Source organism: Euphorbia lathyris, chromosome 1 (genome assembly GCF_963576675.1).
Source record: "Euphorbia lathyris chromosome 1, ddEupLath1.1, whole genome shotgun sequence".
Lineage (NCBI taxonomy): Eukaryota > Viridiplantae > Streptophyta > Magnoliopsida > Malpighiales > Euphorbiaceae > Euphorbia > Euphorbia lathyris.
The window spans coordinates 63,903,709-63,975,797 of NC_088910.1; the positions used below are offsets into that span (position 1 = coordinate 63,903,709).

The 72,089-nt window shown below is 36.2% G+C and overlaps 1 protein-coding gene and 2 long non-coding RNA genes across 8 annotated transcripts; 1 reads left to right on the forward strand and 2 right to left on the reverse strand.

Annotated features, from left to right (window-relative positions):
- Positions 1-28,759: 28,759 nt before the first annotated feature.
- Positions 28,760-34,898, reverse strand: LOC136235630 (2-oxoglutarate and iron-dependent oxygenase domain-containing protein CP2-like). Its single transcript, XM_066025447.1, has 9 exons — positions 34,454-34,898; positions 33,221-33,268; positions 31,011-31,187; positions 30,764-30,914; positions 30,595-30,681; positions 30,003-30,127; positions 29,510-29,628; positions 29,204-29,315; positions 28,760-29,105 (listed from the first exon to the last, which is right to left on the reverse strand). The coding sequence occupies exons 1-9, from the start codon at positions 34,703-34,705 to the stop codon at positions 29,070-29,072; spliced, it is 1,107 nt and encodes a 368-aa protein (XP_065881519.1). The 5' UTR covers positions 34,706-34,898; the 3' UTR covers positions 28,760-29,069.
- Positions 34,899-52,023: 17,125 nt separating this feature from the next.
- On the forward strand, positions 52,024-54,771 carry LOC136235636 (uncharacterized). 5 transcript variants are annotated; one of them, XR_010691840.1, is made up of 6 exons: positions 52,024-52,373; positions 52,919-53,036; positions 53,668-53,768; positions 53,861-53,975; positions 54,090-54,269; positions 54,350-54,771. It is a non-coding gene; the product is annotated as an uncharacterized lncRNA (long non-coding RNA). The 5 variants fall into 5 exon arrangements; XR_010691842.1 differs by having other exon boundaries at positions 52,024-52,341; XR_010691838.1 differs by lacking the exon at positions 52,919-53,036 and having other exon boundaries at positions 52,025-52,373.
- Positions 54,772-56,261: 1,490 nt separating this feature from the next.
- On the reverse strand, positions 56,262-59,409 carry LOC136235645 (uncharacterized). Of its 2 annotated transcripts, none has more exons than XR_010691845.1 (3): positions 59,230-59,409; positions 56,916-57,811; positions 56,262-56,502 (listed from the first exon to the last, which is right to left on the reverse strand). It is a non-coding gene; the product is annotated as an uncharacterized lncRNA (long non-coding RNA). The 2 variants fall into 2 exon arrangements; XR_010691844.1 differs by having other exon boundaries at positions 56,268-56,502; positions 57,646-57,811; positions 59,230-59,400.
- Between the last annotated feature and the right edge of the window lie 12,680 nt (positions 59,410-72,089).

The following is a 72,089-nucleotide window of genomic DNA, read 5'->3' on the forward strand; positions in this document are numbered from 1 at the left end:
CCAAGGAAAACGACCCGGGCTCGCTTAGAGAAAGGACCGCAACGATCCAAGCCCATAGTCATCGACACCGAGCTAACTTTCGATTTGCCTATGCACCAACAGAGGTACAATTCCTTAAAACTCAAAACTTTCATTGAGGGTCGTTATTTGCACAAGGCCACATTGGTTGCCTTGAATATTAAGTCTGATGTGCATGATTTGATGGATAACATTGGGTGGAAACCGTTTTTACAGTTGAATTACCCTGTTTATAATTGTCTGATGCATGAGTTTTTCAGTACGTTTACTGTGGATAAAAATAAAATGAAGCGAACACAGGCTTCGTGCATTCAATTTCAGTTAAATGATAAAAAGTTGAACTTGTCTGTTGCTGAATTTAATGTAGCTTTAGGATTGTTTGACAAAGAATTTTGCTATACTGATGCCTATTATGATATGCTGTGTGATTATCCTGCTGAGTTTAATGCTGTGAGCGTTTATTCTGAGTTTACTGGTCTAGCAGACACCGTTTTTAGCCCCTCAAAATCTAAGGCGAACTTAATTTTAAGTGAACCGCTCCGCTTCATGCATAGATTTTTGGCTATTAACTACTCAGCCAGGAATGAGGACCCGACTGTTGTGTCTAAACAAGAATTATTTTTCCTATGGTGCATGGTGACTGAGAGACAGGTCAATTTAGGCTATTGGCTGGCCTTGAAATTTTCTGAAATGATGAAAAAGGTAGCTAAATTTCACTTAGGGCATATCATCACATGCTTAGCAGTTAACTTATGTGAACTTGATGTGAATGAATGCCCTTTGCATGTTGCTTGTCGTATGCTCCCTTTTGATTTAAATTTCTTAAAAGCCATGAAGCTAATCCGGACCGAGGAAGGAGGTTCTGTTTCTTTTATCCCTGCAGGCGACTTACCCCCTCACACAGGTCAGATTCCCAGAAAGTTTGCATCTTCAGTCGCACCTCCTCCAGAACAGGGACAAACTTCAGCTCTCAACCGGAACCCAAATGACCCAGCCGAGCAACTAGCCTCCTTGGTTGCCGTTGTTGGCACAATGGCGAAGACAATTCAGAAAATATACCAGAACCAGGCAGCTTATTTCAAGGAGGTTGGATTCACACCTCCGCATCCCTTCGCTCCTTGATTCAGTTGGATTCATTCCTCCATAGGGCAGTTATTCTTATCATTTCTCCTTTTAATTTCAACTGCTGCTCTTAGTTCTTCATCGAGACGATGCATCGTAATAGTGGGGGAGGGACAATTGAGTCTTACAGGAAGGGTTTGCTAGGTGTTAGGAGTTTTTTTTTTTTTTTTTTTTTTTGAGTTCTGTGAATTTTGTATGCTAAACTTGTGCAAATTTTTGTTTTTGACTAAGTGTGAGGTGCCCACCAATTTTGTTTATAACTATAGTTTTTGACCAAGTGTGAGGTGGGCACTCAAATGCATGTTCCTAAGTGTCATTATTGTCCTTATTCTACACTTGGAATTGTTGACAACCGAAGCTAGTCTAGTACGTAGACCCGTTTGTTTTATGAGAATTCACAACCTTTGATTTGAAAAGATCCGGGATGAGTAGATAACCCATCATGCTTTGTTAAATTGTTTAATTGATTATGAAGTCTTTCAACTCGAACTCGAAAAACGTTTTAAAACTTTTACCACCATTTTTACCCCAATTTTTGGAAAGCTTTTGAGCCGAATTGCAAGAACAAAAACATTACACTTTGTTCTATTTTTCTGAGTGTTGTCTAATTCTAGTTTTGAATTCTAGAACTTGCCATGTTATGCATCTCGAGACCACATTGATGAATCCAAGCACTAACCATGATAAGGGCAGTAGGTTTTCTTTCTTTCAGCCACTTCAAATAAACTTTGAACCCTTAGTCTTGCCCAAGACTAACGACGAAAAAGACAGAACCAGCCCTTAGTTAGCCACCTTTGAGCCCTACCCCCCATTTCTTGACACAACCCCTATTTTAAAGTCCCTTAGCCAAGGACATTTTAACCATCAGAGTCTGTATATTCTTTGTTGATTTAGTTAATGTTCACAAAAGACCACGATACAAGGATTAAATTAATAGTCCTTTGATTACAGTTGGATTGTGCTTCAAAGATCCACGAATGGAAATTATCCTGTGAAATAACAGTCCCCTTGTCCTAGTTTGAAGAATTATCTTTCTATTTCCAAAAGAAAGAAAACAAAATTAAAAAAAAAATAAAAAAATATAATAATAATAATAATAATAATAATAATAAAAGAAGAAAAGAAAAGAAAAGAAGTTTTTTCTGCTCAATGTTTCATGAGCATTGTTCATAAGTCTGTTGATTTTTATTTTGGCCATTTCCGTTCTCATCAACCACGCTTCTCTCTCATTTTCCCTTCCAAACCTCACCCCTAGCCTGCATTACACCCTGTTTTAAGTCCCTTTGATTTAGTGTCTTGAATTCATACTAAGTGGTGGAGATTTGATATATTGGCAAGCTTATGGTAATTTCATTCTAGGGTTGCGATTTGAGCGATTCCCTAAAAAGATTCATTGCCTAAACACTTGAGCGATATGAGAGAAATCCGGCGAGGGTGGTACTTTTTTCAAACTGTTTTTCTTGGTTGACTGCTTTATTCTTTGTCATACACGAAGCAAGCATGCTTGGGATGACGAAAGTCCCTTTCTACTTAATTTGATGGTTTGTCATTTTCATAACGCTAGGGGGGCTTGGAAAGATTAGTAAGCGCGTCTCATTTGAAAATGGGGATATTGGTTAAACATAGACATGCTTAGGGACAAACATTTGGCAAGTGTGAGGTAATTTGATAAATGTCCAAAATGGCAAGTTTAATAGGCCCTTTTTATGGATAGTTCCCCTTTATTTTGTGTCATTTTGGGCCTTTTTACTTGTTTTATTGCATAAGTGCTTTCAGGGACCAAATTGGAGAAAAGAAAGCTTGGAAGGCTGTTTTGGACCCTTTTTCACTCAAAGTTCAGTTTTGCGATCGCCACTGGTTTAGTCTTGGCCAAGACTAATGGGGTCGACCTATTCAAATCGCCAAGTCAGCAGAATCAGAAACTAACTTATCTCCACAGTCTCAACAACATGTTTTGAACGAAGGAAATCCCTGAAATCAATGAGGGAACTCAGAAGATTGAAGATTTTTGTAATTAACACTATAAAGGAACTCCACCATTGTTTTCTGGAGTCACTTTGGATTTTGACAATTTTATCTTCACTGTTAGGGTTTTGTAGGCTTCAGCATTATTTTCATATTACTTTACATTCACCATTTTCGCCTTTGTAAGCTATCATAGTCGATTCATGACTATGCGTAGCTAATTTCCTCATTCGATTAAGGGATTAATCAAAGGCTAGCATTATTTCCAATTGTGAGATTGTCGTTCTTAATTTCAGTAATCTAATTTTGTTTGATCTGTTCACATATTTATTAATCTATAAAATCAGACCTTCAATGAAAGTTAAGGCCAAGGTTCGACCGGGCTTCGGCTTTTTCATTTATTGAAACAACGTTAGGCCATAGGATTTGTAATCATCCGAAATCCTAACTATGTTCAAGCGTATAAACGTGTGACTTGGTTTAAATCGAAATCGCTAAGAATTCGGTTAACTTAGATTGGGTCCTTCTAATCCCTAATGCTTTCGACAGATTAAATTCTAAGCGCTAAGCTAGAATTGTCTGGCCGAATAGGGGCTTGTCTTTAGGTGCTCTAGGATTTGCTTTACAATTAAGGAGGGATTAGGTCGGGAATGAATAAGGAACGACTATAACCAATCCAGATCATATTAATTACGATGTTATCTCACTTTCAATGATCAACAAGGAAATAATTGTTATGCCTGCGAATATCCCTTGATCGATATTTTCTCATATAGTAAACACCGAGTTTAATTTCATTTCAATTTCACGAAGGTTATTTCAAGTTAACAACCAAACAATCATTCCCCCCCCCCCCTCAATTTACATTAATTAGATTTAGTTATATACGTATTGAATCAGCATTAATCCTTTGGGTACGATCTTTACTTACCATTTCTACAAACCAGTAGTTCGGTCTGTGACAATTATTTATCTGGTGGATTCGATACCCATCAAATTTTGGCGCCGTTGTCGGGGATTAATCTAACTTGATTTTATTTCGTATATGACCAGGTCTGAACTTTCTAAACAACTCCTCTTCGAATCCGAGATAGAGTTATTAGCGAGAAAACTTCGTAAAGAAGTGAGGTTACAAAAATCACAAGCCTTCGGAATCCCTAGTTTTAGCGAAGAAGAGGAATTCTCTGACGAAGGAAGTGAGGTACCTGAAACTGAAACCGAAACAATGGCGAAAAGAACCCTCAGACAACTCCACGCGCCCCAAGCTAATCAGCAGCCTCTATGCGTGACATATTCGAATCTGGACGCAGCATTCGAACTTAAATCGGGACTAATCCACTATTTACCTAAGTTCCACGGGATGGAAAGTGAAAATCCACACAATCATTTAAAGGAGTTCCATGATGTTTGTTCAGGTATGAGTCCACAAGGAATTACTGAGGAACAAGTTAAATTAAGAGCTTTTCCCTTTTCTTTGCAGGATGCAGCAAAAGATTGGTTCCTCAATCTACCTTCAGGATCCATCACAACATGGGTCGGAATGACCCAAGCATTCCTGGAAAAATATTTCCCTGCTTCACGAGTAGCAATGATCCGAAGAGAAATCAGTGGCATCAAACAAAAAGATATAGAAACACTCCATGGTTATTGGGAGAGATTTAAGAGGCTTTGTGCAAGCTGCCCCCAACACAGTATCACTGAACATTCTCTTGTTCAATATTTTTATGAGGGAATGCTGAGCATGGAAAGAAGAATGGTGGACGCTGCCAGTGGGGGAAATTTGATAGATAAAACACCAGCAGCAGCTAAAAAACTGATCCGAAGCATGGCAGCTACATCGCAATAGTTCGGGAAACAACAGGAGAGCGCAAGGAAAACATATGAGGTAAGTACCTCAGCCATTGAGGAAAAACTTAATTCTCTGACCTCTCATGTTCAAAATTTGGTTTTAGGAACAACGGTACAGGTAAAGGCATGCGGGATCTGCACGATGGCCGGACATGCTACAGAAGACTGCCCTACGTTGCAAGAGGACACCCCGGAACAGATCAATGCTGCTCTCGGGTATCAAGAACAGCCTCAGCGGAGGTATGACCCATACTCTAACACGTACAATCTCGGATTGCGTGATCACCTGAACCTTAGTTATAAACAACATAACAATGTTCTTCAACCAAATGCTCTGCAACAGTACCATCGGCCTCCACAATACAGGCCCCCTCAGGGAGATCCTAACTTAGGTATGGCATCTAGTTCCAATGGTCAGTACGTTATCGCTAACTTAGCTAAATTTCAGGAAGAACAAGGCAAGGTTAACGCCAATCTTTAAGCAAATCTACAAAATTTGGAGAAACAGATGAGTCAAATAGCAACCTCATTGAGTGCACTACAGTCTCAGGGGAAGCTGCCTTCACAAACCGAAACAAACCCCAGACAGAACGCAAGTGCAGTCACACTATGCAGTGGGAAAGACTTGGTCTTGCCCAAGACTAAACCACCCTGCGCCCAGCATCAAGCCGTTACGAATGAAAGCGTGGGAAAGACTTTTTAGAATGTTTTGACTTAATGATTGTGACTATAATCCTTTTATCATGCATAGGATTAGTCTTTAATATAATAAAAAAAAAGATTCCAAGTAAGATATTAACATAAAAGAATTTGTACTTGATTGCTTTCGGCTGCTAAAAAAAGGATTTACAAAAGTTATACTATTGAAAGGTAGTTTCATCTGAATGAAGAAGTTACATACTACCGAAGGGTAGTTTCATCTGAATGAAGAAATTACATACTACCGAAAGGTAGGTTTACTAATAGAGTTTTCTTAATAACATCGCATTCCAAGTTCCGGGAATCAATATGCCAGTCAGTTCCCGAAGTTTATATGTGTGCGTGCCAACATATTCATTAATTTGAAAAGGGCCTTCCCAATTTCTGCCAAGTTTTCCTTTGGCTTCTCTAGATTGAGAGGCTTCGGTATTTCTCATTACCAAATCCCCTTGAAAGAACTGGCGAGGCCGAACTCTTTAGCATGCATGGCCTTAATCTTTTGCTTGTAATCATCCATTTTAATTGAAGCATGTTCCCTTTGTTCCTACAAAAAATCCAATTTTCTGAGCATACCCTCCTCATTTCCATCCTCAGAATAATAAGTTGCTTTAGGGCTAGGCACTCTAATTTCCATAAAAACGAAGGCCTCAGCTCCATATGTTAGAGAAAAGGGTCTTTCTCATGTAGCTGCTCTTGGGGTGGTTCTGTATGCCCATAAGACATGTTGAAGTTGATCCACCTAAGATCCCTTAGCTTTACCCAATATCTTCTTCAGACCATGGACACTCATTCGGTTTGTGACTTCAGTCATCCCATTAGTTTATGGATGAGCAACTGAAGTAAATCGAACCTTGACCTATAGGATCTCACAATATGACCGAAATGCGTTACAATCAAATTGTTTTCCATTGTTGGTGATAATTGTATGTGGAATTCCAAATCGGCAAATATTTATTTTGTCTACGAAAGAAATGATTTATGCTGATGTGATAGTGGCAACTGCTTCGGCCTCTACCCATTTGTAGAAATGATCCACGACTACAATTAATTTTTTTTATGGCCCTTAGCTGTTGGAAAGGCACCTACAATGTCAATCCCTCATGTTGCGAATGGCTAGGTGATGCGCCTCCCGTAAGAAGGCTCACTAAGGGATAAGTGTACCTCGTCGTTATCAAGTAATAAAATCTGGAAAGTCCAGGTATCGAATCCACAGGATTTATTTTTGCAAGTATCGAGCTACTTGGTCTCAGGTGTTATCTAGGCTATGGGGGGTTTGAATTGGTTTTGATTAAGTTAACCTACTCCTAATTAAGTAACTTCTACTCCTATCTAAGTTTTTCTACTCCTAAGTGATCTTTTACCAATGTAATTGCCCGAAGGGACATGAGGTGATATGATCATAATGAGAATAGATTGTTTAGACAACGGAATTAAAACCTAATCTAAGTCACTTGTGTCCGAGGCGATTAACCCTACCTATCCTCCTGAGGTACCTAGTTCGTGATTCCCTTGTAAGGCCGAAACTAGCTCTAAGGCTCAGCAATTTGGGCTTAATCTTCTATAGGGTCGTCAATCCTATAGGCACTGACTAGGTCAGATTCAGCTCGCAATATCTGCCAACTTAATTTTAGGATTATCGAATGAGTTAAACCAATCAGACAAAGCGTAAGACAAAGATTTAAGCAATTGATTTTAGCTTATCAGCTGCAGTCATATATAAACTTATTGTCACGAAGATACAATGAGCCTAGGATTCATAACATGGATCAGAGGCTAGACAGAATATAAAAGAAGAAAAATCCCTTTCAGGGAACCTACCTACCAATGCAGGCGTCTTCCTAGGACTTAAGGATGGAACTTGAGCAATGCTCGATGAACGGAGCTTCGGAGGTGTCTTCAATAGAGGTTGAAGGAGATGGAGGAGGTGGAGATGATTTCTCAAGGTGGAAGCTTAGGTTTTTACAAAGATAAAAGATATCTATTTTACAATTGGAAATTCCTATTTATAGACGCGATTCAGACCCTCTTTATGACCTAATTCGTATCCTTTTGCAAGTGAGAAGTCGTGGGGTCGATCATGAGGTCGTGGGATCGAGAATCAGTCTTTTGACTGATTCCCGCAGGGCAGCTCGTCGAGCTGGGCGAGCCAGCTCGGTGAGCTGGCCTCCAGGGGCCAGTTCGACCGAGCTGGCCCCTTAAAGGCCTGCTCGACGGGCAGGCAGTGCCAGCTCGCCGATCCGGCCCCAAAAAGGCCATTTCGACTAGCGGGAATGCCCATAACGCCTTGCGCGTTAAATTTGGAATAAGTTTTGGTCGGCCCTTGAACTTATTTTGTTTCACGCTTTTTTTGTTTTCAGACAACAACGACGGTTAAATATACGTCATGTCATCTGATGATTACATACCTTTTCGATTAAAATCGTAATTTTTTTGGATGACAGACATGTGTCATCGTAACGCCACATGTAATTTGAGGTTGTTTACACTTAACCTTTCATATGACAGAAATTTAAAATAGTGTCGCGAAAAACATTCAGATGACACGAAAATAAATGTCTATCATATATCTTGTGTTATGTGAAACAAAAAATGGTATAGTGATAGTTCAAATATTATTTTATTGTAACTGTATATCATGTAAAGTCTTTAAACCTTATTTAATTAGTCAAATACAATGAATTGAGATTGAAACATTTTATGGTATCAGAGCTAAAATAGGTTTACCAACCCTCAACTTCCATTTCTTTCTCCTTTTCTTTCTACAATTTTTCGGCACATCATGGCCAACAATGGCATTATTGCGGCTCCTAATAATACCATTTTTCCTGCCAAAAACTCCAATTCGTTATCCCATACATATGTTTCTCATCAAATTTCTCTCAAACTCACCTCAACGAACTATTTGTTGTAGAAAACACAAATAATGCCTCTACTCAGAAGTCAAAAGTTGGCACATCATGTTTATGCAAGCGTCATTCCTCCTGCTAAGGAATTGCCCACTGTAGTTGTTAATCCGGTCTATTAAAACTAGGAACAAATGGACCAACTGGTCCTCAGTTGGATCATATCATTATTGTCTGAGGGAGTCTTACTTCAGGCTGTCAGAGCCGAAACGACTAGTGCAGCGTGGAAAAGACTACCTAAAACCTATTCCACTGGTTCTCAGTCTTAGATTCGGGACTTGAAGCATCGTTTACATAATCTCAGGTGGGGGAATGATAATATTTCGTCCTTTGCAATCTGCAAAATTAAATAGTAGTCAGTTAATTATTCTACAAGATAAAATTTCAAAAGATGATTTGGTAGAAGCAACACTTGATGGAATTGGCCCGACTTATTGGCCATAAGTTTGTACTCTTGAGGCATGATTGGAATATGTTCCATTTGAGAATTTAACTGGCTTGCTCTTAGCGAAGAACGGTAGCTTAACCGTGAGTCATCTGTCTCGTCTTTCACTCCATCCATGCATTATTTTGCACGCAATAATGCGAGAGGAAGGGGGCATGGTCGCTATTCTTGTCACGAGTAGTCCTCTAATAAAAATTGATTTTATTTACTTCAACTATTTAAAACAAAATTATTTACTTAATCTCAAATGCACGTTAGGGGAATCAAACTATAGCATAAAATAATTAGCTAAAAAGTAGTATTAATATAGTGATAGATAAAAAGAAGTTTATGTCGGTGTTCCTAGCTACTTAAATGATTCCCTTGAGAAGATTCAAATATGATTAACAAAAAAGAAAGAAAAGAGAGGCTTAAATTAAATGTCAGTAAAATGAGAAACAAGAAACAAGGGCGGTGGGAGATTAAGACATTGCCAGATTTGCCGTGATCTTCGCTTACTAATCTCCAACTTGTTAAATTAAAAATTCAATCTCCACCGTCCACAAAGATACGCATATCATTTGCCTAATTACATCTCACTAAATTCTTTTTAATTATTTTAAAACTATATATACCCAACTTGTACTCTCACCAATTCATCTAATTAACATTAATTATACTACTTGTAAGATTCAAATATTCCTATTTTTTTCTACACTAAATACCAATCATTATAAGGAGAGGAGAAAATTCTCTCAAACACTTTGATATAATCATATACGCCTATTAGAAATAACTTTATAACATATCAGAAGATTAAAAAACAACTATATATGCGTCAAATAAGGAAAAAAAAAATAGGATAGGTTTCAACCGGAACGAGTTTTATGGTAGACCGAGATCTGTAACACCCTGGTCCAATATCATGTAGATATTGTCCGCTATGATTCAAATCCAACACATTGGCCCTCACGGCTTTAAAACGCGTCTGCATGTATTGGATTCACATCTTACTAATAAGTTCCAATCACTTCCTCTCCATTTCCGATGTGGGATTCAATTCATTCCTGCCTCCATCGTCATCCCTTAGGGCCGCTCCTTGCTCAAGCCTTCTACCCCGGTGTCACCCACTCCGGACCGGGTCGTTACAGTTGTAACACTCTAGTCCAATATCATGTAGATATTGTCCGCTCTGGCCCAATTCCAACACAATGGGCCTCACAGCTTTAAAACGCCTGCATGAATTGGATTCTCATCTTACTAATAAGCCTCAATCACTCCCTCTCCATTTCCGATGCGGGATTCAGTTCATTCTTGCCCCATCGCCATCCCTTAGGGCCGCTCCTTGCTCAGGCCTTCTACCCCGGCGCCACCCACTCCGGACCGGGTCGTTACAGGCCCACCAGCTTCCACCTGGTTCGTCCCCGAATCACACATCGTACGTGGAGAGTCGGCTCTGATACCAATTGTAACACTCTGGTCCAATACCATGTAGATATTGTCCGCTCTGACCCAATTCCAACGATCAGTACTAGTCTTTCTACTTAAATATTGTCACATCAGTAGTAGAACTGATGTGACACATCGGGTTGCTTTTCTTGTCCCACTTTATAATTTTTCAAACCGGAGCCGCTTATGCAACAATGGTAAAACATTTATAAAACGATTGTAAATTGTGTCTATTCACGAACCAATACAACAATTCACTTTGCAACCAAATCCAAATTTTTAATAGTTGGAAACATTTTCTGACAATCCTAAATATTTTGGGAGGCGAGTAGAAAGGTTATAAGAGCATCCCTAATAGTAGGGATTTGATTGTAACTTTCCTATGTGGAGTTACTCCCTACCATTAGGGAGGTTGTAACAAAAAAAGGTTTCTAACCAATTTTGGTTACAACCTAATAAATCTCCCGTGAATCCAAAATGGACAGCATTTGAGCTCTATGCATGCGCCACAGCCGTCAGATCTGGCGCGTGGATGACACGCGCCTGATCTGGCGAGTTAGGTGCAAGTGTGGTGTCCCAAATCTGCTTTAAAAAAGTGGATAATAACCGATTTGATCCATGATAAATTACAACTTTGGTCCCTTTTAATAATTAATTTATTTTTCTTTACCCCATAAAATTTTAAATAACAACCTCACTCTAGTGGGAAATTACCAATTGTTGTTACTTATATCTCTAAATCCACAATGGTTGTAACCAACCATTGAGGATGCTCTAATAGTTCTTAATGTTAATATGTTAAATAGGCAATTCATTTTAAGATTTCAATATAGTTCATTAAGTTTATTTATAATATTTATTCTAATTAATTTTTTTTAATAATTATTATTAAGACATTTATTCTTGTATTTTTAATTATATATATATATATATATATATATATATATGCAGTGGCGAATCCAGGATTTGAGGGAGGAGGGGGCAAAATTCTACGTAAAAAATTTTTGGACAAAAAATGTAAAATTGTTCAATTTTTGTGACGAAAAATGCAAAATCGTTCAATTGTCATTCATTATTTTCATGATTTTTTTGATAAAAAACGTAAATTATAATGTTTCTGACTCGTAATCATCCATTTCCGGGATTCTCGGGTTGTTACACATCAAATATCCCTAACGTTTTGGGGCAGGTGCAATTTTACCCCTAACATCTAAAATGGTGCAATTTTCCCCCTAATGTTTGTAGCCAAGAGCAATTTTATCCCTAACGTTGATAAATTGGATCAATTTCAGACACTGTTATAAAAAATACAGTCATTTTTTTCTTTATTTTGCACCAATTGCATATCAATTTTGTAATTTTGCACCAATTTTACCCTTAACGTTGATAAATTGGATCAATTTCAGACACTATTATTCATGACCGAGAAGACAGTTTGATGAATTATTTCTCAAATTGACGCAATTTATCAACGTTATGGGTAAAATTGCTCTTGGCTTCCAACATTAGGGATAAAATTATACCATTTTAGACGTTAGGGATAAAATTACTCCTAACCCAAAACATTAGGGGTATTTTTGCACTTTAACCCTTATTTTTGGACTAAAATTTTTTTTTTTTTTAATGGGATGAAGGGGGGGAGGGGGCAAATGGCCCCTTTGACCCCTACATCCGCCCCTGTATATAGGAATTTAAATGAAAATATTATATGAAAGGACTAATATATATATATATATATATATATATATATATATATCAGTTAGATCTGCATGAAATATATTTTTTTTATTCTAAATAGGCAATTGATTTCACAAGATGAAAGGCTCGTTTGTTTCAGTTGTTCATGTTTACTGTTTGTTGTTGCTGATAAGCATTATATACTAGTTGTTTTTCTACAAAAAGCAACTGTTTCGGAATTTTACCAAACATTTTCTATCTCCTGGTTAATATTGAAAGGCAAAAAGCAGTTCCGAAAAATGGAAACAAACGGGTACGTAGAATTACATATATCTAAACAGTTGCACGAATAAATATGCAAACATATATGGATTAGAGATCTGATATGAGATTGTTGATGGATAATCATTCTAAGTGTGAATGGTTGATCTCATTAGTAGTAGTAAGTGTAATCTTCACAACTTAAATAATCAGCATTGAATTATAAACTCTAACACCTTGATATTGTTTCATGTTGCACTTGAAAACTATCAATTTATCAAACTCTTCTTTTACTTCTTTTAAATCTTCTATTAATTTTAGTTGATGATGAAGATCATGAAGAAGTAATAGACACACATCCACACACATGTATATACTATTTTATAAAAAAATATTATATATATATGGTTAAATTATGGTTGCATTTACCTTTTTAATATTTATACATGATGTTGAGTTTGCACTTTGTGTCATACATATTGTTTGTATTTTTAGTTTTTAGTCTTTAGATTTTAGTTTTTGTTTCGTTGTGTTGTCAAAACTGGGATTCGGACCCTGTGATAATATCCAAGAAAGGGCAAAACTATGAATTTCACTAGACTTACAATGGATGGATGGAAACAGTAGAGTCTTATAAAAGTCAAATTGATAAAGTAAAAAAGTCAACCTTTTTGTTTATCGAAGCTGAGTTAGGTTTTGGAGTATTCAAGGGCTCGTAATAACCTTCATGAGCTTTCCAACTTTATACGCCACACAAAAATCAGAAGTTTAATGAGAAAGTTATGACATGTGAAAGTTTCAGTCAAACCCGACAAGCCGAGATTTGATATCGAAAGTTGACTTTTGATAAGTTATAATCATTCTTACAGGTCCCAATATAAGTTAAAGTATCCAATTCTAACATCGTACAAAAAAGATATGAGTTGTAGAAGTTAAGATGCACATAGAGTAGCTCTAGAACCTGCCTTAACTAGTCTATAGGACCCACCACTTGTGTGGAAGTTAGAATCATCCTTATATTTCTTTTAAGGAGTTTTTCTCTTAGTCATAAAGGTTCCAACATAACTAACCGCACTCGATTTTGACATCAGACGAGAAATTTATGACCCAACAAAATTAGAAAGCCTTCGAGGCACCTTTAGAGTCTTTATCAACCAAGGCCGATCACTTACTAGGAATGGAAAATTTTGCATTCATCATATTTAGTCAAAAGTGAGCGTTTTTAGGGCGTTTTAACATCCAAAGTGACAAAAAAAAAAACACCCTTAATATAAGTAGAGTGTAAAATGGCTATTAAATTTGATTGAAATCAATGTTTTCTTACCATTTTCAACCAAAAAAAAAAAATCATAGGTAAATTTCATTAGTGGTATATAACCTTTATCTCATTTCATATATTGGTGTACAGCCTTTATTTTGTCTCACTAATATATACAACTTTATAGGTGACCTCCCACTTTAGTGTACAACAGGTAAAAATGATCGGTCAACACCTGGTCAATGCACCACCTCATCATTTTTCAACTCCTAACAAATTAATGGTCTCGTCTTCTTCTTCCTTGCCCATTTTTCAATTTCTCTCTCTAACTCCTCTCTCTCTTGCATCCTTGAAACGGATAATATTAGGATGCCTGAGTGATCTCTCTTGCCACATTTTTCATCTATCTGCAAAAGCATGGAAAGTTACGAGAAAAATAGGAAATCAAAAATATCAAAAGCATGCCAGAAACAAAGGAAAACATAAATTAATTTGGGTCAAATACATGAATATCATATTTAAATACAAAATTACAACTAAGTCATATTACCAAACTTAATTCTTAATTTGTCATTATTCTTTATATATTATGACAACATAGAGTCATATTAAATTCCAAAAGAGAAATTATCTCAAGAAATAAACATAAAACAAATAAAGAAACACATTATAATTTGGGAAGAACCAAGTTAAAAAAACAAACATAGAGTCATATTAAATTCCGAAAGAGAAATTATCTCGAGAAATAAACATAAAACAAGGAGCATATAATATGCTTCAGAAACGACATGAAATCGCTCAATGTATTTCATCGCAACGGGCTCTTTGGTTTCAAAAGCCTTGCAATACCGAAATTGTCGGCATCCAAATCTTTCATCAACACATATTTATCCATCTTCAACACAGAACATAAAATCTCTGCAGAATCTTGGGTAAGAATTCTATGGAATACACATGTCTATATAATGGGTTTGAAAATTAGAGGAAACTAGGAATTGAAAATGGAAAAAAACCCAAGTAGGATCCAAATCTGTAAAGAGAAGAAAGAAAAGATGGCAGCTGGGAAATAACGAAATAAAACTAAATAATTTTAAGAGAGAGAAAAAAGAATTAATTTGAAGAGAGAGAAAGTAAGAAATTTGAATCCAAATAGAAGAGAAAAGGATGAAGAGAGAGAGAGAGGAGTTAGAGAGAGAAATTGGTAAGCAACAAGAAGAAGAGACAACTAATTTTTTAGGAGTTGAAAAATGATGAGGTGGCATGTTGATCAGGCATTGACCGATCATTTTTACCTGTTGTATATCAAAATGGGAGGTCACCTATAAGGTCGTACATAGTTGTACACCAAAGTATGAAATTGGATAAAACTTGTACAACATTGATGAAATTTACCTAAAAAATCACCTATAAAGCTACACATACGGCTTGAGGTTAGAGGATGAAATTCCATAGAATTTACTTACTCTTATTCTATCATTTTATTGTCCCAAAATGTGTCTAAGTTCCAGCAACAAAGTTATAGGCATACTTAGGTTAAAACATAGTGTTTTAGGCTTAAAATCCACCATTTTAGTGAGTACGTGTGTAGGAAACATTCATTGCAACCATTTTGACACTTTGCGGAGCATCATTGTTGAAAAATAAAGCTGTGTAGATGTTCGAACTCAAGAATCCGTCCCAATTTTCTCTGCTTAATCCTTTTGGGCGTTTTTCAACTCCTATGCGATTTTTAGCCGCTTAGGCACCGTCGAAGAGACGATGAACAAAAGCGCTTTTATTATTAATTTATTATGTATTTATTATAATTCACTTTTAAACGTTGTCGCATGGTAATTCATGAATTGTATTTATTATTTTCAGATATTTTGGTTTAATTGTGTTCTCTACCCGTAGCTTTTGGGAGTAAATTACATACATAGTATACAACATTTCCATCATTTCACATTTTGATATACAACTTTCAATTTGTCACACTAAAATGTACATCCTTATAGATAACCACACAATAGCCGGTAAAAATTACCGGTCAGACCTGTTAAACGTGCCAGATCATCCATTTTCAGCTTATTCCTTACAAAAAGTGGACCCCACCTATAACTAAGTTACTTTTATACCCTTTGAATATATCTCTCTCCTCTCTCCTCTCTCATCATTCTCTATCTTTAAATTTATAGAAATTAAATTCATACATCTCCCTTCTCTCTTTTCCTTTTCTCTTAAATAAGAATCTTTAAATTTCTCTCTCTAATTCCATACGTCTCCTCCCTTCTCTCTCCTCCTTTTCTGTGAAATACTAATTTAAAGCAAGCAAAAGAATATAAAGTCACCAAAAATAATTAATTGTTGGAAAATCAATCTGATATGCACTATGAGTCAAACTAATTTAATTTATAGATTTTGAAATTTTTCTTCTCATCATGGGCATTTATTGTTTATATCGTTTATCATCTCTGGCATTGCTTGGAGTTATCTTGATAAACTTTTTACTGGTTATTATCTTCAAAATTTTAAGGTGTCAAAGGTGTCCAAGGATTATAGAAGGCTTCATTCACGCTGGCACAGATCCGTTCAGAGGTCGTTATTTACTCACTTAATGTTTATGCAAGCTCTCGCTTTGCAGGAACTTCAATCGAAACAATCAATAACAAAAAAAAAACTAATTCCAGAACAGTTAATCGAAGGAACTTCAATATTCAAATCAAAATCTAAACCAAAAAAGAGAAGAAAATTAAACAGGGTAACTTTCTTGGTACGAGATCTATTGGTTCAGAAAAAATCAACTAAAATGGTAAATATCCCAGATAAAGACCAAAGTCCTAAACAAAGTTTTTCTCCTCACCGAAAAATCAGAGTGCTAATTCCTATCTTAGGACCTTTTTTGCTGATATGATATTTAATCCCTTTCATAGGACCTCTTTTGCTGACATGATCTTTAACCCCTAACAAACTTGAATACCAAATCTGACTTCACTAATGTGCAAGAAGAAAATAAGTAGAATCACAGGAAGAAAATTGCTCACAAATCATGAAGAATAAGATAGAAGAAGAGAGAGAAAGGAGAAAATGGTAAAAATCATGAAGAAGATAATGGAAGAGGGGAGAGAATATGAGAGAAATGGAAGAGAATAAGATCATATGCTAAATAATTGGGTGGTAGTATATTGGGTAATTATTTAGGGTATTTTAGTAATTGTATATATGGTGAGTCCACTTTTGATTTTTTGACCGGTCAAACTGCTGACGTGGTACATTGATTTTGCGTTGACCGGTCATTTTTACCTGCTATACACCATATTGTGAGGTCATTTATAAAGTCATACATATTATTGAGACAAAATCAAGGTTATATACCAAAGTGTGAAATGAGATAAAGATTGTACATCATTTGTGAAATTTACCGTAGCTTTTGGTGAATTATATTACTTGTAAATATTATATTTTATTTGTTTGAGTTGTTTTAATGATATTGTTATTGAAATGTTGATGTTTTTAAAGCTATATATTATAAATATACGTATTTTTTATATTAAATAATTTTATATTATTATTTTTAGTTAGTACAATATATATTTTAATTGAATATATATAACAATTTTTTTTGAATCAAAATGTATATAACAATTTATTGATTAACAAATAAAAAATACAAAAACACAAATCCAATTAATCCTCGAGGGCTATGCCCGCTCGACTAGCGCCTAGCTTTTTTTACAACATTGCCTTATACATATAATGATATGTTTCCAAAGGTAAAAGTCGGTTCCAAACATGAAGATTTCTTATTTTGCTCATTTTCACCTGTTGTTCACTATATTTCACCAATTTTCAAACATATATATACTTTATTTCAATCCATTTAAAACACTTCTAAATAATTTCCATGTCATTTTCTTATCCTAAGATTCTAAGATTCTCACTTATCTAGTATATATTAGCAAAAAAGGGCAGTAAAAAAGAATTTTGAGAAAGTGACCAATTAGGGAAAAAGGGTAGTAAAAACAATTTTCATCGAAAAAGCAAAAACTTGGGGTGTTGAGGAAGTGACTAATTGCAGTTGCCCCATAGGGCACACCAATCGGGTCATTTCACTTAGTTTCAAACCTTTTCACTCGTGTCTTTTAACTTTAAACTCGCTTAAAGTTACTAATATATTTGTCTCGATGTTTTTAGAGATGTTTAAAACCCGAAATGTAGATGAAAAAGCTAGGAGGGGTCTTCTGTCCCCTCCTCGATGGCAATTCGGTGCCCCTAGAGACACTATGGTCTCAACTAGTCCCTAACCAAGGGAAGGATCCCTTTAATTCTTCATCATGCCTACAGTTGGTTCCCCGAAAGGCACCCCACTCGCAGCTAGTCATGTCCGATGAGGCCAAAAAATATGTTTTTTTCAGCATTTTTAGCATTCTGACCCAACTTTCAAGGGCCAAAGGTGTACTCCTAACATACGAAGAAGGAATGAAGGCCTGAGATTCCTAGGGATACATTGTAACTTTCTTTAGTTTATTTTCTTTTATTTTTGGAATTTTTTATTTCACTTATCCTTATCGTTTTCCATATCACTTGAACTTAAAACGAACCTAAAATGGATCTGTAAAACCTAAATGGACTCAATTTTCAATATGTCATAATTATAATACCAACACACACATATATAAATTGTCATAATTCCAAACGGGCTATTAGTGTGATAAGTTTGTTTAGGAATGCTAAGCAGGAGACTAATAGGTTCACCGAGCATATTGGGGTGCTTAATGTCTTTTTTTATGGGACATTGACCTCCATATGTGTACAATAACTTCCTGAACCCACTTAGTCTCTCGAAAGGAATCTCTGGTTATCTTTCTTGTCTTTATAAAAAATGGTGCCTCAAATAGCTTTCGACGTCCACGATTGTTGAGATACATATTGTGTAGTATCATTTAAACTGGTGTAGAAGAAGTCATTGAGGACCTTGCCATAAAAAATGTTGACGTAGTTAAATGACAAAGAAAACCCATCACCATATGTGATTCGAACCCATTAGCTTTATATAACACATCATATGGTGACTGATTATTAATAATAGGGAAGGTAATAAATTGATCAAATGAACAATAAGTAATACACAACTAGACTAGAATTGTAAAGATATACCTGATTAAAATCTCAATGCACGAGAAAAATTGAGCAAGTGTTGATGCTTTCTGTTCTACCACACTATTTCACTGTGGTGTATTATGACATTAAGTCTAATATGTGATGTCTAGAGATGTATAAAAATCTTCCAAATGGAGTTCATATGCGGTATCTGGCCTAATAGTTTTAATCTGTGTATTAAAATGACTATGTACATAAGTACAAAATTTCCTAATAGCCACCCATGCCTTATCTTTAGAAATCAAGAAAATATCTAAGTATATTTGCTAAAATTATCAACAATGCTAAGGAAATACTTATAACCATTTAAAGAGGGAGTAACCATCGGTCCCCATACATCTAAATGCAGCAATTGAAAAGATTTACTTGAAGAAGTTTGACTTATAGGAAAAAAAAGTATTTTTTTCTTAGCAAGAGGACAAACTGAACGAACAAACTTATCATATTATTCATTATTATCTAATAAGCTTGAATACATTGTTTTCAATGTAGAATCTGAAAGATGGCTTAGCGTATAATGACAAAGAGAAATTGCGCTCTTATTATCAGGTTGTAAAAGATCAATAGATTGAAACAAACAATGTACTTGACTAAAAATAGGAACAGAAAGATGATATAGACCACCATGAAGTTTAGTTGTACCAATCTTCCTGTTGTTGATATTGTCCTGGGAAATACATGCATTAGCTTTGAACAATACATCACAATCATTATCTTTAAGCAATTTTCTGACTAAAATCAAGTTAAAGGTAAAAATAGGAATGTATAAAACATCCTTCAACACTAAATTGTCTATTAACTGAATTATACCTTTAACATTCACGGTCACTGTTTATTCATTTGGCAAATGGACTAATATATCCGTTATAAAAACCATAGATTCAAAGAAAAAATTAGAGTTTACCATATGATTTGTCACTCCGAAATTAACAATGCAATAGAGTAAATTATGAGTTTGTGTTAAAGCATGAATACCTTGCTGGAGTGATTCAAAGTTTCTCTTCAAAGCATTTGTGGAAGATTAGTGGTGATAAAGTTAAGGGAAGACTCAATATTGTGTTTGTCAATATGTTGAATAGACTGATTCATGGACATTAACTTCGCATATTGATCAGGAGTAACCTTATCGGTGCATGTTGTGCTAAATTTTCTCCTCTAGAGATTATATTCGCAATAAATCTTTTCTTATTCTTAGAAATTTGGTGGATAATTGTGCTTCTTGAAACATTGGTTAATAGTATGCACTTCTTTGTCACAATAAGAACAATAAACGGTCTTTTGCTTCTTTACTGGATTATTGTATTTTCTCTATGCTTTGGTAAAATTGATATTAGCTTCTCGTGGTTCTACTTGAACAATTTTTCCTTTAATCTGTCTCTCATGTTGTATCACTAGATTAAAAACACGATTTATAAAAAGTAGAGGTTTAATCTTTAATTTCTACGATTTAATCAAACCAAAATTAACATTGAGTCCTCTCAAGAATTTAATTATAAAATCACGATCCTCATATGCTCTAACTTTCTTAACTGCCAAACAATGCTCTACACTTTCTAGTCTACGAATACAAGAAGGAATCACTCGAAAATTAACAAACTCCTCCCAAATCACTTGCAATTTCGTCTATAATTGGCAGATCTCCTTAAGTTATTGCTAAAACTTCATCTTGAAGTTCTACAGCATGCAAAACATTGCCCGTGTGAAAAGTGATTCTTGAGATTTTTCCACACTTGAGATGTAGCCAAACTAGATAATCGATTGTGCAATTAACAAGGGGGAAAGAGAGAGAGAATGCTTTAACCAAGATTGAACCATTTGATTGCATCTATACCATACAAGTTGATTCGCAATTAGAATAACATAAAAAGTAAAATAACCATCAAAGAAGCAAAAGAAAAAAATTTTCTAACAACGATCATTTAATCAATCTACTCTAAAAGAAGTAATTTTGAATGGTTAAAGGCTGAGTAACCAAGACTAGGCTTGGAATTTCTCCAGGATAAATAAAAAATGGACTTGACAGGATTTGAGAAATATAAAAAAAAATTAGTTTAGGAAGACGATGTTTCTAGTTTTAGTTTTGGAGGTTGTTGTTGGATTGGTTGGGGTTTTGAAATAAAGGATTAGAGTATCTCCAATGCAAGGTGCTTAAGAGGGTGTTTGATGAGTTTGAGGGTGTTTGTAAGAGTGTCTTGCATTGGAGTAACAAAACTTGCATCATTATTATGGCAATGTTGCCAATTTTTGGCATTCCTTTGGCACCCCTACTTTTTCTTTTCTTTTTTAATATAAAAAATGATGGAGTTGCCTAATATTGGTGAAATTTTGTAAAAATATTTATAATTAAAATAAATTATATATATATATAATAATGATTTGTGGGACCATAATGGCAACTTTTAGAGTGGCTTAACATTGGAGCATTTTAAAAAAAAAAATTGCTAAAGATGACGTGGATGAGAGAGAAAATAAAATAATATATTTTGAAATGATTCGTTAAGATTTTCTAACTTTGAAGGGTGTTTGCATTGGAGATGCTCTTAAAGGCTATATTAAATAGTTGAAATTTGTAACTTTCACCACCCATGACTTCCTATAGTCATTACTCATGAATCCAATACTTTAATTTATAGAAATGAAGTAGAAAAATACAGGTTAATGGAGGTTAAAGGCAGAAAAATATGATTTGAAACACTCAACCATTTTTGTGATAAACTCTTTTTAAACGGACCGTTTCTCACTCAATTCGATTCCGTTTTGGCTCCACAAATACTCCATATCTTTGTCTCAATGTAGATTAAGGATTCAACATAATTGCAGCAAAATTTATTTTTGGTGCTTAAAAACCAAAATTTCGTTTTGGTGCTTTAAAAATATAGGGTTTTGAGGGGTGATGTGGTGGTGAAAAACATGAGTTGATTTTTAGTTGTAAACATCCATTTTCAGTGGACCATAACTCTCTCAATAAGATTTCCTTTTAGCTCCAGATATACTCTCTGGTTTCATTTTGATTAGGCGATACAGGATTCCACATAGTTAATTACATCAAGATTCCTTCATTTTATACTTGGAAAAAAGTAAATTTTTGAAGATCCCTAATGTAGTTGATATTGTTATTTTCTTTTTATTTTATTTTTATTTCTAAAGAAATTTTATAAATTAAATTGGTACATGAAAGAAGAAAAAAATTTGTAAATTGAATTTGTACAGGAAGACGTTTAAGTTTTGGAATTTTATATTTTTATCCCCAAACTTAGACTCCTATTCTCTTAAGAAGTCTAGAATTTAAGCGTCCCTTTAACTCTCAACTTTCTGAGTCTAACAAATCGTGAAAGAAAAGTAGAAAAAGCTTCCCAAGCTTAAGGAAATGAAGCAAGTAGGGTATGTGGTCTTCTTCCTTATTGTTTTTTAAAGCAAGAATTCGAACATGCAATGTGTTTACCCATTTTCATCTATGGCTACCCCAAAAATGGGTAACTTGCAAATTTCTTTCTCCCTCTTTCAACTATCATTAAAATCATCTAAGATAAGCTATAAAGGGATAATGAAGCTTGATTTCATGAATATTGTGCTTAGACTTGTCAAATTTCGGTAATGGAAGGAAAAAAGCTTTCGAAAATGCACGCAAGCTTTAACGTTGGGAAAAAGAAGTGGAGTTTGAAAATTGTAAAATTGGATGTGTGTTCGAATTTTAGGAATGTAAGAAAAGAAATTGAAACCCCGAATGCTTTAATCATTTCTGATTCATCTTGTTTAATGTTAGTTAAAAAGAACCCTCGTTTTCCTCATTTCAATAAGTAATGGAATAAGTTGATCAAGAGGCTAGAGCCAAAATAATTAATGGTTTTGGAGGAGACTAGGATTTATAATTGACTTAGCACCTGAAAGGAGCTTTAAACGTTTGGTCTCTGCATTGCAATTCGCTCACTTTGAGGTATGTCGTGGCTCTCACAAGGCTGCCTATTTTGGTGAGGAAGTTCCTTGTCGGGTTAATTACACGGTGAAAGAGGCTCAAACTTATTTCAATATTCACTTTTTGTGGATACTTTTGAGCAATTTCTTTTTCGAGCTTATGGGAGTTAGGCACAATGTTGCTTGCTTCTACTCTTCACTGATTAGCAATGAATGTGAAGGACAAACCATTCGCTAAGCCCCAAGGCGGTTTATAGTTGTTCTAACTCTTGATTTTCGCTTACTTTCCACACCTAGATACAAAGAAGTTCGATGGTACCACGAGCCATTTTGGTATCGATCTTTGCTACAATTTATTCGACTTGGAATTAAGCAAGATGGTGAGGTATTTAAGGATGGTAGTGTCGATGCCCTTCAACAAATTGTTTTTATTTAACCAGCGTGGTGACTCTTTTTTACCGGACATGCATTGGTGGAGGCAGTTTTGTGTGACTCGGCATGGATTTCTCTAAACAAGAACTCTAGTCTTTGTGTTTGTCAGTTAGGATTTTATCAATCTATCCCGACTTCCAAGGAAGAAGAAATTGAAGACACATAGAAAGATCAAGAACCTCTTCTTCTTCATGCTTGGAATTTGAAGATGGTTGATAAATTGATTGTTATTGTGAACATTGTTTTTGTATAAAGGTATTTGTATTGTAGTTTGTTTTCTAAATGAAATTAAATATATTACATTGTAAATTAATTTTCTATTCTTGTTTGATATTGCAATTTATTAGTTTCCAAAATTATGTGAAACTTGTTTAATAAAAAAATTTAAAAGTTTTTAATTATTTGAATGAGTTTGATATAGGTTTCAGACTGTGCGAAATTAGTTGAATTGCATTTTAACATTTTCAAATTGATACCAAATATTTTGTAACATTTCCTTTAAATTTTCTTTATTTTGTGACTTAGTTTGAAATGGGTTTTGATTTGTCTAATTTCATATAATTACATTCAATTTCACTAGATTTTCAAAAGATGTAAAATTGAATTAACTTGCATTCTGAAATTTTGAAACTTATGCTAGAATTTTATATAAGTAAATTGTTTGTAATGTTTTTTTATGTTGTTGTTAGTCATTGTGATGTGAGTTTCAGTTTATTTCTTTCTATTTCAATCATTTTCATTTACATTTATTTATTTTTATGATGTTTTGAAATTCTGATATAATGGTGTAATTTTATATTTGTAAGGATATTAATGCTCATATTTTACTTTTTCTTCAAATTTTTTTTAATTTAACTTTCACATTAGGTTCAATATTAATTTTATTGCATTTTATACAATTTCAGTTAATTTCATCAATTTTTCCTTAATTTTAAAACATGCAAAATTTGATGAAATTGATGTGAAATTGCAATATTTTCTTTTCAAATTCAATTTAACAATTTTATTAAACAATTCAAGTTTGATATTTTTAAATTAGTTATAGTAGATTTCATGCACTTTCATTGATTTCACGAGCTTTGAAATATTTTTGAGATTGTTTTGTTAAAGTTTTGAACTTAGTATAAATTGAAGTAATCCTACTTTTAATGATTCCAAAATATTTATGATGTTGTAGTTGATGAATTCGTCTTTTCATTTCAAGTAACCTCTTTGATGTATGAGCATTGTGATTTCTTCAATTTTTATCGTCTTTTTGTTTTTCGATCTTTTTTACAAGATATTTTTGGAATATTTTTAAATCTATATATTTGTAGTCCAATGAAGCTAGAGAGTGTAGATTGTTGTTTGATTACAGATAACAAAATGTGCATCGAAAGATCATATTTGAAAAAATAAATAGTATGTTTATAATTTGATATGGAAAGAATTTGTGCGTTGTTTTGGTTAGTACATGTTTATATATTTGATATTTTAAGAAATGCTATAAAAATGACATTTTAGAAATATTAATTTTGATTTTTTTAACCAAAGAAACCAACTTTATTCAAGAGCAACATTAGAATCCTTACATAAAGCTGGTCGTAACCAAGTTGGAATAAAAAAAAGAGATAAAACAATCAGCATTGAATAGAGCTTGTCTAGCCACAGTATGTGCAACTCCATTGGCTAATCTTGAAACATAAGCCACTCTAAATCCCGGTTTATAAGATAACAAATGTCTACAATTTTGAATAATATTACCAAAATCAGCAACATCCTCTTCATGAGATTGCAGACTCGTCAACACCACTTTAGCATCAATCTCAAAAATCACCTGAGTAAAATTTAAGGAAATAACCAAAGCAACTGCATATTGTAACGCTAAAGTTTCTACTGTTTAAAATTCAAAAAGACTACTTGTAATCGAGTTTCTCATTGCATAAAATGATCCATCACTACCACGTAAAATCGCTCCAGCACCACACACATTCCTTTCCTGGAAAATTGACGCATCAATATTACATTTGTAAATGCCGAAATCAGGTTTCTCCCATTGCGCCCGACAAGTTTGATTCGTATACATAGTTGTTCCTCGCACCGAACTAGTTGAGGCGTCTGCTGTCCTTGCTGCCATGCTTGAACATATCTCAAAACAAATTGAACCGCGAAACCCATATTATTGCAGTTCCCATTCCAAACCATCTGATTATGTTGATACTAGATACTCCATAAGACCGTCCCTGTTCGTCCAGCTTCCGTTGTTCTAGCCAATGAACACACATTTAAGAACCAGTTCAAGACCAATTCAGTTGCATCAGGTGGTGGGTTAATACCAGCAGTGTCCCAAAATGGTTTCAGACCGAAAGTACATGTCAGTCATGCTCGACATCTACATAACAGAACGGACAATTAATTGGAATATTCAATCCCCCTTACTAACCTATTTCTTATTAGCAAAGTACATGTACAAAAACGACATAGAAATAATTTTATTTTGTTAGGTAACCATAGCTCCTATAGATACCACCACCCATCATGTGAAAAACTCAAATGTCGCCCAGCCTCCAACAAACTGTAGCATGATTTGCTGTATATAGACCTATTTTTTTTTTTTTGATAAAGTATATAGACCTATTTTAGAATGCCTCCATTGCACTAAATCCGCTACCACCCTCACAGGCACAACCAAATTACAAATACTCACTGCTTCATCATGTTGAAAGGTCACAAATATTTTCTCTCGGTCCCATTGATGTGTTCTTGCTAAAAACAGCTCTTTTACAGTTGCATCCTCTTCCAAACCCATACTAAACGGCCAAGTTGTGCATTCTCACTGCATTGAACCCATTTATCCTTCTAGATACAGATTGTTTTTCCATCCCTTACTTTCCATCTCGTACCACTTGAAATTAATTCCCTTGCACACCACACACTTTTCCCAACGTAGCTCAAATTTTTGCCTAGTTTCGAAGTAAAGTAATCATCCTTTGGAAAATATCTAGGTTTAAAGATCTTACTTACCAAAGTCTGTGATCTATGAATTAACTTCCATCCTTGCTTTCCTAGTAGTGAGAGGTTGTATTCCTGAAGAGTTCGGAAACCCACCCCACCCATCTCCTTCCTAACACACATACACTCCCAAATCAATGAATATTCTTCGCCCCATTATTCTTCGTACCCTACCAAAAGGAGTTCATCGTTCTTTGTAGCTCATCCGACAAAGATTTTGGCAATAAAAATGTACTTATACAAAAGTCAGAAGTGCTTGAGCCACAGATTTAAGCATAATTTCCTTCCCACCTACTGATAGGAATTTATAATTCCAGGCACTAAATTGTTTCCTTAGCCTATCCTTAAGAAATCCAAAAATAAAATACTTAGACCGACCAATTAAAAAAGGTAAGCTAAGATATCTACTAGTATCTAACCTTGAATGAGCCTGGAGAATCTCTTTAATTGCATTTTCCATATCAACAGGAACATTTGCACTGAAAGTGATCCCATACTTCTGAAAATTTATTGTTTGCCCTGATGCGTGCTCATAAGCAAATAGTATGCTAGCAAATTCTGTAATTTATTGTATCGTAGCTTTACAAAAGAAAAAACTATCATCAGAAAAAAAATGTGAAACCCATGGAGCACCCCGAGCAACACGACAACCCGTCACCCGATCTTCCCTCTCTACTTTCTGAACCATTTGGGATAACACTTCAGCACACATAATAAACAAATACGGTGATAAAGAATCTCCTTGACGAATACCTCTACCAAGTTGAATAGGCCCATAAATTCTCATTAATCGAAATAGAATATGATACATCAATAATGCATAACATAACCCACCTCACCCATTTAGGATAACATCCAATTTTCAGCATAGCATAACTGCTTCTAGGAAACCTCAGTCAACTCTGTTATATGCTTTGCTGATAACTATTTTCAAAGCAAAAAAAAAAAACCATCATTTCCTTTATTCCTCCTTTTCATAAAATGTAGGGCCTCAAATGCTATTTGAAAATTATTAATCAAAGACCTACCAGGCATAAAAACAAATTGGCTATCAGAAATTAAAGCAGAAAGTATTACCTTAAGTCTGTTAGCCAAAACTTTGGCAATGATCTTATATAGAACATTGCATAACGAGATTGGCAATGATCTTAAACTCATCAAATGTAAACGTTGCAGTCAACAAAGCATTATTTCTCTCGGATGGATAGAAGATGCATAATAACATTAACCGTATCATAGTTCAAGGCATGTGACTGCTGAAATAATTTTTGAAAATACCCAGAGACAATAATTCCCATCTCACCTAAATCAGATGCCATAGACCCATCATTCCTTTGCAGTTTGATAATCTGATTTCGTTTCTTCCGAACATTTACACATGCATGAAAGAACTTCGTATTCTCATCACCACCCGAAAGCCAAAATCTCTTTGCACGCTGCTTCCAATACACTTCCTCAGACTCCAAAAGGCGATTGAGGCGACGACAAATTTTCAAAAAAATCAGCAATAAAACCCGAATCAGTTCTGTCCTGCAACCGGGCTAAATTTCTTATACAAATCGCAATTTGCTTAGTGAACCGAGAACGGAACCCTTTCCCCCACTACTCCATTTGAAATCATACATGTCGAAAGCTTCTCCATAACCAATAAACCCTGTTGATTTCTCCAGTTCTCCGAGACCATCTGGAAGAACCCATCCTCCTTAGTCAAATTTGAAACTCTGCCTACCTTGCCTTAAAGCAGCAAAGGCTGATGATCTGAATACCCGACCTCCAGTGACTATAGAGAATACGACGAGAATCAATCAAACCAACAAGCAAACCCAAACGCAGGATCCAACTTCTCCCTAATCCACAAATTAATTTTGATTTATTATTATTTTATAAATAATCCCCCTGTTTGGTATTTTAAAAATATTAGTATTTTACTGATGTTTGGATGAAATCGTTACATTCCATGTATAGATAATTCAATCAAAAGACGTTTTAAATCCATCAAATTACGAAAAGCTAAGGTGTATGGTCTAAGTATTTAAAATAATAATATTAAAAAAGAATGTCAGCATCCCAAATTAAGAAAGAAAAAGGTGATTGTTTGACATTATTGTGTGGGATGAGTGGTGCGCAACGATTTAGGATAAGATGTGGTTGTACTCAAGAGTCACCAAAAGAGTTTGGACTGGAGGAAACTATTATTTGAACCTAATTAATTAATCTCCTTCTGCTTGGACAAATATGAACTGCTTCTGTCATTTTCACCAATTGTTTAAATCATGTATATATGATATTGTGTAAAACACAAGTACCTCTAGTTTCCAGGTTGAACATTAGGTGGAGTGGATTCAATTTAACTAGACATTTTTAGACCTAGCTCAGCTCACAAATAGTCTAACCTTCAGTTGATTCAAAGACATAACTTTGTGTGTTCTCTGTTCACCAACAACTTTTAAAACTATTAACTTCTACAGTAACACTGCAAACATTCCATATTATCAAAAAAAAAAAAAAAAAAACACTGCAAACGTTCCAAAATCTTACATCATTATTTTTCCACTAACATTAAGCACTTGTATATTCCTTTCCCTGCTGAAACCCCAATACTGATACTGTGTTGGGATAAACATCACAAGCAAAGCAAAGGTTGCATCATAAGACTTTAAGGTATTCATCCTTAAAATTTTCAATATAGTTTCCTTTTCAAAATCTAAAGAGAAATGCTCAACTTGCTTTATGTTCCATGCAACGAATCTTACATTGTGGAACTGCAAAGCATAACTGAACAAACTGTTCAAGTTGGCTAACACAGAATGATATTGCGGTTGATATATTCAACTGCCAAGAAAGACCTAATACACAACACTATATCATACAAACTCAACATATTACCAACAAAAGCATGGCAAAGATATGCACTCAGTAGTGACAAGTTATTCTGCTAAGTTACAGTTGCACCGACGAATTCTGGTGAAAAAACTCAAGATGCAGATATGCTACTTCTCTTCAACAATTCCTGGAAAAAGCAGACAATAAGGTTGATCCATAGCATCAGAAACATTTTTCATTTTTTTTTTTTTTTTTTTTTTTACTTTTCATTTTAAAATGTTTTACCATTTTTGTAGCAATAACAGACAAATGCTGCCTCTCTTTTCTCTCACGCGCACACTCTCCACACCAGCTAGAAAAATCCTTTTGATATTTCTTCAACTCTCTAAATACTGAGCTGAAAGAGGGAAAATTGCAGTCAATAGTATTTTTTGTAATTATGAACAATAAAAAGGAACAATTCCAACTCATGATACTTTGATCACGCCAGTACTTTCACCTTCCTATATGTTGTCACTCATGAAGTGAATCTTTTCACCAAAAAACGTGGTGGTAAAATCTCAAGTACAAAGGCTAGGGAGAGAGATCTACCTTCTGCACCACATAATTAAGTTGACCCGGTGCCCAGAAATTGTAGCTCTGGCACCATGCCGATGGCGACCGTGGTGAAGAATAGCATGCCCTTGAACATGAGAGTAATCCAAAATTTCCTATAAATGCATGACACAAAGACTATAAGATAAATCTTCAGTCACTTGCAGTTAGCAAACCTCAGGTATTTTGACATAATGAAGATTAGTGACAAGAAACATTTTATGCAATTTATTAGCACTTAGGATCAATCTTATCAAAACCAAGGTATCTTCACCTTCATTGATAGCTAATAGTAGCTATATTTTTACTGTTATGTTTGAAGAAAGTTGTACTTCAAAAATCTTGAATATTCGTTCCAGTTCAGAACATGTCATAGATTTATTTCTCCTTCGTAACACAATTATATAAAAAGGCTACTAAGAAAAAGTTGGAGATTTATTCAACATATGACTAATGGTAGTCTAGCATAAAAAATAAAATTGAAAAATACCTCCGCTCGAGTTTCAGTATTCACATGTTTATCGCACCGTACGCCACGAAGGAACAATGCTCCACCACTGAATTCCTTACTTAAGCAAACATTCAAGGTGACTTCTGAGTCATCCACATGGAAACCTATATAGAAATTCTATTTAGATTTCACAAAACCTTAAAAGACAATTCAGCAATGGAAGCTCAGGTGCACAATCAGAAAACGAAAAAGGAATAAAATTGCCCTCAGAAGTAGAAATAAAAAGGAAAAGCGAAGACATAGCTTAAAGCCACAACTCCATAAAAATGAATGTCAGAAATAAATAACACCACCATCCATCCAAAGAATGACTACAACTTAGACAAACCTAAGCTGAAAAATTAGTCTGTGCAATGCTATTGAAACAGAGGAATTCAGAGAAAGTTTTCTTTTGCAATAAAAAGAAAGCAGAGAGTTAAGAGACAAGGATCGGTCTTTTTATCTTTTCACTGCTTAGATCCAGTCTATCACTACTGGGTGATAAAAGATTGATGGAGTCCGAAATCAGCAAGTTAGGTTACTATTTGCAGTAAATATGACAATACAAATAAAGTATCAAGCAAGCACCTACCAAGGTCAATATCCCTATCCGCTCCATATTCAACAACAAATCCATGGTGAGAATCCAGAGTTAATCCGCCAACCTCAGCAAAGAAAACTACAAGGAAAATCAATCATAACCAATAAGCACTTACAACAATATTCATAACAATATTAATAACTGAATAAAGATACATTACCTTTTGACATAGGGCGTATATATTCATCCATCAATTTGTTAAGCATTCTTTCTAGGCCAAAATCATCAAGAACAACACCATACTTGTTCATTGTGTTTGGGCGCATTATCCTGAATTTCGTCTCATGGACCCACCTTTCGAAGTTCTCAACCTATTCAATCAGAACCTGATAAGAGCACATGCAAACTAAAATACGAGCAAAATTATAATACTAACATCACAACCGACAAGAATGAGATAGTAGTACCTCAGCCATCAACATCTCACAAAAATTTGGCTGGAGCATTTCAAATAGGAATACTCCTGGCGTGGGTTCAACCACTATACTCCTAATACTCTGTTCGGTACTTTCATTAATTGCTTTAAGAAATGAGGGAACAAAGAAGTTTGCAGCATTGATAGCATGTAGCTCCTTATGTAGAGGCTGAAAAAAAATAAAAAATAAAAACAGGAAACAGACAAGAAGAATGAAGAGAAGATAGAAAAAAAAAAGGAAATAAAAAAAAATATCCCATTGATAAGAAAAATAGGATAATGAAAATAGGTCGAAAATAAAATTTTATCTTACATTGGAAAATTTTAGTTCATTGTTTTTCACCATTCTGGATATAGTATAGTATTCTGAAATATCTGATATGAGACTTTGTACAAACATTGCCAGGTTTATAGTATGGGGGATAACACATCCTAAAGGGTAGGCTGATAGATTACAGGATACCCATGCAGCTAAGATAGCTTTTGCAGCCAACTTTTAGATTAATAGGTGTTACATAATAAAGGAAGAAGCGTAATTGAGTAATTTATGCTCAATTTAATATTTATGTTTTCTAAAGTTTGTTAGTTAAATAGCTTGAATCATTGCCGTTTTAGTATTCTGTTAAGTTGTTACTGTTTTGTTTGGCCTTAGCCTATTTTGGACTATCAGAGGCAATTGCCAGCTGTCTAACCACAGCTGTACCGTGTGACCCTTTTTCCTTGCCCTCAGCTGACATCCAGCTGCTATTTAAGGTCATGCTTGTAAGGGCAATCTATCAATCACCCTTTCTATCAATGCTCTCAATGGGGAAACACTAGATCAAAAATTGGCCCATGAAGTCAAACTACCTCTTCTTAAGGTCAAACCTGCAGCAGTAACAGTAGCAGTAGCAGATGGCAGGCAGCTCACTATGCATTCCAAATTTCGTGATTGCAGTTGGAGCATGCATCATATCAGGTTTACGTTTACTCTTCGAGTATTTAGGTGACTATGATATGATTTTGGGGTTTGACTGGATGAGGAGACATACCCCAGTCACCTTTGATTTTGATAGAAATAGACTACTAGTGCATAAGGATCAAAAAGAAGTTGAGTTGAAGGGCATGGGTGAGGATTTCTCATTAAAGATGGTATCACTAAAGTCCATTAATAAGCTTATATCCAAAGGTTGGAAAGGGGTTACTTTAACCCTATTCCTTATTTCAATACCCCAAATTCCTGTTGACCCAAATATTGAGCCGATTTTACAAACAAAAGAGACCCTGCCTCAATCACCATGCACTTTTCTTCCCTTATTCCAAACATTTATTTCAGCCACCAACTATTTTACAACCCATAAGGACTCATGAAAATTCTATTCCTCTAAAGGCTGCAATAGAACTTGTTAATGTGAGATCTTCTCGCTATTCATTTCATCAGAAAAATGAAATTGAGAAGCTGATTGCTGAAATGTTAAACAGTGGTGTAATTCAACCAAGTCACAGCCCCTCCCTATGCCTCTCCAGTCTTGTTGGTGAAAAATAAGGATGGAGCTTCGAGGTTTTGCATGGATTACAGGGAGCTTAAAAGGTGACAGTGAACAGGAAATCGGATCAACTATATTTGTGTCAAGCTGGGCATGATCAATATTTATGCTTCAACTTGAGGGGCAGTATTATAGAAATCAATTTCCTTGGCCATAGATCAAAACTATGACCACGATATTGATAAAGGTTTAACAAATGGAGATCTCGCATATAAGCATTCTACCACTAGCTATTGTGTATTTGTTGGAGGCTATCATGTATCTTGGAGAAGTAAAAGGCATATGTGTTTACTAAAGCATATGTGTTTACTAAAGCATTACCATGAAATCGGATCAACTATATTTCTATCAGGTTGTGCATGATCAATATTTATACTTCAACTTGAGCGGAGGTGTTATAGAATGTATGATTGTAGGAATCAGTTTCCTTGGTCATAGGAATTAGAATAAATGTGATTTATTACTCTCATGGTATAGCATATTGATGTATTTATATACGTAAAATCCATTCATAATACAAGATATACAAGTATTGTTCCATTCTCTGTGTTAGAATATTAAATTATAGTATTATCTGATGTTAAAATAGCAAGTCATGGAAAATGATAAACCTTGAAGTGCCTGAAATATTGCAAGAGGAATTTTGTGCATGAGATAATATTAATCATGGAATTACCTGGTAGCATGATATAATCTTCTGTCTGTATTCCCTATGCTTTTGGATCTGCCAATTTGAAACACAAAAAAGAAGAAATTGAAAAATGGCATTATCAACACCCCCAAAATGCATGAGATCATGGGCAATGCAATGATCTCCATTCCAACTCTAAGAAGAGAAAGCACTACGGGATATATTAGAACTGGCTGAGAGGAGGTTTTATTTCTTTTGTACAACTTTTATTTATGAGTCATTTTTCCCAAACAAAAATGCAAGGAACTGGAAACATATATGATTGCGAGTACAGTAAAAAGTTGTACAGAAAAATGGCATTATCAACACCCCCAAAATGCATGAGATCATGGGCAATGCAATGATCTCCATTCCAACTCTAAGAAGAGAAAGCACTACGGGATATATTAGAACTGGCTGAGAGGAGGTTTTATTTCTTTTGTACAACTTTTATTTATGAGTCATTTTTCCCAAACAAAAATGCAAGGAACTGGAAACATATATGATTGCGAGTACAGTAAAAAGTTGTACAGAAAAATGGCATTATCAACACCCCCAAAATGCATGAGATCATGGGCAATGCAATGATCTCCATTCCAACTCTAAGAAGAGAAAGCACTACGGGATATATTAGAACTGGCTGAGAGGAGGTTTTATTTCTTTTGTACAACTTTTATTTATTAGTCATTTTCCCAAACAAAAATGCATGGAACTGGAAACATATATGATTGCGAGTACAGTAAAAAGTTTGAAACTGATGATCCTCACATAACAAACATCCAAGCTAAGTATATAACGAAATTTGCCTTTATATTCAATATACTGTAAATGGAAAATGCCCATTTATTTGTCCAATTGCCAGGTTACTCATAACCAAGAAGCATGAAAATAGCATGAAAATCAGACATCGCGAAGAAAGAACAAGTTGAAAAGCCCCAGCTCTAGAAAAGAAGTAGCTAAAGCCACAATACAATCTTCTATTGCTGAAATTCTAAAATTTTCGTCAGCGCATAAATATGATGATTCTACATACCCAAAGAGAGGGAGAAAGGAAGAAGACGAAGAACAGAATTTCATATCATTCAGCTCAATGTTACATCTATCACAAATGCATAGTGAAACAGAGTGAATTGGTCCTAAAAACCAAATCATTAAAACAGTCGCTGTAGAACACAGTAAAAGCAGAAGAAATGCATGAATAGAAGCATCCATAAGCACACAACTAAAAAAGAAGCATACGCGAGTACGTTCACCCTGAGGAGAGTAGCGAAGGAGAATATCCTTCATGAATTGGATTTTAGAGTCGCGAGACAAATTGAGCAAAGGAGAAGGTAAGTATCGCTCCAGCGAGGTGAAGAGAAGAGGACTGAAATCCAATTGCATGTCGTCATAGCTATCAGGGTTGTGATCGGTGCTAGGATTCAAGCTGAGCCTCGTAGATAGGAGAGCGTTGGCATTTCCACTGGATTTCTGATGCGGATTGGGTGACATTGTCAGACCAAATATTTACAGATTGAAGTTGCGATTGAGAGTGAAGAAATTAGGGTTTCACGGTAGTTTGTGGGGGAAGTTAGGGTTTGTTATGCTATACCGTATAGAAACGGGAATCAGCAGAAGAAGCACAGCAGAGCCAAACTAAAGCGTCATAAATTTAGGGATGTTCAAATGTTTTTAGAAGCTCATACATACAAAGGTTTTAAAAGGTTTATAAGAATGTAGTTATATTCAATTAGGATGTAGTTTTTTTTTTTTTTTTATACAATGTACTAAAATAGTCCAAGGTTTTAGAGAAAGTACCAATTTAGGTTTAACATTCAAAATAGTACCAATACAGGCTTAACGTTTACAACATAATATCAATTTAGGCTTAACGTTTACAATATAGCATCAATTTAGGTCTCACGTACAAAATAGCACCAATTTAGGCTTAACGTTTATAATATAGCATCAATTTAGGTCTCACGTACAAAATAGCACCAATATAGGTTTAACGTTTACAAAATAATACGAATTTAAGCTTAACGTTTTACAAAATATATACAATTTAAGCTAAACGTCATAATTAAATTAATCATATTATATTCTTTACCTATTAACTTTATATGTTATTTTTTTATTTAGTTCTATATTCTTATTTATTATAATATAATTAATTAGTATTATTGTCCATTAAAATCTTATATTTGCTTTTAATAAATGATTCCATGACTACTAAATTTCATTACTTATGTAATATATGCAAACTAAAAAAATATTGTGGATATTCAATTACTTTTAGTTTGCATATATTACATGAGCCATGGAATTTCGGAGTCATAGAATGGTTGATGAAAAACAAATATAAAGTTTTAATGGACAAGAAAACTAATTAATTGTATTATAATAAATAAGAAAATACAACTAAATGAAAAGAAAACATATAAAGTTAATAGGAAAAGAATATAATATGGTTAATTTAATTATGAGTTTTAGCTTAAATTAGATATATTTTGTAAACGTTAAGGTTAAATTCGTATTATTTTGTAAATGTTAAGCTTACATTGGTGCTATTTTGTACGTGAGGCCTAATTGATGCTATATTGTAAACGTTAAGCTTAAATTGATATTATATTGTAAACGTTAAACCTATATTGGTGCTATTTTGAACGTTGAGCCTAAATTAGTACTTCTCCAAAAACCTTAGGCCTATTTTGATACTTTATCCTTTTTTTTTTTTGATAAAAAATTATGATGTAGTATTGAACTGTGAAATGGATGCTCCTAATGTTTACACTCAGGGAAAATTTTACCCCTAAAGTCTAAAATTGTGCAATTTTATCACTAGTATTGGCAGCCGAGAGCAATTATACGTTTAATGTTGTCAAGTTTGGTCGATTTGAGAAATAATTCATCAAACTATGTTCTCGGTCATAAATCTTGTGATCTACACTTCACATATGAGTCATTTTATCACTTATTAGTAACAAATCATAAACATATGTTTAAACGTGAAAAAAGTTTTGAAAAAAAATTAAAAACACTGTGTCCATTGTACGAGTTGGACAAAAAAATTCAAAATATTTTACCGAATTTATAAATATTAATTTTCAATTCTATTATTAAATCATAGAAAATAAGAATTTTTTAACGAACGGACACGCAATTGGTGAACAAAATATTTGTGTTTTTAATAATGTTTCAAATTGACCCAACTTGCCAACATTATAGCTAAAATTACACTATTTTAAACGTTAGAGATAAAATTGCTACTACATATAAATGTTAGGGGTATTTTGGCATATTATCCCTATTAAAATGGGTTAATTACAAATAACTACCCTGTGGTTTGGCCGATTTGCGATGTGGTACCTGTGGTATTTTTTTTTTTTTTGCAAACACAACCCTATAAGTTGCAAAATTTTACATGTTTTTTTACTTTGCCAAATTTGACCGATAACGACTTCGAAATAAAAAATTTCAAGAGCTAAATAATATTTTAAGCAACTTTAATTCTTCAACTTTTTAGGTTTAAGGTCATTTAGGTGTTATTTTTAATGAGAGAGAAAGATAATGTTTAGAGAGAGAAAACTCCAAAAATGATGATTTTGAAAAATTAAAAATATGGTTCCATAGTAAATATGATATCAAACAAGTTTAATTCTTGAAAATTTTCATTTCGAAGTCGTTATCGGCCAAATTTGGCAAAGTAAAAAAAACATGTAAAATTTTGCAACCATAGAATTGTGTTTGCAAAAAAAAATACCACAGGTACCACATTGCAAATCGGTCAAACCACAGGGTAGTTATTTGTAATTAACCCTATTAAAATTAATAACCTATAGATTTTGAATGACATTTACTTCGTTTTGCTTTTACGATTTTACTGGAGTTTCTTTTCTTCCATCCCTCCCCACAATACTTAATACTTGATGGGCACATTTTTATGTTAATAGAAATATAACATCTTCCCACAAAGATATTTTGTGATATGCATATAAAACAAATTGCAAGCAAAGATGAGTTATAAGAAAAATTGCAATTGGCGAAAGAACCGAATCAGATAATAAGAGATGATGGACTGCAGAATACCAGTGAAAAATATTCAAGAAAAGTTGGCAAGAGCATCTTTAAGAGATTTGTAGTCCACTCTCTAAATATAATATAAATAATTCACTTTTAATAATTTAGGGATTGAATATGATATGATGTCCAACAATACTCTTATATTCGCTCTTTATTCTAGGGATGTCTCTAGTTGATAATGTCCAAATTGATTTTGAGTCGATATATTACATGAAAAGAAAGAATAGGGAAAATAAATGGGATGTTGCACTCAAAATTGACATCAGTAAAGCCTATGATAGGATAGATTGGGGGTTCTTGAATTCGGTTCTAGCTCGAATGGGTTCCATGACCAATGGCTTCAATGGATAATGCTTTGTGTTACAATTGTTTCATATAAGATCTCTCTCAACGGTAAGTGCATTGGTTTGTTCACTCCTGGCAGGGGTATGTGTCAACGGGACCCATTATCTCCGTATCTTTTTATCCTATGTGCAGAAATCCTATCACAACTATTATACAGAGTGGAATTGGAGGGTAAGATTTGTGGTTGTCGGGTGACGAGAGGGGATCCTATGGTCTATCATCTCTTGTTTGTTGATGATAGCTTCCTGTTTTTTGGAGCTGGTCTTGAGGAGAGTCAGGTTATTGTTGATCTTCTACACAAGTATGAAGTAGCCTTTGGTCAGGCAATCAATCGTAGAAAATCTGGTATTTTTTTCAATGTCAACGTTCCAATGGATGTTAGGCGAGATTTCAAAAGCCTTCTACGGGTTGAGGCTAGTCTAGATACAAGTCGTTATCTGTGCTTTCCTTCTCTTATTGGCTGATCTAAGAAGGCAATATTTAGCTTTCTTATGGATAGACTGCGAAAATTGTTCAGCTCTTGGAGTTTTCGCTTCCTCTCTTCGGCAGACAATGAGGTATTGTTAAAATATGTGGCACAGACCCTTCCGCCTTTTTGTATGAGTATGTTCATGCTACCAAAAAGGGTGTGTGAGGAGCTGTAAAGAATGATGAATTCATTTTGGTGGGGTACAAAGGATAACGAGAAGCGGAATATTCACTGGTTTGACTAGCAAAGGATGCGTGTACGGAAGGAGAAGAGCGGGCCAGGATATACGGATCTGCATGATTATAATTTATCGCTCCTGGGAAAACAAGGATGGAAATTGATTAGCCAACCACATGCTTTGGTAAGTAAAATCTTTAAAGCCAAATATTATCCGAAGGAAACTTTCCTATCCTCTAAATTAGGCAAATCCTAGTTATGTTTGGAGGAGCATGTGGGGTGTGTTGCGTAGAGGATTTTGCTGGCGGATTGGGAGTGGGAGTACGATTCAAGCATGGAATGAACCTTGGATTATGAGCAACATTGCTACTAGTTTTGTGAGTGGTTCTTATTGTGCTTCTGGGAATGAAAATATTGTTGTAAAGGATTTATTTATTCCAAGACACAAGGTTTGGGATAGAGGAAATGTTTTTAACATCTTTAATCCAACTTAGCAGCAAGCATTTATGTTATGACCCTCTTAAACCAAATAGACTTGGATAGATTAATCTGGCACTTTATAAAAACAGGCTCATACACGTCCAAGTCGGGTATCAATTTTTAGAGGAGGGACGCTGTCAGGATGACGTGCACGAGGGGTGGAGAAGGTTATGAGGTTGCAAAATTTTGCCAAAGATAAAACTGTTTGTATGGAGATTGTGTTCTAACTCGTTGGCAACTAGGTGGCTTCTAGCAGCTCGTCACATGGCAATATCAAATGAGTGCGGCTTGTGTCAAAGAGAAATTGAACACGGCTGACACTTATTTGCAGGTTGCCAATTTGCCAAGGATTGTTGGGCAACTGATGGTCTGATTCAGCCTGATCCGTGAGAGGAGGTGCTCGGTCGATGGGTTCTGTAAATGGGTAAGGAAGCCCTAGAAGAGGTCCTAGTTTGTAGTGTCTGCGTATTATATATTATTTGGACCCAGCGAAACGAAAGAGTATGGAATGGTCGCTGCTCATCGCCTGATATTGTTGTATGATAGGTATTAAAGTTCTTATCAGAATGGCGGGAAGGGCAGAAGCGAATTTTGATTCATGCATCAAATGAGTCAAATCCATTGGATAGGGGATGTGCTAGATGGACTCGTCCGACTGAAGGGCTTTTTAAATGTAATGTGGATGGGTCTATATCCTTTGTGGAAGGACGGTGTGGGGGAAGGGGTGGTTCGAGACTGGTAGATTGCAGTTCGGACATTTCGAGCCAAAGGTAGCGGAGGCTATTGCTATTGTTAGGGATTAATCATGGAAAATCAACGAAGCACAGTTGAATGCTACCGTTAAAATTTTCTATAATCCAATGACTGTGTTAGACTACCGTAGATTAAACCTCAAAACAATCTTAACACGAGGATTAAAAACTTACGGGTTATGTCTCTTCTAGAGACGGCTAAAGAAATCCACACATCGATGGATTCTCCAAAGAGCTCGTGCACCAACCATAAAGGAACAAAGATGGTGCTAGCCGGAATCTGGAATGGAAACGAAGAACATGAAGAACACCAAAGAGGGGGGCGAAATCTTTAGTGTATAGGAGGCTCGGGTTTTAATTCTTTTAATGTGGTTCTTAAGTACCTTTCTTAACTAGGTTTAGGTTTAATGTGGTTAATATCTAATTAGACCCTTACTGATCCCTAATCATAAATATAACCCTATAGATTAGGTTTAATTCAATTAGAATCAATTAGGTTTAATTCAATTAACCCACAATTATTATTAAGGCCTAAAAGAATTAAATTGTATTTATGGTTCAATTAATAATTTATCTCATACAATCTAATTAATCAATTGATTAATTAATTACATTAGAAAATTTAATTAATTAACCATAGCCAAATTAAATACTAAATTGATTAACTTGTTATTTAACAAATAATCAATCAGTCCCTTCTGTTAATTAATTGACAATTAATTAGCTCATTCCATTCCAATTAAATATAGTATATGTATTTATGATTATATTCTGTTCCACCGGTTGTGTATACATGATCCTAAGGGTCCATCCACAGCCAGTCATGGACCTAAAGCCCAATGACCGTAAGTGGGTTCTAGCAAACCATTACATTCACTTCATCTATCTGCAACAACGTGTTCAACGATTCACCCAATATACCCATATTTGGCATCGCTACAAGAAAATAACAGTTTACCGATGACATTTTACCAACGACACATATGTCGTATGTATTAGCGATGATATACCTACGACTTACTTTCAAAATTATTCAATCAACATTATAAACCAAAATACCAATAAAATGCAAAGGACTTACCGACGATAGAAGTTACCAACGACTTATGTCGTTGGCAATGGTAACGACTATACGTCGTCGGAATTAGGGACAACACACCAAGGACATACCTCTAAACGAAATATATATATATATATATAATATTTATTACAAATTTTTTAAAATATTTATTAAAAATTATCAACAACTTATCACGATTATATATATATAATATAGGGATAAGATGCAAAAATACACTTAACGTCTAAAATTATGCAATTTTACCCGTAATATTGGTACCAAAGAACAAATATACCCCTAACATTGACACCGTTTGGTCAATTTAAGAAATAATTCAACAAACTGTTTTCTTAGTAATAAATCTTGTTATCTACGCTTCACATATATGTCATTTTATTACGCACTAGTAATAGATAAAAACATATGAGTAGACGAGAATAGAAATAAAAATAAAGATTAAAAAATTATATTGTATTTTTTATGAGTTAGATAAAAAAATGTCAAATATTCGGCCTAATTTAAAAATATTAACCTTCAATCTATTTAAAAAATAAAATGTGAAATCTATGTTTTTAGAAACAAAACATATGTGTTTTATAATGATGTGCGAAATTGATTCAATCTTTCAAGATTATAGGTAAAATTGCTCCCGGATGTCAATATTAATGTATTTTTTATCATATATATATATATATGATAATTCACAAAAAAATTCCCTCCTTTTTTTAAAAGAAAAATGTCCCCCTTTTTAACTCTAAATTTTCCACAAAAAAATCCCCCCTTATTTCACCAAAATTTCCCTATTTCCCCCAATTTTCACTCTCTCCTCTATCTCTTTCAGTGTCGTACTCGTTCGACCCTCCTGACCTAAAATCCATCCCATTTTCATCCTTCTTCCGCAATCGTTTGGCTTCCGAAGCCATCATCGAAGTCGCCAGTCTTGATTGTATTGTGCCGGTAAGATTACCCCTTTCGTTTTCTCATTGTTAAGATCATTAATTTTGTGTTCTTTGCTTTACCGTTTTCTACTCTTTGAACTAATTTAATGTGCTTTCTCTGCCATATCCTATTTTTGCCCTTTGTCTGAAACTCTTTCTTTTCAGCTTCACCATTTGTCAAACAAACATACAAGTAAAGATTAATCGAGTTTTCAGGTTATTAAGATTGAGATTCTTATGATTATTGGAACTTTTATGACCCATTACCGGAGTGTTGGACAATCTAGGTCAAATTGAGACCTTGTGGGGTAAAAAGATAAGGTAATCATTTGAATTATCGATTTGCATCTTGTTATGTAATCCATCCTTTGCTTTCTCTTTCTCGTGTTCGTCCCTTAGGTAATTTTTTGCTCTTTATAATTGGTGCTTGTGATTTCTAGTCTCTGATTGAATCTTTTGAACATCTTGCTCAATTTCTATTTATCTGGCTTTGATTTTTGTTTTCAATTGCTTTTCCCTGGCTTGGATTTCACAAGATATGGCTCAAAACTCTTCTTTTTGTTTCCTCCTTTTTCAAGCCCTGCTGATATAGATCATTTATCCAATAGCTTTTGTGCATTCTATGAGGAAAAATGTCCTTGCTTTTCTAATATCCAATATATCGAACCATGGTAGATAAAGGCTTCTACAAAATTTCAGAGTCTAGTGATATGATAAAGGCTTTTACAGAATTTCAGTGTATAGTGATATGATTCTATGCCATGGTAGTCATAGAATGAAAGAGTTGGTGAAATAGAGTAAGAATTGTAGGATCTTATAGATAAAAATAAATAGTTGCTCAAATGGCGAATTTCAGTTAAACTCACATATTCATTCCTTTTCACAAGCATTATCAAATGTTATAGTGTGAGAAAATCTGTCTCAACTCAACTAGGTGTTATAAATAATCAATTTTATGATTCCTAGTCTAAAAACATCAATAAATTAGATGGAGTTTCATTGCTAAATCATGTTATATTTCAACCTGTTTGATTTACATATATTCCAATATCAATTATTCTATTTGTTGGTTGGATCTAAATTGTTGTTTGGATTTCATACTTTCATGGGACACAGGAAAACACTTTTCAAGCTTCACACCTTCTTGAATTTATAGAGTTGGTAAGCAAAGCATTTATTTACCATATTTTTCTGACTTAAAATATCATACTATGATCCAATATATTGACAGCATTCGGGAATTATCTTTTAAAAACCTTTGCAAACCATGAGACAGAATTGTTCCAGACTTGTCTGAATTTGTGCTATTATGTTTAAGTTAACTCATCCATAATAAGCCTTTTATTGCTATGAAATTTGTTGTTAATCTTATGGTTTGCCTTGTGTGTTAATGATGAATGGCAAAAGGATTATGGGGATATAAATGAATTATATGGTTACCAGAATCTCACAGCTTGTGAAATCACTATTCTTTGAGCATTGAATTTGAGACATTACAATGCTAATATCCTGTTTTTGCAGGTTTTGAGGGGTATGGAAAATGGTGAGGGCTTAAAGCTCATCGAACAAGAGAATGGGATTGAAGCAATGGAAAGGTTTCAGTTCCATGAGAATGAAGATCTGAGATATGGCTAATGGGTCAGTTGATAGATACTTCAGCAAGGATTATAGACTCGATCAATAGGCTGATTGATGTATACCATGGGATCATTGCTAAAACACCTGAGTACTATTATCTTGGTTCCTCATGTGTACGGTAAAAATCATCGCAACTAAACTTTGATTTTTTTTTGTCTTGCTTTGTAAATTATGGTACTAAAAACCAGTTGCAATATGGGCAAATGAAGGTCAATTGCATCTGAATTACTACATCTGAATTACTTAAATTCTTTTTTATCTGAATGACTCAATTTCATCTGAATTACTTAAATTCTGAGCATGCTTAGTTCACAACTTGTGTTTACTTGAATTCTAAATTTGCTCTGGTTATGAACAGTTCAAATATTTTCATGTATTGATTTTATTTCTTCCATGATTGGTTTCTTTTTCCAACTTAATGACTTGACCTTCTACACAATAATCTGATATGCATGGACAAATTCCTTTTCACGGGTCACAAATTAATTTTTTTTTGTGTGTGACATTATATAATGGTAAAGTTGGAACTTGGAAGTCATTTCATAATTGGTTGTTCATTCCTGCTATCGGAGTTGGTTTATGATGACAACAAGCTCATATATATGGCTTTCACATAATTGTAGGTACAAGGATTCACATAAATCCAGTCAGTTGCACTTTGCAAGGAAGTTCGTCCATTTAAGTATTCAAAGCCTTCAATGCTCTTGGGGGTAATCGTCTTCTCATTTGGAGAGAATGCAATGCTTCCTAACATACATGTAGTATATTTCGAGCAACTTACATTTGGCAACTTTTTCACTTTCATTTTCGGAATCATTGTTCCGCTGATATGTAACAGCTTTGTTGTTTGGAATTAATATGTTCCTTTTGTTTTTTTTTCTATGATGCTATTTATTATGTATCCGCTATCAAATTGATTAAAAATAAATAGAATATAAAATATTTTTTGATTTATCATATATATATTATATTTTGTTAATACTTAATTTAGCAACGACATACGGACAACGCTTTACCAATAATACATGTTGGAACGACTTACCAACAACAATATTACCAACTACTTACCAACTATACATGTTAGCAACAAAATAACGACAACACTATTCTAAATCTGGTGTGAGAAATGCCAACGACATACCGATGATGTAGCATTTACCAACAACTTAACAACGATAATAGTCGAGTCTATTAACAAGGAGTTGTAATTCTATTAGGCTATCACCTACAATTTGCCAACGACATTGTCGTAGAAAATACTAATGACATGGATTTTATCGTCGGTATATATTTTGCCAACAAGCGAAATGGCTTCGGCATATATTACGTTGGTATGTCATTGCTAATGACGATTACCAACGAAAATATGACAATTACCAATGACATTGTGTCATTTGTAAACTGTTATTTTCTTGTAGTGCATCCTGTTACGGACCTATTAGGCGTATATCAAAGTGAACGGGATTCCACATCATTTACAATAATAAAATCAGGTCTGGAGGTAATAGAGTTCTACACTTAGAAATATCAATGACACGTCCACCATGAATCTTTCTAAAGCGGATCGGTCCAGTCCTACATTGAGCTATATCAATGCATACCTGTATCCAAATTTGACTATACAAGTATTGTAATGGTACATCCAACACCATTATATAGATACTAGATGCATAGACCTTTAGTTATATTCATTCCCATGAATAGAACAGGTCTCAGATAGGTTTATGATTATCAATCAATGGATACTTTGTACATGTTTCATAGCACAAAATATAAACAATATGAATTAATGCCTTTATTCATATAACACTTATACAATATATTCAAACAATATACATAATCTTTAACACATAGTCTAGAACCAATGCATATGAACTAGGGCACACCAACAGTCTCCCACTTGACCTAGGTTTAAGTATGCATTGCCCTAATTCCTATAGATCTAGTGTGACTGTCATGCTCTGTCTATCGCAGCGCTTTGGTCAAAGGATCGGTGATATTGTCCTATGTGTCTACTCTCTCTAATGTTATTTCACCTTTGCTTATGATTTCTCAAATGTAGTGAAATTTCTCAAGAACGTGTTTGGATCCTCAGTGTGACCTGGCCTCATTAGCTTATATGATGGCCCCATTATTATCACAGAATACCATGGCTGGCCCTAGGATAGTGGGTACTACTCCTAGGTCAGTGATGAACTTCTTGATCCAGACAGCTTCCTTTGCAGCATCGCCTGCAACAATGTACTCAACTTCCATTATAGAATCTGTAATAGTTGGTTGCTTAGATGATCTCCAACTAACAGCGTCACCATTTAGGAGAAAGACGTATCCAGATGATGATTAGAATCCATCCTTATAAGCCTAGAAACTCACATCGGTGTAGCTCATTATTGTCAGCTCCTCTTATCCTCCGAACACCAGGAATGCACCCTTTGTTCGATTAAGGTACTTTAGGATTGCCTTAACCTCCATTTAGTGCTCCTCACCGGGATCTGATTGGAATCGACTCGTCATGCTTAATGCATACGCAACATCTAGTCTCGTACATAACATGGAATACATGATAGATGCTATAGCCGAAGCATAAGGAATCTTCTCCATACGTTCTCTGTCCTCTTTGATTTTAAGACTTTGCTTCTTAGTCAGTATCAACCCATGGCGCATAGGAAGGAATCCTCTCCTTGCTTGATCCATACTAAACCGATTAAGAACCTTGTCAATATACAAGGCTTGACTTAAGCCTAGAAGCCTTTGGGTCGATCTCTGTAGATTCTGATCCCAAATATTATTTCGTCTTCTCCTAGATCCTTCATCGCGAAGCACTTGTTCAATCACTACTTGACACCTTGCAGTGTTGTAACATCGCCTCCAATAAGGATTATGTCATCGACATACAGCACTAGGAACGTTCGTACGCTCCCACTAACTTTATACACACTAGGCTCATCAAGGTTCTGCACGAATCTATACTCTATGATGGCTTCGTTGAATATTTTATTCCAATATCGAGATGCTTGCTTTAACCCATAAATGGATCTTTGAAGCTTGCATACTCTATTGGGATGTTTCGGGTCAATAAAACCCTCTAGTTGTGTCATATAGACATCCTCAAGTAACTTTCCATTCAGGAAAGCGGTTTTGACGTCCAGCTGTCATATCTCATATTTGTACCATGCCGATATGGCCAAAACAATCCTTATGGATTTGAGCATCGTTATTAGTGATACGGTCTCATCATAATCAATTCATTGAATCTGCATGTAACCTTTCATAACCAAACGCACCTTAAAAGTGTTATTAGCTTTTAACTTGAAGCGCCACGTGCAACCTATCACCTTAGCATCCTGAGGTGGATCCACCAAGCACCAGACTTGGTTATCGCGTATAAATTGCATTTCAGCCTTCATGTCTTTTCTCCATTGGTCTGATTGTGGGCTATCAATAGCCTCTTGATAGGTTTGGGGTTCTTTCTGATCAACGACCATGAGATCCCCTTCGCCACTAACGAGGAATCCATACCTCTCAGGTAACTGATGTGTTCTATCAGACCTTTTAAGGTCCTATACAATCGGCTCAGCCTCCTCAATTTGTTATAGATCTGGTTCGATTCTCGTAGCCTCCTCAACTTCACTTGTAGGAGTCTGTGAGCTTTGAACTTATATGAGTTCAAAATTGCTCCCACTGTCTTCTTTGGAAAGGAATTCCTTCTCCAAGAAAACACTCCCTCTAGCTACGGATGTTTTATTCTCAGCCAGATTGTAGAAATAATAACCCTTAGTTTCCTTAGGGTAGCCCATAAAATGGCATTTTGTAGATCTGGACTCTATCTTGCCACCCATCAATTTCTTGACATATGCCTCACAGCCCAAAATCTTCATGAAAGATACATTGGGCTTTCGCCTTGACCATAATTCATATGGTGTATTTTCAACTGCCTTGCTTGGTGTATTATTTATAATGAAAGCAGTCGTTTCCAAAGCATATCCCTAGAAGGAGATTGAGAGAGATGATTGACTCATCATTGAGCGAACCATGTCGAGCATGGTTTTATTTCTCCTTTCGAACACTCCATTCCATTGGGGAGGAGTGAGTTGGGATACTATCCCACACTCTCTCAAGAATGTGTCAAACTCTTGGCTTAGGTACTCACACCCTCTGTCTGACCGGAGTGATTTTATTTTCTTGCTAAGTTCATTCTCATTCACTGATGTGGAAAAAAAAATACATGGACTAAGAAAAAATAGTAGATAATGTAATATTTGAGGGGCTTTCTTTTATAGACTTGCATAGATGTTCTGTAACTTCACTATTTGGTAGATTCTTTATTATTTGCTGAAAAATTCTAAACAAGGTAGTGCAAATATTGAACCTTGGGGTACAAGAATGTATAATTATGCATCAAGAGATTAACTAATGTCAGAAGAATAAGGATTATGTGATCACCTAATTTGCATTCTTTTTAGTGGTAAAAAGAAAGAAGTGTTGTGATGAAATTATACAAATTGGTTATGTATGGTGTGGATGGGATGAATTTTGTGGGAGGATATCGGTTACATGACCTTAACAAGTATTTTCATGGTGTAGAGGACTTAACACTTACATTAGGACCTTTCATTTTCTTTTGACTATCTTTTTTAGTTTAACATTTTATATTTTTTCATGCAACTTATGCAAGTGTTATTTTTTATTCTGTTGGCTGATTTTTATAGTTTCCTTCTTGATGTGAACCCACAAGGAATTATGCCTTGAAACACGACAACTAGATTGGATCCCAAAGAAAGCTAACGAATCAAGGTCGGATAGAAAAGAACTCTTACAAAACTAAGTTGTAAAAACCCGATTCTAGTCTCCAACAGTCAAGGATTTAATCCTGAACTGTTCAATTGAAGTACCCCAAAGAACACAAGAAAAATTCTCACTTGAAAACTCAATAAAGAAAATACTTCATTTGATTATAAATATTCGTTAATACAAAGCTAATGTTGATTGAAACTGTATAAAGACTAAAGCTAAAGTTTGCTCGACATTATTTGTCCTTACAAAATAAAAAGAACATGCTAATTATAGGGATAAAGATGGAATTACAATTGAAAACAAAATACAAAAATAATAATAGAGACAACTTGGAATGGCTTGTGCAGACACAATATTGGAATTGGCAATTGGCAATTCATTGCTACTAATTATCAATTCACGCGTATTTAAACAAGTCTATACTTGCCAAATAATATTGAAATCAATTCACACAGATTGATATTCATCTCCGTGAATCCAAAATGCTACAACTTGATCGAAACAATTCTTGAACCTAGTTTTTTCTCGTTTCGACCCTCGTTTTTTTTATTGCCATATTGTTGGCTTGTTTAACGTGTGCATTTTTCGAGCAGTTCGAGAGGTGTGAATGTGTTAGAGATTTTTGAATTCCACTTGTGCCAATTTGGCTGGATATGTCTAACATTTGCACCACATATGATTGAAGCTCCTCTTCGAACTGCTAAGCACGTGCTCGAGTGACGAATCCATTTGGTAAACATATTCGCTCTGTGTGAGATTTTGGTTTTTGAGTCTGGGTTATATCATTCCCTCCCTCCTTAGGAGGATTCGCCCTCGAATCAGAATCTGCATCATAATTAAAATGATAAATCAGAAACATTAAAACTAGCAAACATATTATACTCATTAGGTAAGTCAACTTTGTAGGCGTTATCATTGACATGCTCCAAAACTCAAAATGGACCATCGCCTCAGGTTTGAAGCTTATATTTATGAAGCTTAGGAAAATGTTCTTTTTGAAAGTGAACAGTTACTAAATCACCAAGTCAAAACACAACTCTTTTACGATGTTGGTTCAATTTAGAAGTAACTCGTCTATTTTTCTCTTCAATGTGCTTGCGAACATTATGGCACACATAGTCTATTTTCACAAAATAAAAATCCATGAAGTAAATAGAATTTTACCAATGAAGACTTACCACATGAAAGGTACATGTCACTAAAATCAACATCATCTTTATACAGCTCTTTTAAGATGTGTAAATCCAAGAGCTTGGTAGTCAATGAAGTTAAAAAAACATACATGTGCGATAATGCATCATCTAACATGTTTTCTTTACCTTGCTTATATCAGATTCCATATGGAAAAGTCTCAATGAATTCCATCCATCGGGTGTGCTATTTGTTTAACTTTCCCTATCCCTTGAAGGGGTTTCAGGACTCGTGATCAGAGTAACTGACAAACTCATTGGGCCAAAGGTAGTGTTGTCATATTTCCAATGCTCTCACTATAACATATAACTCCTTGTCATAGGTTGGGTAATTAACTGCGGTCCCACTTAACTTCTCACGAAAGAAAGCGATTGGTCATTTATCCTGCATCAAAACAACACCAATACCTATACCAGAGGCATCACATTCAATTTCAAACGTTTTCTCAAAGTTAGGTAATGCAAGGAAAATAACAAAACATAATTTTTCTTTCAAGGTATTAAAAGCATTCTCTTGTACTATCCCCTATGAAAACCCAATTGTATTTTTTTTAAACACCTCAGTACATATTCTTTTATCTTAATTCTCAATTTTGTAATGTTAGTTTTATCATTTAGATGTATATTTACTTTGTTTTATGTTTTATATGTGTTTTTTGAGGTTCAATTCAAATTGGAGATTAAAACACTAATTTTATGGAACTTAAAGTGAAATTGGAGAAATCTACGAGATCCTAATCCATGCCCATGGCTTAGACCATTCTAAAGAAGGAGATTCTGGACTAAAAACATGGTCTTTCCTAACCCATGCCCATGGGTAAAGACAAATCTGAATTTAAGATTTAAATTTTGATTGGAAGACTTTATTTTTATTATTACCATTTGTAATATATTTTATTTTAGTATTTAGTAAGATATTTTTTACCTCTATTGCATTTCTATTAAATCCTAATTAGAGTTGGTTTTCTTTTAGGTTTTTCCCTTATTAGCTAAGTCTTACGCTAGTTTTTAGGAAATCACGTTTTATCAATTGAGGAAGAGTAGAGAACAAAGGATTATCATCTTTCTTCTCCCTCTTTTGTGTTTTCTTCTTCCTCCATGGTGAACTAATTTCCACCTTCTAGCTAGAGGTTTTTAGTCCTTGAACAATCAATTGTGAGATCATTTTCATACTTCACCCTTTTCATTTATTTCAAGTAATTGATTTATATTCTTTTCTTCATATTGCATGATTTAATTGAATTGTTGGTTTGATTATTTACTTGTTATCATTTCGCTGATTAGTTGTTTGAATACGTAATCATTTAATTCATCTAATGAAAGTAGCAAACAACATATTTAATTATGGACAAGCGTTTGCCCTATGTTGTGAATGTAATTGATATGCTTTAAATAATCATGCTTTAGTGATTATTGAGTGGAATTAGTATCTCTTTCATAATTTAATGCTTTCAACCATTCGAAGCTTGTTTGGAATTGTTTGATTGATTAGGGAAAATTAAACAACTTTTCTTAATTATCCAATCGGTAAGAAGAGATAGGTTGTTAATGCTTTTTAATAACATAGCTAATTTATTTGAAGAGTTGAAAATTATACCTTTTATGATCGATGATCAATTGGTTCGATTCAAGACTCGAACCTAACCTCTGGCTGAAATCTTTCTCATACATGTTTCTCATCTATTTAATTATTACTTATTATTTTCTATTCATTGCATTCTACAAACCAAACCCCCATTTTACTTTTAATTGTTAATTTTGAAAAGTTATAATTCGACTAGTCTCTGTGGATTCGATTCTACTCCATATTTACTATAGTTTTTGGATTCCAATAGTAGGTATTTTATTTTTAATGAGTTCAACACTCAATAAATTTTGGCACCGTTGCTGGGGACTGGTGTCTTTAATAAAATTATTTCTTTTCTGTTGGTGATTAACTGTTCTCAATGGCTTTATTTCTTTTGGTTTCTTTTTTCTTCTGGTGATTTTGGAAAGAAATGGATCATGTACTTCAACATGTTGATGAGTTCCAATGGAACGATGACTATTACGCTGATCCATTTAATCATTCATGTCTTAATTTTAGTTCTAATAATCAATCAATTCAAAATTACTATCAATCTCCTCCTATTGGTTAGTGTTCATTATGCTCAGGTATGTCTCTAGAAGAAATTGTTCATGCTTTATCTGATAATGTTTTGCAATTTTCGCATAATACTTTGATATTTCAACAAGAGACTCAAACAAGTTTAGAAAATTTGCAGTCACAAATGAGTCAAATGTTTACAATTATGAGTAACTTAGAAACACAAATTTCAGTTCGAGATTCTAAGTTATTGCATATAGAAGAAAAGCAAATTAAGGAGTCATTAATTTATGATGGAATCTCCATTGTCACTAATGAGTTGGTACACGAAAAAAATGTTTGCTTATTGGATATTAATGATAAAGCAATAACGAATCCATTTTCAATTTTATCAAGTAACTTACCTATAAAGACCAATACAATGAAAATTGATATGCATGCTAGGTAATACAACTAATTAAATTGAATTTGTCTTTATCATTAACATGAGTGATTCAAATGTATATAGAAAAGGCATGAAAGATTTGTTCCAAATTCCATTCATCAATAATTGGGATGATGAAAAGAATGAGTGAGTGCGAATTGGATGATGCATCACTACAAGAAATAAGCTTGTTAGCGACCGAATTAGCGACCAGGACAAAGTCGGTCGCTAATGTTGCTACTGATTCGGTCGCTGGTTGTTTTTCATAGTCGCAACAAGTAGACGTGAAATTGGGGGCCATGTTACCACCAATATCTTGGTTTGACCACTATAATTTCCATTGACTAATAATAAAAAATGGAAAAAAAAAATAAAAGAAAAAAGAAATATAAAATGACCTAAAGAATGGAAAACCTAATTCCCTCTGTTCTCGCCGCCTCCATCTCTTCTCTGCTCATCCTCGACCTAAGTCCCCCTTTCATTTCTTCTCTGCTCTGCGACCTAAACCCACTCTACTCTCTTCTTCTCCGACCTAATCCCTCTCTTTTCAAACCTCCGACATGTTCCTTCTCCGATTAATTCTAACGGAGCCCCTTGGGGCATGCGAAACGTTTTTATTTTTGTGTTTGCTGGAGTTTGTACCTGAAACTAAAAGGTTGAAATTCGATGAGGTTGTAAAGCTACTAAAGGAAAGAAGAAGGAGAAGTAGAAGGTTGTGAGCTCTAATCTTTTTTTTTTATAAAGGTAGGAATTGTTTAGGCATTAGTGCCCTAGAAATTTCAGTCTTGATTTTGTATGACTGGTATATGCTTATTATGATGTTAATCATTGTTGATTTTGATGATTTGGTAATTAGTTATGTTTATGTGTGCGTTTTGTCTCTGAAATTGGTTCCTATAGTTTAACTTGGGAATGTTGAAGTTTTGAAGTTGAATTTGTCCTAACACTTCTTTACATGTTCAATGAATTAGAGATTCTATTAATTAAGAATCATGTAAGGTACTTCTTCATGATAATTTTACATTGTGTATCCTTCAAAGAAGTCTTGCAGCTTTTATGTTTTAAGCCTTTGGTTTTTCTGTTATACTTGATTATATTAGAGTAGCTGTTTAGTGGCAGTTAGTTCTGTAATGCAGCTAATGAAGAACCTCATACCAATAGGGTAGTGAATTGATAATGAAATATGGAAGACGGTAGGAGAATTAAATAAAAAAAAGGTTAAGAGGGGCAATACTATATAGATATCTAAAATGTTGATTTTATAGCATATGATACAGCTGTAATTACAGGTCCCTCCATGCATATATGCAAGTCCCTCCAAAAGGCTAAAATTGGCTGGTTGGCCGTCCTTTCCATTATTGAAGAAAGAGAGAGAGATAGAAGGGTCAACTAGAGTCACAATATAAGGTCTATAAATAATATATAATACTATATACTATTGTTCAATCATCTCTATTATTAATTTTTGGATCTGCATATATTTTCTGTCCATCATTTAATTGGGATGGTTCTTTTCTAAATCAATGAACTTAACTTTGGATGAGATTTATGAACTTGGCTTTCAAAATCATTTACAGGTTGTGCAGATTGTGTTTATTTGAAAAGATTTTATGTAGGATTTCCATGACACCATTTGGTTTAAATTTAAATTGATAGTTAGAATCGCAATAATACTTTTTATTATAATGTCTAACACATTCTAGATGTAGATGCTCTTTGGGTTTAAGGCATGTATAATACGGTTTCATCCTATCATGTGTTGAAATTTCACTAACAAATGAGGTTGTCATTATTAGAATCTTCGATCACTTGATCTAAGAGACTCTAACACAATCTTAAAGAATTATTTAAACCAAAAGATTAAGATAATAGTTAAACCTCAATAATAGGATTCTCATCAACATGACCTAAATCTAACACTTGGTCTTTTGAATTTTTATTTCTTAAGAAGTTACCTATGTTAAGAAATGATATTAGTGTTTTAGTTGGGCCATTGATTCGCTTATACCACTCTCATTGGTTGCTATTGTTCAACCAGTGTTTCCTGCTGCAGCTTATTAACTCGGGCCGAGCAGAAAAGCTTACTAACATCAACTTTTCCATGATAAATATTCTTCGGCGAGGTCTTTTGAGTCAAAGGTATTCATTTTTGTTGCATGCAGTCCTTCTTTTTGAATGCTGTGCAGCATTTCATGTTTATAATGTGCTAATGAATGTGCCTTTTTCTATAGGGATAAAGAAGCAGATCCTTCAATTCGCTGCAAAAAGTCTTAGTGTCAAGTGAGTTCTTCACTTCCAATGAAGTTGTAATTCTAACTTGATGTAAAACAACCAAAATCTATTAAGGTATTAGCTATAGGATCATACCACACTTTTTGTTTTTTTTAATAATTTAGATATAATTTAATATTAAGCTATTAAATTTTCAATTTCTGACTTTTATATTTTGTGTATATGAAGAACATGGGGGACACCTCAAGTCATGGAAAATGGGTTCTATCGTGGCAAAAGTGGACATACCAGGTTGGACTGAAAGGGGAAGCTATGGATGTAGTTTGTCGGACTAACGTTTCATCTGTTGGCTGGACTGGAAGCGCATCGGTGATCGCACAGAGACTACAACGATTGACATGGCATAAGGTGGGAATTTTTGAGAGTTTCATCTCTGTTTTCTCATTGAAACTAATCATAATTATAAGGTATTCTGCTTAACTTTGTAGGCCTATTTCAATGCTCCATAAGGAAATGAACCATTGGCATTGGACACAGAGGGATGGGTAAGGGTCAAATATGGATCAACGGACAGAGTGTAGGGAGATACTGGACTGCGTACGCTAGCGGTGATTGCAAGGGGTGCAACTGTGCAGGCACGTTCCGTCCTCCTAAGTGTCAAGTTGGTAGCGGCAAACCGACAGAGAAGTTAGAGATACAAGAGCGATTGACAAAAACGTGATGTCACTCAACTTCAGGAGCGATTGACAGAGTTGGAAATACAAACAGTCTCTCATCTATTAATCAAACTTCAAAATACGGTTGATCGACTTTAGGCGATTGTAGAGACAACTTAATCTAGCTCTTAGATATATTTTGAGCTAACTTTATTGGTTAAATTTTTTATGATATAGAATTTTGACCTTACATATTAGGTTAATCTAGATTATCACATGTGAGTTATATTATATATTTTGATATATTTAAACATCAGATATTGATTTTTTCTTAATATATTTCTAGTTTTTAAAAATATGGATTATTGTTGTATATTGTGGTTAATTTATTGTGAAGGATAAATTATGTTTATAATTGTATTTAATAATTATAATTTTAATTACAATTATTATTTACAAAATTTATAAATTACAATTAAACAAATAAATTACGACAATTTTTTTCTAAATTACCAACAAATATTTCGTCGGTAAACCGATCAGATAATGGGTTGACCTAGCACAATAGCGACTACTTTTAGCCGCAAATATGGTCGGTAAACATTGCGACTACTCAGCGACTAAAATCAAACAATCGGTAAAGTCTACGACTACTGTCAGAAATAGTCGGCGTTTCTCCAGCGACTAGCGACTTACCGACTAAATGTGTTTGGTCGGTAAACCGCTAAATTCAGTCGGTAAACTGCTTTAGCTACCGCATCAGCTACCAAAATTGCGGTAGCTAACTAGCTGTTTTCTTGTAGTGCATGATCATTGTCTAACCAAAGACAACGAACAAAGGTGCAACCTGAATTTATTTCATTTCAATTTATTTTTAGAGTAATTTTATGTTTTCATTTTGATTTTATTTGTGTTTAAATAAATTTTCAAAATTAGCCTTTAAACATGCCCATAGAAATTTTCAGTGCAATTTTTGTTTTAGAGCCATAGGCATAGCTTAAGAGACCAAGTCTTCTTCCCATATTTTCTTTAATTAGTTTTTGCACACTATTTCTTATTGAAAGCATGGACATGGATTAGACATCTTAGTCTTCTGCCTCTATTTTCTAGGTTTTGCATTTTTATTTCATTATCATTTATTTATTTTATTTTTAATTAGTATTATTATTAGTAGTTTTATTTCAAAATAAAATTTCTGTCAGTCACTAGTACAGAAATGGCCTATGGCCACGGTCATTTACCATCATTAACCACGGTTGTACGACCGTGGCCAAAAGGGGACGTGGCAAATGCTTAGTGTCTTTAGCCACGGTTGGTTGACAGTGACCAAAGGGGCATTAGAGTCGGTTTTTACGTATAACCAACTCTAATGCCCTATGTTTTGGCCATGGTTGTTACGAATAACCGTGGCTAAAAGGATCTTTAGCCACGGTCTTTCATAACAACCGACTCTAATGCTCTGATCATTAAAGTCGGTTATTGTAACAACCGTGGCTAAAGACAATAACATTAGAGTCTGTTGTTACGAACAACCGACCCTAATATTATTGTTTTTAGCAATTTTATAGCTACAGGTTCAATTTGAACCTGCTCTATTTTTTCCTACTTTATTACCGTAATTAACGGTAAACGCGATTAGTTACCCTCATTGTTTAACCGAGATTGATCCTATTGTATTACTGAAATAAAATGCAAAATCAATAAAAATGTACACAAATATAAAGTAATTAATTAACTTGCTATATATATATATATATATATATAAGCTTTGATATATTCACAAATTACAGTATTCCTGATGTATATTACTAAAATTAACTGCGAACACAACAAAAAAAACCTAACATATACTCATTAATTCTCTATCATACTCTTTACAACATGATGTTAAACATAACTGCAGTGTTGAAATCCTTCCATCTTTTATGTTGTCTCGACCTTCGATATATTCTCAGATGACATTAATTATCAATAGTGTAATTTCCCTGAAAATGGACTAATTAGAGTTAAAAGCATGCTAGCATTAATTAAGAGCAGTTTCATTAGGCTTTATACCAAAACATGGGTTCAACAATGCATATTAAAATTAATCTCCAACAATCGCTTACAGCCCCAAAACAATCCAAGCAAATAAGAGATTAATTGGTACAATATAACAACTGAAAAAAACAATATTAGAAAAAGATCCAGAAAGGATTAAAACACAGAACAAACACGCTACACAGAACAAAAAATAAACAAATAGTCTTAATTCCAGTAACTCAAGATACAGATCGTTAATACTAATAGTTTTATAAATAACCTACCCTATCTCAAACAAACACATCTCATGAAAACAGAGTAATTGCAGAAAAGAAGAGCATAGAAACTAATTTGTGCAAGTTAAAAGGCGAGGAACCTGATTTTAAACATAAGCAGAAAGAAACATTAATGCTGAAGATGATTAATCTAAGAGAAATCGGATCAGCAACAAAAAAATAACCAAGATTTCATCCCAGCTTGGCTAGCTGTGGTAGGTTAGATGAATTACTCTTTTCCCTTCAGTCCTGTTACCAATATGATATTCTAAGAGATCACACACTTGCAGGTCTTTATTCAGCAACAAAGAAATCTGAAAATGGTCTATTAAAGATAAATGTAAAGACATAAACATACATTTTACAAGTTATTTTAAAGGGACATTATTTATGAATATAAAAGGCCTATGTTTAACATAAATAAATGGGCCATTTAATGTGTATTTAATAACATTTCCTTTAATTTCTCTAATTAAATTAGTAATTTATTTTACTCCTAGGTAAACAAAATAATTTAAATGTACAAAAAAGGCAATTACATCACATTTAGTGGAGGGCAATTCAATAATTGTGATGGAGACAAACCTAAAATAATATGATTAAAAAGCATACACATGGTGGCAATAGGGTCAATTCTCCTCAAATGCATAATTATCCCAAATTATAGATCCACTTTCTGAGTATTAGCTTATATCTGAAGGGACCATAAGCCTATAATCAGTTTAAGCTGCCTATTTAGAGACCTTAATTCCATTGTAGTTAAATCTTTATATTCAGTTATGGGAGAACCCATATTACAAAAATAAGACGAGAAATATTAGAATTTCATACCAAGATCTACCAATGGCAAAATTTAGATGCTGATATAGATTAGTGATCACGCATTTTCAGGATCCTGTGCAGTATAAAGCATAAGCTGATCATTACGTCTTATATGAACATCGCATTCTCTTATCTTGAAACTTCTTCTCCTGCAAGAAGCCAATAAACCGGACATCTGCAACACGGGAAATATACAGGCATCAACAGAAGTTACTTTAGGAAACAGAGGATATCGCTTACTTAATACTAAGGCAATGCATGCTACATAGTGACCATAAGGGAGATTTTCAAATGCACGAACAAACTTGAGTCGCAACTAAAAATAAGCTTTCAAGCATGAACATTTTTAAGTATTTATATGATAATGGATCTTTTATATAAATAACAATGAGATTAAGGAAAATTTTTAAAAGGATATACAAGCAACTCAGAACACGAAATGTATCAATTCAATTGCTCAAGTAACTTGACAGGGGAAGAAAAAACGGTTTCATCTAGGTGTAATCAATCACATAATTGATGAAAAATCACAAACTCCCAAATGTACTGTTAGCAAGCACTCAAAAGAAAAAGTCTGAGTCTCTCTATTCATTCTTCCGAGCATACAAAATCAGCGAAAAACCAAGATTTTGTGTTTTGGAATCCAGAAATCTCTCTAAAAAGGACCACGGCAACAGATTTCTCTTAAATTGATCCTCTTTTGAAAAGAAACATATCAAGGACTCCCATTATTTCATCATACGAATAAATCTGCTATCTGTTCAAAATTTTACACAAGGTTAACAAGAGAAACATTCTACACAAGGTTAAGAGATTAAAGAAGGTTTACTAATTGTCATGGATAAAATAATCAATAACAGTAACATAACCATCCTCTTTCATCCAAGTGGTCAAATCTTTTAAAACTTGCTCCATTTATCCAGACTTGTGTCATGCAGCAAAGAAACATGTTTTTTAACCAACTATAATCCAGCTACATCTATGTAGCTTCTTCCCTCCTTTCTCCCACATTGCCGTTTGACCTCATTCTAATTTCCTGATGCAGAATGCATGTTTGAAAGAAGCACATAGGGTGAAGAATCTTGAGGTTCAAGCTCGAGCAGTTTGGCAGCAGCTCGTTGGCCTCTAACATCTATTAACTTCGGGTACTTCAATACTGTGACCATTATCCAAAAAGCTTTTGGATAGGAAAATGCTATTCACAGTCACCTACATATATCATTAATCTTGATAAACTATTTGATTAATCAACTACAATAGATGGGATAGGAAGCTAATGCAAAGATATCTTCGCATTCAAGGTGTTTCAGATAATAATAGAGAGAAAACTGAAGGCCCTCAAATAATAAGCTAGAGGAAGTAAAAGAGTCATGAATAAAGTTGCCTTAAAAAATCGTCTTCCTGTGAAATTCGGTGAGAAATAGGTTCATCTTGAATACAATTGCACATAGAACAATCCTAGAGAAAAGACAGTATTCTCAATTAACCACTAGCAGTATCAAAACACTATTTCTAATCTCAATCCAGCAGAAAAAGGAATAACAAAGTAAAATAGAACACGAACTCCAAATAGTGAAATCAAAATAAGTGTACCAGTTGTGCTAGGAGATAAGCATAAGAAATCAAAATCCCAGCAATAGAAATCTAACATGCCTCCGAAATCGAACACGAACTCCAAATAGTGAAAGACGAACTCGAACTCCAAAGAACACTAAGACGAACTCGAATCCACCAAACACGCTCGAAACCGATCTAACTTCAACCTAGAACACTAATAGGGGTAATTTACCCCTATCTCTTAGCGTGATTTACGGGTTGATTTTGGATAAAATAAATAAGTTTAATTACAAAAATAAAGTGTTTTTGATAAAATAAAGAAATAAAAATAAATCTCGTACTTTCAGTTTATTTTCCTCGTTTTTGATTAATTTAGGAAATAAAAACGTCAAGCTAACTCGGCTCTCAAGATTTGTATTTCAGGTACGAGAAAGGAGCAAAAATCCACTCCATACGCGGGGCGTATAATCCCCTACGTGGGGCGTGAAACATGGTGTCGGTAATGATTGCCTTATCCGCAGAAGCCATGTGGAACTGACGCAGCATACGCGGGGCGTATGACACATGTCGGCAATAATTGGCTTAATCCTGAAAGTCAGACTGCATTGTCTCCCAGAGTCAACTCTCCATACGCGGGGCGTATCACCATATACGCGGGGCGTAAAAGGCAGTTCTTCAACGTAAAAAGATCAGAGACTCTTTTACGCGGGGCGTACTTCAGCTACGCACGGCGTAAAAGCACCAATTCAAGCAATAAAACTTCAGAGACTCAAACACGCGGGGCGTACTTCAGCTACGCAGGGCGTGTTTGAGACAATTAGACACGGAATTGGTCCACATGCAGGAGATTTCTGACGGAATGGGCACTTACGCGGGACGTAGACCATTTTACGCGGGGCGTATCATGGGATTTCTGCACTCAGTGATGTTGCTCCATACTTGTACTTTGTGAAATTACAAGCTTGCCCTTGCTTGATGTCTATAAATAGGAAGCTCTTGAACTTCATTTGATACCTTATGAACTAAGAAATAATTATACACTAGAGAGCAAACTATACTTGTTTTGTTACTTGTTGTAGGATAGATTCAATTTTTGTAGCTAAACTCTCCACCTCGAGAGCTTGTTCGGTTGTTTCGGCATTCCATCGAAAGTTCCGCTCCACCATTCGTCACCAAGCTCGAGAGTTCCACCTCCACGACCTAGGAGACGGCTTTGAGTCCGGTTAGCTAGTTTCAAGGGCGGATTCTCCCCTTTTACGTGCTAATTAGCTTGTACTCTTCCTATGTACTAGGCTTGGTTGTATTCCATTTATATACATTTCATATTTATAATTTCATGATTTATAATCTCTATTTCCCTTTACGTATTAGTACTTGCTACTTGTTTGATATTGATAATTGACTATTGTATAGGAGAACGCGATTTCCGACGCCATTCGGGCTATCCTTAGGGAGTTATATAGGTGTTGCCCTACCGGAAGTGACAAACCGGAAACCGTAGGAATTGACAAGCCACGGAACTTACGGGCCCTAGTTTCTAATTTCCCCGCTTTAGACACGCCTTGACTAGGAATCACGTAGTCTAAGTGCTTCACGGGTCGGTCCTACTTCACTTAGTCGTCTTTGCAAGAGCGATTTACTATCCGTATACATTTAGAGTCATTATTTGTCGTGGTTATAACTTATCACATTCATCCCACTTCATAGAGTTTTAGCCACATAAATCTGCGTCGCCAATAGTTAGTGTGTAGTTGTATCTTACTTTACCCCAAAGTAATCACCGCTTAAATAACATACGAAACCGAGTCGTCTAATACTTGTAATTATAAATCCCGTGGATTCGATACCCGGTCTTAACCAGATTATTACTTGATACGACGGGGTACACTTGCCCCTAAGTAGTCGTAGCGTCTAAGTAGAGTCAAGAGCAATTTATAAAGACCACATCCATAGACATAGCACATTCACCGCAATACACATTTAATCGTCGTAAGAGACTCTACCACTAGGCGTCGCGCTATCAAGTTTTTGGCGCCGTTGCCGGGGATTTATAATCTCCTACAATATTAGACAAAAACGTTTCACTGTTAGTTTAAGCATTCTTTTTGTATAAATTGTTTATATATACTTTGACTAACATTATTCTTTCTTGTTGATAACCTTTTATACTTCTTTTTACTTTATGCACACCCGATCGAAAAGTGATTCTCTTATTCCTATTGATCTCGAAATTGAACGTACTCTTTGTAGGATTCGAAAAGAGAGAATGACAAATCTCAACGATGAAGCTAACCAGCCCGAGATCAACCAAAGGGTGCCGGAACAACCCGTGAATAATGACCGTAATGGTGAAGGCAACGACACGCGTTCGATGTTGGAGATTCTTGCTCCACATCGTCCTCAAACCTGCCACAGAATCGTTGCCCCTACCATTCCGGCCGACACATTTGAAATAAAGACTAGCATGATCCAATTAATTCAACAATTCGGTCAATTCGGAGGGGAACCCCATGAAAACCCTAACGAACACCTTGATAAATTTCTTATGTGTGCCGAAACGTCACGGCAGAATAATGTACCAGTTGAGGCCGTCCAACTAAAACTATTTCCTTTTTCTTTGACAGGACAGGCGTTGGAATGGTTGCACTCGTTAGAGGCGGGATCGATCATATCATGGAAGGAAGGAATTCCTATCTTACTACTTCCCGCCCTCTAAAACGGTTAAATTGAGAAAAGATATCACTTCCTTTCGGCAACTTAGATACGAGGCCCTCCACTCAGCTTGGGCTAGGTTCCGAAAGCTGCTCCGAAGCTATCCCCATCACGATATCCCTAAGCATGATTTAGTAAGTACTTTTTATCATGGTCTAACACCGACTAATCGTGCCACCGTTGATTCCGCCGCAGGTGGGGATTTGTTTCGCAAATCGGCAAGCGAGGCGTATGAGCTCATTCACGAATTGGCTAGGAAAAGCGTCCAATGGCAAGAAGATCGGCTTGCCGGACCCTCGCAACATCAAACCTTTTCCGTAGAAGACGAGGCTCCCACAATCTTCATGATCGAAATGAACAAGAAACTTGATAACTTGCCGAATTTGATTGGATGATCCTCGTTGTAATTACCTGCAAAACAAAACCGGAGACAGGATCTCCGGGAAAACTCTCCGACGATCAAGTCAGTTTTATATGGAATTTAGTAAATCGATAACCGTATAGAGGATTAAAAATGCGAAGCTACCTCTCTCCTAGCTTCCTTATCTCTTTTATAAGCACCTCCAGGTAACCGCCTTCGGCGGTTACTCCTCCTGTGCCACGTCCCCCACGTGGTCATATACGTGGTCCTTTATAACCGTTTCTCTGAGTGGGGTTTAGTGTCTTATTAGGATTTCGGGCGGTTAGCCCTTTCCTTTATTAGGATCCCATTCAACTTGAACCGTGGGCTTAAGTTATCATGGGTTGGGCCCGTGTTTTGGATTCGGTCCAGTTGGCTTCGCGAATCATCACATGCCTCCCCCCTGGTCTGGTAAGAGCCCTTTTAGGGTCTTTTCATACGTTTAGGCAACTCTTCACATTCGTCTGGGTATTGGAAATTTAGGGGTTTTAACCAGTAGCTCTTTCGTTTTCTGTCATTTCCTCTCCAGCGTCAACCCTCTTTTCTTCGTTCTTCCCTGCGTTCTTTCTCACATGTAAGTTTCTCTTTCTGTAACTCCTTCAACCATTTTTTATTTCTGTTCGTTTCCTTCATCGATATGTCGAACCCTGAACTTGATTTCACACCCTTCGACGAAAATTACAATCGCGAGGTGTCCCATGAGGTTGATGAGATGGTTGATGAAGTCTCAACTAGCTCTCCTAGGTCTGATTCTCATCCCGTCGAGTTTCTCCATCTGGCGAATACGACTGATGAGGGCCTAGGTTTCGACCTTAGGAAGTTGATTCCACCACCTACCCCAACTCCCCGCTTATTACCGAAGAAGGATAGGTCAGGAAGCTTTGTTTGCCACGAGACGATTGACGACTTGCGGGAGCAGTACCCCTGGCTTCAAGGCCTGGAAACAAGCATTCCCGGGGAAAATAGAGGTCCCGACGACTTCCCAAAGGGATATTTTACCATATTTGTCGCCCAAATTATCTGCGGTTTCACGTATCCGCTGGCGGATGAGATTGCTTCCATCCTTGATGGTTATGGAATCGCACCTGGACAACTGCATCCCAATGGATGGGCCGACTTGACCCTGGATAAGTTTTTGGTGGATTGTCTGGAGGTCCCCTTCTCGCTCAAGATCTTCTCCAAGCTTCACCACTTCAAAAGTTCGGGGGAGTATTTTACCTTCATCCGACAGAGCGGTTACTATGGCTTTGATGAGAAGTCGAACAAAATCCGCGAGTGGGACAGGTCTTATTTCTTCATCAAGTTTAATGAAGAGAATCCAAACTTTCTTCGCTGCTGGGGTCGACCTAATGTAAAGAGTTTGAACTTTGGTTATCCGAGCAAGGAAGAATCCGCCATTATAAAATTCTTGAAGAACACTCCCCCTTTCATATGGACGTATGATCAGGCATTCCATATGTTAAGGAGCCGAGTGGCGATTGCTTATCGCGAGGGAGATCATGTTGTCTATATCCCTTATCGCGTTTTCGTACAAGGTATTGTTAGCTTATTTCCTTAGTTGATGATTTCTCTTAACCCTTTGCAGGGGTGACCCTTTATCCCAACTCGCTGCAGATCAAGAGGCGAAAGCTTTGGCGAGGAGGAAAAGGCGGTCGGCGGGAACAACTTCTATTGCAGGGGTGAATTCTCCTGTGGGGGCGACTTCTTTTGTTGAGGCGACTTCCCCCACAATTGCTTCCGTTTCACTGGGCCCTGCTTCTGAGGACCCTCCCTTAAATCGGAAACGGAAGAATAATGCGGATGTGGAGTCTTCTCGCCCTAGGAAGAAAAATGCCTCTGTATCCTTGTCCATTGGTGGCACACCCATATCCACCCCATCCAAAGAAAAGGGCAGTACTCCCATTCATGAGGTATCATAATTTGCTCTCTCCTTTCGTTTTCTTTATTTTCCCTTACATTTTACTAGTCACTTGCTTTTCTCCTGATCCCTCTCCTTATGTATTCGCAGCCGATTCCTGATATTAGCGGATGGTGGACTAGAACCTTCGGTAAAGCCGTGAGCTTTTCCTGTAAGGACATTGTTTCTTCCATATGTAATGTCCTTGGACGACTCCCATCTGCTTCTCGCGTCCGCGAACAAGTGCCGCTTCCAACTACCATGGAGGGGATTGAGAAGCGTGCCATAGAGGTATATTGCTTTTTACTCATGTTCCATCCTTCAAATACGTGTCTCCATTCACTCTTTCATTCATGTATCGTCCTACGTGTAGATTATCAATTTTGCGGAGGGTGCCCTCTGTAGGGATGCTGAAAGGGCGAGAGAGCTGAAAAACCTTAGTACTGAATTGGCGACTCAGAAGTCGCTCCTTGATAATGTCCAAGGCAAGGTAAAGTTCCTCGAGAATGCCTGTCAGAAAGCTGTCAGCGAGAGGGAGGAAGCTCTTAAACTACTCCAGGCTAAGTCCAATGAGCTTCAGAAGGCCGTTGATAATCTGAATTCGGCCAATGAAGCTTTGGAGATGCAAGAAAGGAAGGCGAAGAAGATCGTAGCTGAAGATAGCTCCCGCATCTACTGGTATGGAGAGCGGATCCATGCGGCCTATGAACATGGGCATCCAGAGCGCATACTCAATCGTCCCAAAGTTTCCATTCCTGAAAAGGATTTAGCTGAAAAATAGGACAAGTTGGAGGCGAAAGATGCTGACATGGATGAGGTACTTCTCCTTGACTGGCAGAGTTCCAATGACTTTCCAATCAGCCACGAGATCCCAAACCAGGATGTAGAAGAAGGTGCACCGCAAAATGTTTCTCATGTCGAGCCAGAGGTACCTCGCTCTGATGCGATTACTGATTGTATTGTTGGGGATTCGCTTGAAGCAGATCACCCTAAAGAAGATGGGGAAGCTACTGGAGGCGAAGGGGGCAACAGAGGCGAAGAGGAAGAAACTGTAGTATAGTTTTATTCATATCTGAACTTTTGTATGTAACAAACTTTAAGCATATATTAACCGAGTGACTTTACTTTCTTCGCTTGCCGTTTTACTTACATGTGCCATTTTTGTGGGGTTTCTATTCCTTGTTGCCTTAATGCCGGCTACTTTCGTATGCGACCCTTTCCTTTTGCCGACTTCATACTTGTAATTTTTCGTAGTTAGTTTTGTTTTCGTTAGGGTGGCCAGACCCTTTTCGCAATTTTTGAGTACTCGTTTATTCGCTTAATTTTATGCCTGCCTTGTAATTCTTAAACAATCATAAGGTTTAATCATAAGGTTTTGCGAATGATGCGTAATCATGCATCCGCCTTTCTTTTTGTAGGCAACACATTTATGTGTTTCTATTATCGGTTGAGAAGGACATGCATTCAGCTGTTGCATATTGAATAATTGTAACCGTTGAATATCTTTATTTTGCTAAAAATAAAAAAACTTCACGTTACATGAATACATAAACTGTGTGGGATCAAAGCCTCATTAAAACCTTTTATCAGAAAACCCAGTGGGAAAAACTCATAAAAGGAAAAAGAGTACTCGTCATTTCCCTTAACTACTCAGCCTGTTTGTATTGGCGCAAGTTCTCTAGATTCCAGGTGCGCGGGAGATTTTTCCCGCTCATTTCTTCTATTTCAAAGGTTGCCGGTCCCAATTTCTTAGATACCCTGTAAGGCCCAACCCAATTGACGCCTAATTTTCCTTTGCCTTCTCTGGATTGTATTTTGTCTGCTTTTTTCAAGACCGAGTCCCGCTCATTGATTATCACCTTTCGCACCCTTCTGTCATGATACTTTTTGATTCTATTGCGATATACTGCCATTCGCATGTAAGCTTTTTCTCTTCGCTCTTCAACAGAATCCAATGCATCTTTAACATTGATAGGATTTTGGGTAGCGCAGTAATAAATCACCCTGTCTGTAGGTGACTTGACTTCAACAGGAAGAACTGCTTCGGCCCCATAAACCAGCGAGAAGGGTGTTTCGCCTGTCGCTGCCTTCACCGAAGTTCTGTATGCCCATAACATATGCGGTATCTCATCCACCCAACCCGTTTTCTTATCTCCGAGTCGCTTCTTGATGCCCTGAATCATGGCTCTGTTGGTAACCTCTGTCATACCATTCGATTGGGGGTGATTCACGGAGGAAAAATGATTCTTGATCCCCATGCTTTCGCAATATGCTTTGAATTTGACACAGTTGAACTGGGTACCATTATCGGTTATGAGCATTTGCGGGATTCCAAACCGCATGATAATGTTCTCTCGTAAGAACTCGATCATTCGCTCAGGCGTTTGAGCGGTTACTGCCTCTGCTTCTACCCATTTGCTGAAGTGGTCCACCGCGACTACCAAGTACTTCCTTTTCCTTGTTGCTTCTGGGAACGGGCCCACTATATCGATCCCCCACGTTGCGAATGGCCACGCCGTCATTATAGTGACTTGTTCGGCTCCAGGGACATGCTTTTCATTCGCGTGGATTTGACAGCTGTGACATTCCGCTACCATTTTCTGGGAATCCTCCACCACCTTTGGCCAATAATAGCCCATCAACTTGACTTTTCTTGCCAATGTTGCGGATGCCTCATGTGCACCACAAATTCCTTCATAAAGTTCTCTCAGCACGTAATCTTCTTCGTTGCGGCTAATACATTTCAGCCATGGACATGTATATGATTTCCGGTACAAAGTCCCATCTCGAATTGAGTATCTCGCCGACTGCCCAATTAGCTTTCTGGCCAAACTTTTATCAACCGGCAAATCTCCATTTTCCAGATATTGGCGGATGGGCATCCGCCAATCTTCATCATCTTCTAGCTCTTCGATGACCATAATCTGATCGGCTTCGAATGCTGGTGACGACCTTATTTCTAAATTACATGCTTTTTGACTCCATGGGTCCCTACTTGCCGCCGCTTTTGCCAACTCGTCAGCCTTCTTATTCTGGCCCCTTGGAACATGCACCATCTCCCAGACGATTCCTTTATGTGTTAACTCCTGTGTCAATCTACTAACAACCTGATGATATTTGACCAGATCTTCCTGTTTCACCAGATAATTCTTTGTGATCTGATTTATCATAAGCTTAGAGTCGCTGTAGATTACCACTCTTTCTGGCATAAGTTCGTTAATCAATTTCAATCCGCATATCATTGCCTCATATTCTGCAGCATTGTTAGTAGTTTTGAATGTTAACTTTGCTGCATAGTACAGGCGAATAACGCCCGGGCCTTTGATAACGACTCCTAGTCTAGCCCCATCCGCGGATAATGCCCCATCTGTGAACATACTCCACTCTTCTTTTTGTGTTTTTGGGCATTCGTTTTCATCCCACGTGAACTCATTCACGAAATCGGCAAGTACTTGACTTTTTAAAGCTGGTCTTCCTTCATAACGAATGTCGAATTCTCCCAAGCGAATTGACCATTCCATTAATCGTCTGGATGCGTCAGGTTTCTGCAATACCTTTCGCATTAGAATTCCAGTTCTCACAATAATAGTATGCGCCTGGAAGTATGGCTTCAACCTAGCCGCCGTGGTTATCACCGCGAGGGCCATTTTATCTAACCTCGAATATCGAAGTTCTGCATCCTTCAAGACTTTACTCACATAGTACACCGGATACTGTTGCTCTTCTTCTTCTCGCACCATTACGGTGCATATCGCCGTGCTGGTGATAGATACATAAAGAAATAAATCTTCTCCATCCACTGGCCTGCTCATCAAGGGCGGATAACATAGTAATCGTTTTATCCCATCGAATGCTTCTTGACAATCCGGCGTCCACTCGAAGGACTTAGATTTTTTGATGGCATTGTAGAAAGGTAGACATCTTCTAGCAGAGCATGATATGAATCGCCCTAATGCCACCAACCGCCCATTGAGTCGTTGTACTTCCCTTATGCTCCTTGGAGTCTTCATCTCCATCACCGCCTTAACCTTCTCAGGATTCGCCTCAACTCCCTTGCCACTAACAATAAAACCCAGGAATTTTCCTGCTCTCGCTCCAAACGTGCATTTCTCCGGGTTTAATTTGAGGCCATATTTGATCAGTACTTCCAGAATTTCTTTAATATCCTGCGGATGATCTTGCATTTTTTTGCTTTTAATGATCATGTCATCTACATAGATCGAGAAGTTCTCACATGATTTGTCTGAAAATATCTTGTTCATCATCCGTTGATATGTTGCTCCCGCATTTTTCAGTCCAAAGGGCATCACCTTGAAGCAATAAGTCGCCTGATGAGTTATGAATGACGTCTTGATCTCATCCGCTTTCTCCATTGGTATCTGGTGGTAACTGGATTTCACATCGGTGAATGACAAAGCTTCAAATCCCGTAGTCCCATCTACCAATATATCAATGTTAGGTAGCGGATACATATCCTTCGGACAGGCTTTATTCAAATCTTTGAAGTCTACACACATTCTGTAGGTTCCATTTGGCTTTTTAACCAGCACTACATTAGCTAGCCATTCTGGATAAGTAACCTCTCGGATTGCATCTGATTTCAGCAAATCCGCCACTGCTTTTTCAATCGCCTTCTGCCGCTCTGGAGCGTGTTCCCTCTTTTTCTGCCGCACCGGGGTTGCACTTTTATCCACATTCAATCGATGTGTTGCTATTTCTGGACTTATCCCCTTCAGCACTTCATCTGGAGCGGCGAATGCCGACTCGCATTGGATCAACACTTCAGTAATGGCCTTCTTCATTTCTTCTGGAAGTACTGCCGCTATTCTTACCTTCTTGTCATTTGAAATGGCAAATAGCTCTGTTTCTCCTAACGCCTCAGCCGGCAACTTCTCGTCAACTTTATCTTCTTCGTCTGGCTTTGTTTTAAGTGACAATGTATAAGCTTGTTGAGATATAAGCTGATCACCCTCAACAATGACTCGCCCTTGGTGTGTTGGCAGATGCAATGTCAAATGCTTCATTGAAATGTGCGACTCCGTTTCCGATAGGAACGGATGCCCCAGAATTATATTATAGGCCAACTGAAGATCAACAATTGCGAATTCCATATCACCTCTCCACTTGAGGTTCTTATCACCCATTTCTGTTTCCAGCACAACCTGTCCATTTGTTTGAGATGATTGACCTCCAAAACCAGTTACATCCATGAAAGTATGTTCTACTCGCTCGTCATGAATTCCCAACTAGTTGAACGCAGTTTGAGTAATAACATTGCAAGAACTGCCCGTGTCTACAAGGACTCGCTTGATGTCCCATCCTTCAATGGCCACCGTGATCACCAACGCATCCGCATGCGGCTCCTTGATTCGCTCAAATGGATAATTGAGGGCATCCCCCCTACTTGTGTTGCTTTTTCGCTGTTCACGGCGAGATCTTTTTGTTGGGGGCTCATAGATTCCGCCAGCTATTACGTTAATCACCCCCTTTTTCTGCTTCTTCTCTGGTCTTGCTTCTGTTTCATGTGGGACTATTGTTTTGTCATCAGTCGCTTCTTTTCTAACAAATTGACTTAGCTTGCCTCTCTCGATCAACTTTTCGATCTCCCTTTTTAATTCGTAGCAATCATTCGTGTCATGGCCATTCAACCTGTGGAATTTACAGTATTTATTAGGATACCGCCCTAAACTGGTTCGACCTTTCGCCTCGGGAAATTGGACATCTTTCTTTAGGGGGTTCTTTTCAATCCAAAGTAACACTTCATAGCGAGTCGTGTTCAATGGTGTTTGATGTCCCCCTTAAAAGGAACGTTCACCTTTTCGGACAAAATTACCCTTGGATTGGGTTTGATTTTGATGGCGCCGATTGTCTGAAGTGGATCTAGCCGCATCTCTCTCTCGCCTGGTTTGAGCTCTATGCTCCCTGTTAACATCATCCACCTCCATGAATTCCTTTGCTATTTTCATTAGTTCGGCCACCGTACGTGGCTTATTGCGAATGATTTCCTCCCGCATGCTCCAGTCTGTGGTTCCATCTGCCATTATATTGCGAATGCTCACGATGTCTGGATTCTGCAACCGCACCAGGATATCATTAAATGCCACGACAAATTCCCTCAGCGAAGTGTAATTTCTCTGTTTGATCTCTTTTAGCTGTCTGTCCGTCACGTCCGCTGCTTTACAACCCACAAACTTTGCACAGAAATCACGACTGTACTGAGTCTAGTTGTGAATAGATTCGGTGGGTAGAGATCGGAACCAATCGGATGCTGCTCCACCTAAAGTGGTCGAGAACAATCGACAAATTATGCTTTCGCTTGCTCCTGCAACATCCATTAACTCTCTATAGTTCCTGACATGCGCCTCAGGGTCAGAATTTGGATCCCCATAATATTTAGGTATCGTCGGTGCTTTTATTCTGTGATCTGGAATAAATTCCCGCAACGATAGGGCAAAAGGCGAATCACTCTGCACTACTGCTCTCGCCCTAGGGGTGTACCCCATTCGCTTCATCATGTTTCGCAGTTGATCTTCCAATTCAGCATTGGGATCCCACCGAACTTCTTCCATCCACTGCTGGTGAATTCTGGGTGATATCCACCTACCATACTGTGTTGACACTTGTTCTCGTTGTGGGTCTAACCGTTGTCCCGTTATAGGATCAAAATTCCAAGTGTGCTCCCGCCTAGACATATTCGCTCCAGATGTCACCAACTCTGAATGTCTGTGAACAAAGGGCTCCGTTTGTTGTAGCGGAAAAATTCCTTGCATTCCTGACATCGGTTGGGATGCTTGCCAGGTCGGATGGATCGTCATATTAGGATCTTGGTGCGAGTAGTCGCCTGGATTGCTATGTGGTGTCATGCGACTACTCTGACCCACCCGATTTGTCTCTCGAGACGACTGCGGAAGCGTAGATACGGCAGGAATAGTTGATGGTTGTGTCGAGGTGACAACGGGTTCTTGAGGGGCAGCCGCTACGGCGGTATTGTGATCAGCGACTGCAGTTAATAAACTAATCATTTGATCTCCCGCCGTTTGGCTCATATTCGCAGCCAAGACCTGTCCTGCCATTTGTACGAACTCACTATTCGACATCTCCATCTCAGTTTGCACTTGGACCTCCAATAATGGACTCAACTGTCCTGAAGGATTCGACGAGCTGGGTATCACAGGCTGTGTACTCGCAGGCTGCGAACTCACAGTCCGTGGACCTCTTGAGTTCATACTAGTTGATCTGGTTGTAACTCCGGTTGTACGTGATGGTTCTGACATGTTCTTGGTGTACCCTTAACCAGATGTTGGTAAAAAAGTTCCACCTTCACCGCACCAATTGATAACTTGCCGAATTTGATTGGATGATCCTCGTTGTAATTACCTACAAAACAAAACCGGAGACAGGATCTCCGGGAAAACTCTCCGACGATCAAGTCAGTTTTATATGGAATTTAGTAAATCGATAACCGTATAGAGGATTAAAAAATGCGAAGCTACCTCTCTCCTAGCTTCCTTATCTCTTTTATAAGCACCTCCAGGTAACCGCCTTCGGCGATTACTCCTCCTGTGCCACGTCCCCCACGTGGTCATATACGTGGTCCTTTATAACCGTTTCTCTGAGTGGGGTTTAGTGTCTTATTAGGATTTCGGGCGGTTAGCCCTTTCCTTTATTAGGAGCCCATTCAACTTGAACCGTGGGCTTAAGTTATCATGGGTTGGGCCCGTGTTTTGGATTCGGTCCAGTTGGCTTCGCGAATCATCAAAACTGGACGCCTTAATGGCGCAAATGAGCCTCCAAAATTCAGCACAAGTCCTAATGTGCTCTCACTGTGGTGGTGGCCACCAAGGTAAGGATTGTCAAGCCGGAAGCCCTTTTGTTGGTGACACCGAA

What these genes read in the sequence shown, in the direction of transcription:
- LOC136235630 (XM_066025447.1), bottom strand. Translation starts at nt 34,705, where the DNA reads ATGTCACCCAATCCGCATCAGAAATCCAGTGGAAATGCCAACGCTCTC. An exon ending in CTCAGGGTGAACGTACTCGC is followed by an intron (nt 33,269 to 34,453) that starts GTATGCTTCTTT and finishes TCAAATTGGCAG; the next exon opens with ATCCAAAAGCATAGGGAATA. An exon ending in GTGAGATGTTGATGGCTGAG is followed by an intron (nt 30,915 to 31,010) that starts GTACTACTATCT and finishes CTGATTGAATAG; the next exon opens with GTTGAGAACTTCGAAAGGTG.